Source organism: Schistocerca serialis, chromosome 5 (assembly GCF_023864345.2).
Source record: "Schistocerca serialis cubense isolate TAMUIC-IGC-003099 chromosome 5, iqSchSeri2.2, whole genome shotgun sequence".
Classification (NCBI taxonomy): domain Eukaryota; kingdom Metazoa; phylum Arthropoda; class Insecta; order Orthoptera; family Acrididae; genus Schistocerca; species Schistocerca serialis.
In genome coordinates this window covers 653,825,921-653,898,009 of record NC_064642.1, presented here as the reverse complement: position 1 = coordinate 653,898,009, position 72,089 = coordinate 653,825,921, and the positions used below count along the sequence as shown (strand labels likewise).

The 72,089-nt window shown below is 40.8% G+C and overlaps 1 protein-coding gene and 1 pseudogene across 1 annotated transcript; both read right to left on the bottom strand.

The window, feature by feature from the left end:
* Positions 1 to 40,838: 40,838 nt before the first annotated feature.
* Positions 40,839 to 40,956, bottom strand: LOC126482701 (5S ribosomal RNA; annotated as a pseudogene).
* Positions 40,957 to 42,417: 1,461 nt separating this feature from the next.
* Positions 42,418 to 62,743, bottom strand: LOC126482159 (uncharacterized). The gene is made up of 3 exons (XM_050106135.1): positions 62,600 to 62,743; positions 59,175 to 59,527; positions 42,418 to 42,607 (listed from the first exon to the last, which is right to left on the bottom strand). The coding sequence occupies exons 1-3, from the start codon at positions 62,741 to 62,743 to the stop codon at positions 42,418 to 42,420; spliced, it is 687 nt and encodes a 228-aa protein (XP_049962092.1).
* Between the last annotated feature and the right edge of the window lie 9,346 nt (positions 62,744 to 72,089).

The window sequence follows — 72,089 nt, the reverse complement described above, 5'->3', positions numbered from 1 at the left end:
TGTAAGCAAATGTAAAGAATTTAATAATGACAGAACACAGATACACGATTTGCACTGTATACGACAATTTATCTTTGTACATTCACCGCTATTATCGGTAATGGAGAAACTAGCTTTGAACCAGATGCGACAATTTATTTTTGTATTTACAACAGCATTGCCTGTAATGAAGAAATTTGAATTAGCACGAATACAACAATTTGCCTTTGAAATTTTACCGCTATTGCCTGTAACACAAAAGCTAAAATTTATTTGCAGTGCGTAAAAGACCTCAGGGGATTCATTACGCTTTAATGAATATGTGCCGTAGCGAGCATAGGGCCCCGAGCTGTAGTAGTGCTGTTTCATCTTTAGTTTTCTGCACTGCTGCCTTTTCTTCTACTATCCTTTATATCTATCCAAACTGCTCTTTAACTATTGCTCTACCTAGTATTAAGAAACGTATGTAATGAAAACCGGATACGACAAATATTTTACCGAATGTGACAATTTTCAGTAGGCACTCCAGTACCGCCGTAATTTTAATTACATATAAAATCGTAATCATCAGTATGTATAAAATTTTGAGCAGTCGGAACCATATTTTTGTAACAATAGATGTTTTTCACCACAATAGCATGAAAGTCAGCCGCTTAGCATACCTAACCAACAATGCAGTCTACAAGGTCAACCAAACTTTAATGTTTCGCCGCGTGCATGTATAGTCTCAGCTCCAACAAATAGTAACGCATGGCAGCAAAGAAATAACTACATACAGACAACACTCTATTTCAATTCCTATCGCAATACACCGTATAGGAATGATTATTAGGACAGACGTAAAAAGAATGATGAGCACAATTTTCAGCGTACATTTAATAACAGTCGATCTTTTCAGCAGCAAGAACATTAGCAACAACATATTATGATGAATGAAACAGACAATAGGTGTCATCTATAGTGTAACACGTCAGTAAGAAATAACAGAACAGTTCATATAGTGGATATGCCACACCATCCTCCCGTAAATAATAGCACGTACGATAGAATTTAACCAGATACAGCACAGATTGCATACTACAGTAACGCAAACATTACTTTTGACAAGCAGAATTTTGCTCACGAGAATGTTATTTGAAGCATGCTTTGTTGAATGCTCCACTATTATCGCACCCAGATCTCACCAGAAATTTTTCCATTGCCACTGACAGCTCTAACACCGCTTTAGGTGTACATATTTTTCAGGAAATTGAAGAAGATGGTTCTACAGTAATTAAAAACATCGCATTTGCAAGTCGCATTTTGTCACCTGCTGAACGAAATTATTCCGTCACAGAACTTGAAACATTATGTGTTGTATGGGCTTTCACGAGATTTAGGCACTTTCTTTACGGCAGACATACCACAGTTTACACAGACCACAGAGCAATGCAATTTTTACTTTCGGCTAAATTCACTCACGACAGGTTAAGCAGATGGAAACTTTATTTGCAAGAATTTAATTTTACAATAGTTCACATTCCCGGCACGCAAAATGTTATAGCAGACGCACTATCGCGTTCTCTCGGCAACAATCAGCAAGACGTAGCAACCAACTTCTGCAAAACAAATTTCAGTGTCATGTACATTCAGCAAGTTGCATTTGAAAACTTTATTTCATCGTCATTACAGGACATAGCACAAGAACAAAATAAAGACAATGTGTGGAAAGAAATTAAACAGCTTTGGCAAGATAGGAAAAATGTTACGATTAGGAACCACTACACTGTACGCAATGACATTCTGTTTCGCCGCTCTCATCCTGACAGCAACATTTGGTTATTATGCATTCCTGACGAACTGGTTAACAAACTAATTTGGTACACTCATTTAAGTTACGCACATTACGGAGCACGAAAATGTTTTCTTATACTGAGACAGAACTGTTATTTTACCAACATGGAAAAACGTATACGACGAGTTTTAGCGTCTTGTAAAATTTGCCAGAAAGCTAAATCAGACACCACTTCACATATTCCTCCGTTATATCCCATTATACCTGTGAAATTAAGACACATGGCCGCAGTAGATATTTTTGGTCCGATTCCGAGAACTAACAGAGGTTTTTGCTACATTTTTGTCGCTGTTGAGCTCACTTCAAAATTTGTTACTTTCACTCCGTTACGCAAAGCTACTGCTAAAACTGTTTCGAAAGCATTTGTAAAACATTTTCTATTTCATGTAGGGCATGTAATGAAAGTAATTTCTGATAATGGATCTCAATTTCGTAGTAGTGTATGGACACGCATGTTACGAGCTAGAAACATTTCTCCGATCTATATATCCAAGTACCACGCTTCTTCGAACCCTTGTGAAAGATTAATGAAGGAAATTGGTAAGCTGTGCAGAATATACTGCCACAAAAGACATATTGATTGGGATACACACATACTCTCATTCCAAGATGTAATTAATTCCATTCCAAATGAATCCACTATGCTATCTCCGACTGTTATACTGAAAAACGTTGAACCACCGAACAAAATTAAAGAATTAATAGAATTCCCCAAAAATCGTCGCCTACGACACCACGAAATAATTGACATTGCGCTGAACAACATCAAACGTGCCGCAGAGCGCCGGAGAAGACAGCAAAAACAGGTTTGTACACGCCGCGACTTTCACGTTGGACAGAAGATATTAGTACGTACACACTATTTATCCAGCAAATTAAAAGGTAAGTGCAGTAAATTTGAACTTCTATACGCAGGTCCGTATCGGATTCGCAGTATCCCTCACCCCAATGTTGTACACGTCGAAACTTTGAGAACCAGAAAATCGAAAGGCAATCACCATATCTCAAACATTAAACCGTTTATTGAGTGAAACCACTGTATGATTCAACACACTATGATGCCATTTACTAATGCAATTAATTCACCTGACTAATTATTGATGATTATCGTATTTTTTTTCTTGGCAAGTGCCCGGCAAGGTAAGGTTAGCAGGTCGCTTTTCTTGTCGTTACACATCAGACCGTGCATATTTTTCCAGATGAATTTACACATTTACGACTATTTCTGCAATTATATTTATGTGACTACTTATTGATGATTATCGTATTTTTTTTTCTTGGCAAGTGCCCGGCAAGGTAAGGTTAGCAGGTCGCTTTTCTTGTCGTTACACATCAGACCGTGCACATTTTCCATTTTTTTTGTGTATATGACTGTACTCCAGTTTTGTTTGTATGGACTATGAAATAGTTAAGATATAACACACACCAGTCGACTTTGACATTTTTTTTTTTTTGCCTTATGACATCTCAACATCGTGACTGTTTCACATTTTTTTTGCTACTGCATTGTATTATTCTGTGTACATTTTTTCACATCCGAACACTGTCAATGTCTTGGACATATTACGTTTTCTGTCATGTTATGCTGTAGGGTTAATTATGTTACCATAAACCAGTCATTATCTAGTGGGTATATGATTTAAATGCAGGACATTAATCTTTGTTCATCAATTTCAGAAAGGAATGATGATTCTAAGAAATAAATTTAACATAAATGGAATTTCACCTACGGAATAAACGAAAGGAGATGCAATAACTTTATGAGGAAGAGTAAATGGATCAGGATTAACAAACATTAACAAGAATATACTATACTCATCACAGAATAGCAGTCTTAACTAATTTTTTTCTTTCAGAATACAAGGTGATTGATGCTGGCTGTCAGACTGAACTACACATCTTAGTTTTAGTGATGAAATATGCTAGAGATAAGGAATAGTTATGTAATGAGTAATGAAGTGATTTTTTGCAGATGATAATGAATACTGATGAATAATGATGAAGGATATGCTGTTATGAATAATGAAGTTTTTCTTTACAGGTGGTGATAATAATGAAGTTATGATAATATGGATAATGAAGTGATGGATAATGAAGTTTTTTCTTTACAGATGAGGATAATGTTGAAGTTATGTATTTATGCTACGTAGTTATTTAAGTATTTGTTGCAGTTTGCTTTGACAGCTGGTGTTACATTGCATAGTAGGATGACTGAAAGTTTTGGAAAGGACAGCTATGGAACACATTTTTATACACACTTCACTGCCTGTTAATTCGAAGTTCACTACTTTTCAGCATAGTGTGCGTTTCTTCTTTCAGGTCAATAATCCGTTTTTGTATTTTTTCCAGGAGAAGTTTTTCATGACACTTACTAAACCTGTTACTTATTGTACCTGTTCTAGTACTTGCATTTTTATATTTTTTACCCATTTGTGTTTATCATTTATAAATGTGATCACATGTACTGCCTTGTTACATAATCTTGCTACAGCTGACTCATGACGAATGACGTTACCTATCCTCATTTGCAGCAATAGGTCAAAAGCAAAAAGTATTATGCCTCAGCAATTAATTATCGATCCCAACGCAATGCATTGCTACCAAAAAAAATGTATTACCAGTCCCACATAATGTCACTAGTTTATGATAATTCTGAATAATACTGATCAACTCTGAATAGCATGTCACTCGAGTAATGACCTCTTAATGAGACTATATTCAAAATAATGCTTTGTCACTAGCTAATAACTGCCACTGTTTATTGTAATGCCTGTGATTACTAATGATTTGACTGTAATTAACTGATTTTTAATGATGACTTTGTAATGATCTGAATAATACTGAATGATGAACTATGTTTTATTCTATTCAATACTTGATGGCCACTGAGTGCCAATAATTAATGTCAATCAACGAAATTGTTATTAATTATGCCATTAATTAACTCTTGTTTTCAATGTTCATACTTTGTAATTTGAAATGAATGTGACGGTTTAATAATGCTTTGTAATTAATTAAGGCTAATAATTCTTAATATATTGAAATGACAAATGATCAATTAATTAACTGTAATTATACAAATGATTAATTAACTGTAATTAGACAAATGATTAATTAACGACAAATGATTAATTAACTGTAATTAGACAAATGATTAATTAACGACAAATGATTAATTAACTGTAATTATACAAATGATTAATTAACTGTAATTAGACAAATGATTAATTAATGACAAATGATTAATTAACTGTAATTAGGAGAAGGTTAATGATTCTTAATTATACTCTGTAACTGAAAAGAATGCGATTATTTCATAATATTTTGTAACCAGGAAAAGAAGGCTACTGATTCTATGTAAAACAATTAATGAACATTTTTCTGTAATACTACATACTTGGTACAGAAATGTTCAATAACTGGGCTATGAATGCCACGAACTATCAATGAAGACTGTAATTGTCAATATTATGTGACTTGATGTCCTTCACCTCATAAGCTGACTACCCTGAATTACTGCAATGTCCATTTGTCCTGTTTATCCCAGTGATCATGGAGCACTATATTTGGTTTTGCACTAATTCTACGTTGGTGTGCCTTGTAAGAGTGTGGTGTTGACACGACATGCTGTCCACCACCATGAGCGATGAAGACATTATTATGGTCCCACTGTTTGGTGTACCTAATGTACTGCCAAAATGAAAACATGGAACATTACTACGACAGTTCAGTGTCTTGGCTACACTGATAAATTCTGATGGGAAAAGAACTTCAAGTTGTGTCACTTGGTGTTGTACTACTGTGGAAAGATATGGACTTTCAGAGCAGCTGTGTGCAATCTAAAGTGCTACAACCATGATACAATCCTTCCCTTTCCTATCCTGATTCTTGTCACATAAAGAAAAAAATTTTTTTTTTTGGTAACATCATTTATGTTCATAGGTTATACATTTTTCGATTCGCTAAACTCCAGTGTGAGTACACTTATGTCACTGGTCGACATGATGTTTGCCATTATGTTTATTTGTTGTGAAAATACTAAAGACATTTTTCAGTGCATGTGCACTTTGGACATGAATTTTTTTTGCCATTATGTTTATTTGTTGTGAAAATGCTAAAGACATTTTTCAGTGCATGTACACTTGTCAACATAATATTTTTTGCCAGTCTGTTTATTTGTTCTGAATATGCTAAAAAGAATTTTTTCAGTGCCTGTGCACTTTATCTGTCAAAAAGTTTGTATATACTTTTTTCTGATTTGCTACTATGTTTAGTATTCACATTTTGTCCTTGTCTGATATATTTTGTACTTAGTGCGTGTGCACAACATTTAAATATTCTGTAAGTTGTAGGATTTTGTTAATTAAAGAAAAATTTTGCCGCGCTTGGCAAGTCCAAATGACTCACCATCGCTGCCAAATTTTTGCCCCCCGAGTGGAGGGTTATGAAACACGTATGTAACGCAGCAGCGATGGCGAGGCATTGTAGCATCTGTGACCAGAGAGTATGCGCTTGACCGCGCGAGTGTTGCGAGCGGTTCTCAGTCAGTAGTAGTCTTTGCGAGTTAGTTGTCGCTATGCAAAGTAGCAGTCAGTCAGTCGTTGCGAGTCTGTCAGTTCAGTCGTTGCGAGTCTGTAGCTCTGTCTAGTTGAGAGCAGTACTCAGTCTGTAGTCGTCATGCAGAGCGGTCGGTCAGTAGTAGCAGCCCAGTGCGGTTGTGTGATGTAGGCGGTCGGCAACAATGGTCAAGATGAGGAATAAGGTATACTGTTAATTAATATAATCATTAGATAATGAAAAATTTTATTTATTGTAATTATTCTCCAACAAGTCTCCCAATAATAATTTTTTATTTCAAAAGCATTTTCTCAAAAATTTAATTTTTTATTGAACTAAAGATCTCGTTGCACTTCCCATTTCATTCCACTTCTTTTGAAGAAAAATTTCACTAGAATTACAAAAAAAAAAGGAGAATATTATTATTTGCAATGCAGTTCCTCCACGTGGTGCGCAACAACAAGAGCAGATATGTGACATCCATTTATTCTGAGGTAAGACTTTAATTCTGATTGTTTTACACAGGGCCAAAGACCAATATTTCGGTTTTATTGAATTTTCTTGTCACTGAATGGACTTTAATTTTATGAAGGATTTATAATTGAGTCAGATTGCGAATTTCACTTTTGTTGCCATTGTCAGTACATTTGATTGTAGGCAGATTACGCATAGAGCCATGTCCATCAGCATTTCTAAATAATATTGCCATTTTCTTTTAAATTATTGTGGGGAGGTTACACTTGGCTCCCATTTCTATTAAGTATTGCTATATTTTATTCCTTATAAAATTACGGTGGGGAGGTTACACAATACAAAAATGCAACAAACACAATTACAACAAAGAGAAACAAATTGCTGATGATATGTGAAAAAAAAGAGTGACAAATTAGTAAATGTGTTGCACCAGATGCAAACTACATTTAAGAAAATAAGAGCAGATATATGACTACTTATCAGAAGATTCACGAAGAAATACGATCCTGGCGGGATGTCGCCAAGTGTAACCTCCCCACAAAAATAATTATATAATGAATAATGAATGTAATTCTTCACACGAATTTTAAAAATATCCCCACACGTAATAATAAAAATATTAATTATGAATGTGATTCTAATTTAATGTAACTTCTGAACAAAATTGGTTCCCATTCATAATCTCCGTGGAGAAATGCATTCACATTTGATGTACTCACAAAATTCAATTCCTTAACCCCGAAATAATAAAAAATTCAGTAACCTGGTAAATTTTATGACGATAGCAGCGCTGCGCCACGGCCCTGTATTTCTGAATAAAAAAAAAAAAAGCAAAAAAATTCTTACCTCAATAAAAACTGCGAATATATCTGCTCTTACCTAAAAAAATTTCGGCACAGCTCCGTGCATTGCTGGCCTATGCTTTGTGATTCGTAAAAGGAATAATTATTCATTGGATAAAATCTTGAAATTGAAATGATGCCTTTTTTTTAAAAAAAAATTACTTTATATGGCGTCCTCTTGGGTAAAATATTCCGGAGGTAAAATAGTCCCCCATTCGGATCTCCGGGCGGGGACTACTCAAGAGGATGTCGTTATCAGGAGAAAGAAAACTGGCGTTCTACGGATCGGAGCGTGGAATGTCAGACCCCTTAATCGGGCAGGTAGGTTAGAAAATTTAAAAAGGGAAATGGATAGGTTGAAGTTAGATATAGTGGGAATTAGTGAAGTTCGGTGGCAGGAGGAACAAGACTTCTGGTCAGGTGACTACAGGGTTATAAACACAAAATCAAATAGGGGTAATGCAGGAGTAGGTTTAATAATGAATAGTAAAATAGGAATGCGGGTAAGCTACTACAAACAGCATAGTGAACGCATTATTGTGGCCAAGATAGACACGAAGCCCACACCTACTACAGTAGTACAAGTTTATATGCCAACTAGCTCTGCAGATGACGAAGAAATTGAAGAAATGTATGATGAAATAAAAGAAATTATTGAGATTGTGAAGGGAGATGAAAATTTAATAGTCATGGGCGACTGGAATTCGAGTGTAGGAAAAGGGAGAGAAGGAAACATAGAAGGTGAATATTGATTGGGGGACAGAAATGAAAGAGGAAGCCGCCTGGTAGAATTTTGCACAGAGCACAACATAATCATAACTAACACTTGGTTTAAGAATCATGAAAGAAGGTTGTATACATGGAAGAACCCTGGAGATACTAAAAGGTATCAGATAGATTATATAATGGTAAGACAGAGATTTAGGAACCAGGTTTTAAATTGTAAGACATTTCCAGGGGCAGATGTGGACTCTGACCACAATCTATTGGTTATGACCTGTAGATTAAAACTGAAGAAACTTCAAAAAGGTGGGAATTTAAGGAGATGGGACCTGGATAAACTAAAAGAACCAGAGGTTGTACAGAGATTCAGGGAGAGCATAAGGGAGCAATTGACGGGAATAGGGGAAATAAATACAGTAGAAGAAGAATGGGTAGCTTTGAGGGATGAAGTAGTGAAGGCAGCAGAGGATCAAGTAGGTAAAAAGATGAGGGCTAGTAGAAATCCTTGGGTAACAGAAGAAATACTGAATTTAATTGATGAAAGGAGAAAATATAAAAATGCAGTAAGTGAAACAGGCAAAAAGGAATACAAACGTCTCAAAAATGAGATCGACAGGAAGTGCAAAATGGCTAAGCAGGGATGGCTAGAGGACAAATGTAAGGATGTAGAGGCCTATCTCACTAGGGGTAAGATAGATACTGCCTACAGGAAAATTAAAGAGACCTTTGGAGATAAGAGAACGACTTGTATGAATATCAAGAGCTCAGATGGAAACCCAGTTCTAAGCAAAGAAGGGAAAGCAGAAAGGTGGAAGGAGTATATAGAGGGTCTATACAAGGGCGATGTACTTGAGGACAATATTATGGAAATGGAAGAGGACGTAGATGGAGATGAAATGGGAGATACGATACTGCGTGAAGAGTTTGACAGAGCACTGAAAGACCTGAGTCGAAACAAGGCCCCCGGAGTAGACAATATTCCATTGGAACTACTGACGGCCGTGGGAGAGCCAGTCCTGACAAAACTCTACCATCTGGTGAGCAAGATGTATGAAACAGGCGAAATACCCTCAGACTTCAAGAAGAATATAATAATTCCAATCCCAAAGAAAGCAGGTGTTGACAGATGTGAAAATTACCGAACTATCAGCTTAATAAGTCACAGCTGCAAAATACTAACACGAATTCTTTACAGACGAATGGAAAAACTAGTAGAAGCCAACCTCGGGGAAGATCAGTTTGGATTCCGTAGAAACACTGGAACACGTGAGGCAATACTGACCTTACGACTTATCTTAGAAGAAAGATTAAGGAAAGGCAAACCTACGTTTCTAGCATTTGTAGACTTAGAGAAAGCTTTTGACAATGTTGACTGGAGTACTCTCTTTCAAATTCTAAAGGTGGCAGGGGTAAAATACAGGGAGCGAAAGGCTATTTACAATTTGTACAGAAACCAGATGGCAGTTATAAGAGTCGAGGGACATGAAAGGGAAGCAGTGGTTGGGAAGGGAGTAAGACAGGGTTGTAGCCTCTCCCCGATGTTGTTCAATCTGTATATTGAGCAAGCAGTAAAGGAAACAAAAGAAAAATTCGGGGTAGGCATTAAAATTCATGGAGAAGAAATAAAAACTTTGAGGTTCGCCGATGACATTGTAATTCTGTCAGAGACAGCAAAGGACTTGGAAGAGCAGTTGAATGGAATGGACAGTGTCTTGAAAGGAGGATATAAGATGAACATCAACAAAAGCAAAACAAGGATAATGGAATGTAGTCTAATTAAGTCGGGTGATGCTGAGGGAATTAGATTAGGAAATGAGGCACTTAAAGTAGTAAAGGAGTTTTGCTATTTGGGGAGCAAAATAACTGATGATGGTCGAAGTAGAGAGGATATAAAATGTAGGCTGACAGTGGCAAGGAAAGAGTTTCTGAAGAAGAGAAATTTGTTAACATCCAGTATTGATTTAAGTATCAGGAAGTCATTTCTGAAAGTATTCGTATGGAGTGTAGCCATGTATGGAAGTGAAACATGGACGATAAATAGTTTGGACAAGAAGAGAATAGAAGCTTTCGAAATGTGGTGCTACAGAAGAATGCTGAAGATTAGATGGGTAGATCACATAACTAATGAGGAGGTATTGAATAGGATTGGGGAGGAGAGAAGTTTGTGGCACAACTTGACCAGAAGAAGGGATCGGTTGGTAGGACATGTTCTGAGCCATCAAGGGATCACCAATTTAGTATTGGAGGGCAGCGTGGAGGGTAAAAATCGTAGAGGGAGACCAAGAGATGAATACACTAAGCAGATTCAGAAGGATGTAGGTTGCAGTAGGTACTGGGAGATGAAAAAGCTTGCACAGGATAGAGTAGCATGGAGAGCTGCATCAAACCAGTCCCAGGACTGAAGACCACAACAACAACAACACTTTATATTATAAAAATTATTATTGGGGCATTTTTTAAAAGAAATTGGATGACAGTTAACATACATTACTAGATATGCGCAAGGCTGCTTCTTTACCTTCTACAATAATACTCATCTTCCAGAGTCCCGACCAGGGCAGACTGCCGACACGCGCAGACACGCGCCGACTACCGCCGACTACTGCCGACTCACGCAGACTACTCAAGACTACTGAAGACTAATGCCGACTAGCGTACACAAGCGACAAGCGACAACTAACTACATACTGCTCCCTGGTCAGAGACTCTCCTAAGTCTTGCCTATTACAGGCAGCCCATACAGCGCATACCTCTTACAACAGCTTCAGTTGCAGCGTTTACCTATAATTTACCAATGTTTCAGTCGGACACCCAACCTTCTTCAGAATAACCGTAACTACCGTTAGTTCATAGTGGACACCTTCGAGCTAAAACTACAAATCCATAAATTATCGTCAGACTATAAAACTTACCTGGAACTGCCTCGGCTCCACTTCGCGACCGCGATGCGGCAGCCACGAGTGCTGTACTGGAACTCAGTACAGCACTCATGGCTGCAGCTTGAAGGTGGCCACTATGGACAAACGGTAGTTACTGATATTCTGAAGAAGGTTGGGTTATCCCGACTGAAACCTAGGTAAATTCTAGGTAAACGGTGCAACTGAGGCTGTCGATTACGAAAATTAAAATTAATACTTATACAATACCTATGGTAGCACATACTAAGGAACAATACAAGTGCAGACACTAGATACGTGAATTATGACCAGTAACGAGACGATTGACCATCACAGGTTGTGTTCAAAATGACGACCAGGAGCGGCAATACATGCTTCCAGTTTGGTATGGAACGGCTGCTGCAAACGTGCTAGCACTTCAGCGGAGATGTCCGAACAGGCTGCAGACACATGGCGTCGCATATCATTGGCTGTAGTTGGTACGTCGTTGTAGACATCGTCTTTCAGCTTTTCCCACAGAAAATATTAACGGCGTCAAATGGGGCGGCCAAGGTACAGTCCTCTGCATCCAATACAGCGATCTGGAAACACTCTTTGTAGACACACTGTAGTACTTCGCGCACTATGGGCTGGACAGCCATCATGTTGCTACCACAGCATCCTCATAGTTTGAAGAGGAACGTCTTACAGTATCTGTGGAAGTTGATCTGTTAGGAGGCTACGATACTTGTTCCTCGTTCAGTGTTACGTCTATGAAAAACGTTCCTATGAGCTGATGGGTCAGTACCACAAGCCACACGTTAACCGTCCATGGACGCTCACTTTCCTGCTGACGAAGCCAACGGGGAATGTCAACGGACTAATAGCGCATATTTTGCCGCTTCATCTGACCATGGTTGGTAAATGTGGCTTCTTCATGGAACAAGATTAGTGATACATCTGGAGTGTCCTGTCTTAATGCTCGTGTACAGAACATGATTCTCGTTATGTTTCCCATGCAGCTCTTGTTGGAGAGAGGGGTGATGGAGATGGAGCCTATATCAACCTAGAATTTATAGGACACTTGCCTTCCCCGACGACTTTCCCGTTCGATTCGCGGGAGCTAACGTGCGGATCAATTGCAACAGCAGCAAAAACGTTAATTTTCCCCTCGTCTGTCGTCACTTGTTTCCTCCTGTTACGTTGTCTAGGTGTTACGCTACCACTGTCATGTAGCTCGTTGAAGAGGTTGATAAATAACTGCCGAGACAGTTGACGTCTATTGTGATATCTTCCCGTATACACCGTGCAAGAACGAACCGCACCCCTCCTACAGTCGCCATACACCACGAGTGGCTTTTGCTGCGTTGGTAAATCCCACCGACCACGCATGAGGTCGCGCGGGATAGCCGCGCCGTCTAGGCATCTTGTCACGGTTCGCGCGGCTCCCCATGTCTCAGGTTCGAGTCTTCCCTCTGGTATGGGTGTGTGCGTTGTCCTTAGCGTAAGTTAGTTTAAATTAAATGTTATGTAAGTTTAGGGACCGATGACCTCGGGAGTTTGGTCCCATAAGATTTTACCATAAATTTCCAAAATTACCACTCATACCAAACACTTGGACTGTCACACACTAACTGATAATCAACTCGCATTGCACTCAAGGAACAAACAAGCACACTGTAAGCAAACATTAGAACATCGTACCAAGCAAATGCGCATGTTGAATGGCACAGACAAGTGTCAGTGTGGAAACTTTTTAAAATAAAATACCTCGTAAGTGATTCGCACTAGACTCTTGCAACAAACACCACTAACATTCTAATTTACCCTGCTTTTAGTCTGTTAATTTCAGTAAGAGATGTTCCAATTAAAAAGTGTATGTTTCCACAAAAATACACTTTTAACTACTATTACAATCTGTTTCTTAGCTAGCAGTAAGAGCTCCTGTCTACCACTCCATTCTGTAAAAACTACACATCAATAGCACATTCTATTTCCGCAATATTTGCGGTGCAAGTTTTGGCTGATTCACCCTGTAGATACTGGCTTTCAAATTGGCTACCTTCTTAATTTGCTAGCCTACGGAATCATTTCTCCGACTGGTTAGCCGTTTAGATAACATTGTTCTTTATAAAGAATCAGCTAAAATAAAATAGTCACTATTCATACAATTTTTCTCTGAGGCTATAGTTCCAACGTCACCAACATCGGGAGATTTCAACGACGACCGACACAGGCAGAAGAAGGCCGATACTTTCAAAGCAGTACTCCAGTACATGCGCAGTCTCATTCAAACAGCGTCGGAATGTACAAACTTCGGACGACAGTCGGCGGAATTTTGTAGTAAAATCGGGCGCATCCCAAAGGCAAAATAAGGACTGTGTAAATCTTCTTCCGTTGTCTACTATGGTTTTTCCGTAAAAATCTACTAATCTTTCTTCAAACCTTCTCACCCGGCTATTTAAGTCACTAAAAAGCACCATTTTCTTTCACTCATTTTCTGCTTCCTTTGCGCGTCACAAATTTTCAAAAAATGTTTCATTCCCTTTGACAATCGCATTTTAATTCCTTGCAAGTACAGCAATGATAGCTTTTGTTTGATGATATGCTTTTTAATTATCCTCTCATTTATTCTGTATTAATTATACAACTCACCCAATTATTGTGTATGTTTCCACACTCGAGGTCTAGCACGTTGGGATTATGGGACTCCATTCCATATAAGGGTAACAGCTTTCTCAGAATCTCTTCTCTGGAGCCCTTCTCCTTAGCTTCGGTTAACCTTCCGTCTTTTTTTATCTCAAACCTAGAATATTCCAAGTACAAATATAAATTACCATTTGCATATCTACAGTATACAACTGTTAACCCCTCCTTTCCGATACCTTTCGGATACAAGTATCAGGGACTGAACGAAAGCAAGACTATCTCTAGAGAATAGTGTGCAGACCCATTTCTGTAACTCCATTCCAGGAGAACCAGATACCTTTCTCTGGGGTTCCCTCACTTACATTGACTATCTCCTAGCCTTCTGAGTTCAATTTACCCCTCTCTTGTTAGTTCTGGTCCACTTTGTGTACCTGATGTACTTGGTATCAACCGCCATCTGGGAGGCATATTCCTTAGTACCACCAGGGAAATCGATATATACTGTTTTGTTTACACATTCTTACTAATAAGTTATCTCATAATGTAAAAAGCTAGTGCCGCATATTACATAACTTATTTGCAAGATTTTATAAACAATCGAGTGTTGTACACTAACGATAAATCGGACGAGGTTTTTCTGTTTTGATAAGAATATCTGTTTTTGTGACGACGGAGATTCTAGTCGCCATTCGACTACAATGATTTGGGTTTTCCTTTGTTTCCATACATTACTTCAGGAATATGCCATGAAGGTTCCAGCTATGGGGCCATGGACGGCTACTTGCCAAAGTAGAGTTGTAAATATATGAATTATGTCTTTGTTCTTAAACTGTAGCGCCACGAATTGTGACCTATGTATCAATAAAACTATTTATACTACTATTACTGCTACTACGTGACAGCTTCTAATACACGTTTAAAAGCCATTGTAAACTTCTTACAGTACAACACGATATGCGACGCTACAATACAGCATTACTACTGAAATATTCATGTTTATTTTTTTCCGTTACTTTTAATATTTTTTTTATTTCCTTACGCTGTAAGATCAGTTTCACTGTTGACTAAACACTATAAATCAAATATGAGTATTGCTTATAATAAGAAGGAAATACACTCCTGGAAATGGAAAAAAGAACACATTGACACCGGTGTGTCAGACCCACCATACTTGCTCCGGACACTGCGAGAGGGCTGTACAAGCAATGATTACACGCACGGCACAGCGGACACACCAGGAACCGCGGTGTTGGCCGTCGAATGGCGCTAGCTGCGCAGCATTTGTGCACCGCCGCCGTCAGTGTCAGCCAGTTTGCAGTGGCATACGGAGCTCCATCGCAGTCTTTAACACTGGTAGCATGCCGCGACAGCGTGGACGTGAACCGTATGTGCAGTTGACGGACTTCGAGCGAGGGCGTATAGTGGGCATGCGGGAGGCCGGGTGGACGTACCGCCGAATTGCTCAACACGTGGGGCGTGAGGTCTCCACAGTACATCGATGTTGTCGCCAGTGGTCGGCGGAAGGTGCACGTGCCCGTCGACCTGGGACCGGACCGCAGCGTCGCACGGATGCACGCCAAGACCGTAGGATCCTACGCAGTGCCGTAGGGGACCGCACCGCCACTTCCCAGCAAATTAGGGACACTGTTGCTCCTGGGATATCGGCGAGGACCATTCGCAACCGTCTCCATGAAGCTGGGCTACGGTCCCGCACACAGTTAGGCCGTCTTCCGCTCACGCCCCAACATCGTGCAGCCCGCCTCCAGTGGTGTCGCGACAGGCGTGAATGGAGGGACGAATGGAGACATGTCGTCTTCAGCGATGAGAGTCGCTTCTGCCTTGGTGCCAATGATGGTCGTATGCGTGTTTGGCGCCGTGCAGGTGAGCGCCACAATCAGGACTGCATACGACCGAGGCACACAGGGCCAACACCCGGCATCATGGTGTGGGGAGCGATCTCCTACACTGGCCGTACACCACTGGTGATCGTTGAGGAGACACTGAATAGTGCACGGTACATCCAAACCGTCATCGAACCCATCGTTCTACCATTCCTAGACCGGCAAGGGAACTTGCTGTTCCAACAGGACAATGCACGTCCGCATGTATCCCGTGCCACCCAACGTGCTCTAGAAGGTGTAAGTCAACTACCCTGGCCAGCAAGATCTCCGGATCTGTCCCCCATTGAGCATGTTTGGGACTGGATGAAGCGTCGTCTCACGCGGTCTGCACGTCCAGCACGAACGCTGGTCCAACTGAGGCGCCAGGTGGAAATGGCATGGCAAGCCGTTCCACAGGACTACATCCAGCATCTCTACGATCGTCTCCATGGGAGAATAGCAGCCTGCATTGCTGCGAAAGGTGGATATACACTGTACTAGTGGCGACATTGTGCATGCTCTGTTGCCTGTGTCTATGTGCCTGTGGTTCTGTCAGTGTGATCATGTGATGTATCTGACCCCAGGAATGTGTCAATGAAGTTTCCCCTTCCTGGGACAATGAATTCACGGTGTTCTTATTTCAATTTCCAGGAGTGTAGTTTGTAAAATATTTCAGAACAGTTTCGAAAAATCTATCCCGCAGAGACAGAGAAAATGTCACGGACTTTGTGGAGTAGCTAACCTGTGAAACTGTGTGAGTGATTGGATCAAAACGTTTCGGAGTGTGGACGGTCTGTGACAGTAGCGCACAGCAAGAAGAGATATGGTGTAGCAGCGAGTTCTTAAGGACTCAAGTGTGAGTGGCTCAGGTGCAGTGAATATGTGTGCAACAATTTCTTGTGGTAGACATAGGCATAGCAAGTTCTAACGCCTACACTTCGTTGGTTACTTGTAATGATGCTTCAGGAGTAAATGGAAGAGATCTGTTTGGTTACGGCAAGTATGAGGAATATTTGCATTTGCAGATTAGGTCTCAAACTGTAATAAATGGCATATCGTTGCCAGAGAGATACTAGCTCCCGCCTGTTGCAGCTGGAAGTGGGACGTACAACTAATTCATTCTTTTTAGCTTTGAAAAAGGCTTCCCAATGTTTTAGTGATTTGGACAATATAAAATTTTTGTGAATTTTTATAGCCGCCATAACCCAAGTCGCTAATATCTGTAACAGAATCCACGTCCTACTGTCCGATTCCGTGAATATCACATAATGTTTTTCATATATGAGTAAAATTGAGGACAAATGCTTTGCCAGAAAGTAAACTATTTTTTTTCCTTTAGTTGGTAAATTAATATTGCTGCAAATTGATAAAAACCATTACCTAAGGTTTGCAAAAATAAAAAACTATAAACTTTTAAAGTTAATGTTTAAAAGAATAGTGGAAACCATTATATCCGGCAAATAGTAGTAAATTTAATTTCTTATTTCACTTTATAAATTATTTTTTTATTTTGGTAATATTAAGTATCAGTGTCTTGACGGTCGTATTCCAGCGTTCCTATGCTGCTGCTATACTGTTGCCCTGAAGTGATTAACGTTTAAAAAAAGTAATTTTGAGAACAGATTTTAACTTTCTGACAGTGCTTTGGAAAAGAACTGTAGAAATCATTGAATCTGGCGTTGATGTGACTACAGTCATGGGATACATGACGATAGCATGGCGTGCATAAGGTATAAAACGTCAGTACGTTGACTGAGCTGTCTTTTGTACTCATGTAAATGGAAATGAGCGTTTGGCGGCATTGACCGCGAGGCCCCTTACGGGGCAGGTCCGGCCGCCTTGCTGCAGGTCTTACTACATTCGACGCCACATTGGGCGACCTGCGCGCCAGATGGGGATGAAATGACGATGAAGACAACACAACACCCAGTCGCTGAGCGGAGGAAATCTCCGACCCAGAAGGGAATCGAACCCGGGCGCCTCAGGACAGAAGTTCGTCACGCTGACCATTCAGCTATCGAGGCGGACTGTACTCAGGTGATTCATGTGGACAGGCTCCGACGTGATTATGGCCGCACGACAGGAATTGACAGATTTTGAACTCGGAATGGTATTTGGAATTAGACGCATGGGACATTAGTTTCGAAAATCGATAGGGAATTCAATATTTCGAGATCGACAGTGTCAAGAGTGCGCCGAGAATACCAGATATGAGGCATAGCCTGTCACCGCGGACAACACATTGGACGAAGGCCTTCGCTGCGACCGACACCAGCAGCATTTGTTTGGAGTTGTCAGTGCTAACAGACAAGCAACAATGCTTGAAATAACCACATAAGTCAATTTGGGACGTACGACGAATGCATCCGTTAGGACAGTGCAAAGAAATTTGTTATTACTGAGCTATGGCAACAGACAATCGACACGAGTGCCTTTGATAAAAGCACGACACCGGCTGCAGCACCTCTCTGGGCTCGTGACCACTGGAAAACCGTGGCATGGTTAGATGAGTCCAGATTCCAGTTGGTAGGAGCTGATGGTAGAGGCTGGGTCTTCTCGTCCTTTCGTCCAAGTGAATCGATCACTGACTGGAAATGTGTATGTTCGGCTACTTGGATAACATTTGCAGTCGGTCATCATGTTCTCGAACAACAATGGAACTTTTATGGGTGACAATGCGCTACGTTAGAACATTCCGGACTATTCCAGCGAATGATTTGGCCACCTACATCGCCCGATACGAATCCCATGGAACATTTATGGGACATAATCGAGAGGCCAGTTCGTACATAAAATCATTCACCGGCAACACTTTCACAATTACGGACGGCTATAGAGTTAGCACTGCTGAATATTTCTGCAGTGGACTTCCAACGATTTGTTGTGTCCGTGCCATGTAGCGCTGCTGCATAACGCCATGCAGAAGGAGGTCCCACATCAGTTAAGGAGGTATCCCATGACTTTTATCATCGTAATGTAAATTTCTTTTGTTACTTAAATATATTAATAAGTTGTTGTGGTTTTGGTGATATATATCGATATCCTTTCTGTCGTATTCGGCGGTTTTGTTCTGTTGTTTTGCGGTGATTAACATAAAAAAAGTAATAGTGAGAGCGAATGTAAACTATGTGGTGAAGTTTGTGAATCAAATTCGTAACGATGGTGATCATGATGATGATATGTTAAGGCAGTATCACGTCACGTATTACTGTGATCCATCAAGTTTTTCCTTTGTTTATCATTATTTTAAACAATTCTAAAGTTTTGAGTCTGGACTTACCGAAATATTTTGTGATCAATTGAACATAAGAATTTACCTCTGTGCAACTAATGACCAACGCCATAAATACATGCGTGACTATCTTATGTTAATGGGAATCTGATTATAAGCGTTTGGTTTTATTAACTGGTTGTCCACGTTTAACATTTTTTAAATGTTAAGGATAATAAGTTGCCGTCTCTTCATCTAAGAATAGACGATGAATGCAGCTAGCCTCTAACTTTGTGTAATGTCTTGTCTGTATAGACGTGTATCTGTTGCCTTTAAGATCCCTTCACCTTCACACATAAATCTATACAGTAAAGTAAGGGCCTCCCATTTCTTGGCTGATCCGTGATAAGACAGGCGAAAAGTTAGACTAATGGAGGATTATTAGTATTATCTCTATTTTCATTCGCTCTCTCTCTCTTTCTCTCCTTTATCTATGTACAGTTTTTAATATAATATTTCTTTACGTGAAATCAGCCAAATAGAATCTTTGGTGGAGTCCTTTGTCTTGGTAATCAGCGGCTGGCTTGCTGTAAGAGATCTTTACATTTATTATTACTGTTAAACACTGCATTCAGTCGGGAGAATCAATCGAGTGGACAATTTGTTCCTTTTACGAAAGATTGCGAATTCCAGATGTGTACGAAGCCTTTTTGGACGATTTAACACAGACTCAGTGATTTAAGGCTCTCTTCGCCACAGCTGAAACTTTCCCACTAATTACAGGGCCAACGTGATCATCAAATGATTCAGAAAAAACTCATTCGTTCATTCACTCCAGAACAAAAAAGTCACAAACCTTATTTATGAAGGAAATTGTGTATTAAATCCATCTCCATTACATGTCCAGATCTCCGGTGATCCCACGTTTTAATCATTTTCCGTTTACAGTCTCTGTCTCTTCAAACCAACCGCTAGCGGCACAAATGTTAATTGGCTCGCTTTAGCGAGAAGAAAAGCAGAATATGTATCTCTCAGAAACACGTCAATCCCTCAACAGATACTCCAGAAGCTGTCCTAGTTACCACTCTAACAACCATGGAGAATGCATATATGCATCTCTGTTATTTCAAAGAATAAACGCACTACAAAATACTTTGGCGTCGTCGAGCTGTCGCCACATATGTTACGAGAAAATCAGATCAGATACTTTTCCAAAGTGAATGAATGTGGATGGTTTGATTGACAATGATTAATTGGTGCGTTGTAGAGGGTATTTTCTGTGGGGACATTACACACGCTAGGAATAGTGACCGCATTATTGCATTCCAAGATAGGAATTTCAGTAAAATGCAAATTTCAATTAACGATAATTTTGACTATCCAGTCTAAATTGATCTTTATAATAAAATTTTCTTTGCCCTCGGTCATTATTAGCTTGGTTTATTCAATTGCCATATTGGTGATCAGTTGTACACTTTTCCACATCGGTCTGGTCAAATTTCTTCAGAATCCATCCCTTTCCGACAATGAGTTTCAAATAAGTTTTCCGTTAAGTCGCATTCCGGAATAAGTCGGAGGGCTACAGATTCTTTAGTGTACATCAACTATTATGTGTACTGTCAACTATTATGACCAACCTATCCAAACACCCTGCTTGTAATGGTAATGCTGCTGAGCGTCTTATCAGCATCTAGAACAATGTAGAAACCTATAACTTAATCCTTAAGACACATTTTACTATGAAGTGAGGTGGAGTGTGCAAATATTCAAATATCCCATGAGACAGGTGCACTCAACTATGACGGCCGCAGGTCTGCTGATAAAATATCGATATATCAACATATCGGTGTCTTTTTCAAAAGTAATGATTACTATCGGCGGTATTCCTTCCATGATATACTGGTGTCGAAATAGTAATATAAAAGGCCGATATTTTTGTTTTATATTTTTTTTTCGCTGTTCTCAGTAAATACTTGAAATTGTTCTTTTAAAATTGTAGTAGAACGTACTATTACCTACACCGTGCGAAGGAGTTTTCATCACGTCCAGTCTTCCTCCTGTGAAGCAAGTATAGGTGGCACAAAGAAGAAATCTGTATGAACGAATGAACTGGTGGAGGGGGGGGGGGGGGGTTGAATGGAATAACAAGATTTCTGATGTGAAGAAATAGCACATCAGTTGCCTTAAAAAACAATATTTAACGCAACTAGTGTGCTTTTCCTTCACACCAGTTGTAAGTAGGCTGTTTATGTTTTCTTATTGGCAAAGTTATGTAGCGCTCTGTATGAAAATCACTGGCTGTGCTGTTTACAGTCTGTGGCTAGTTTGCATTGTTGTCTGCCATTGTATTGTTGGGCAGCGGCAGCTGGATGTGAACAGCGCGTAGCGTTGCGCAGTTGGAGGTGAGCCGCCAGCAGTGGTGGATGTGGGGAGAGAGATGGCGGAGTTTTGAAATTTTTAAGACTGGATGTCATGAACTGCTATATATATTATGACTATTAAGGTAAATACATTGTTTGTCCTCTATTAAAATCTTTCATTTGCTATTCCTATCAGTAGTTAGTGCCTTCCATAGTTTGAATCTTTTATTTAGCTGGCAGTAGTGGCGGTAGCTGTATTGCTGTAGTTCGAGTAACCAAGATTTTTGTGAGGTAAGTGATTTGTGAAAGGTATATGTTAATGTAAGTCAGGGCCATTCTTTTGTAGGGATTTTTGAAAGTCAGATTGTGTTGCGCTAAAAACATTGTGTGTCAGTTTAAGCACAGTCGTGTATAATTGTTCAAAGGGGATGTTTCATATGGCGACCCTGCCAGGATACCTCACTGGAATCTTCTGATTTTTTCTTGTAGTTTGTGTAATTAGTGTAGATTTTGTTTATTGCTAGTGCATAATTGTAGAGAGAATCTCCTTTGTAGTTGCAGTCTTTCATTGTTATACAGTAAAACAGGTGTGGCACACATGTAAATTTGCACCAAGTATTTCGCAGCTTGCAATTAACTAGATATTACTTTCAGCACTATGTTAATGTGTTCTCTTATTTTCTGTGTTATCATGTGAAATATTGTGACAATAATGGTGTGTGAAAAACGTAACACTAGGCTCCAAAGTAAACAGAGAAATAATAGTGACGACGAGCGTAGCTTACCAGCACCGCTGTGTAATAGATTAACAGACATTCAAAGTAGTAATTTGGTAACTGTGCATAGGAAAATGGAGCGGGCGTCAAATAATGGTGTAGACAGTGAAACAGGTAGTGAACAGGGAAGCATTATCGATCGATCGGTCCGCAACAGCTCGCCTCAGGAATCGGGAATGACAGAACACAATATTGCAAATACTGTAGACTCAGGTTTTGGGCTCTCACTGTTCTCTCAAATGAGTCAAGACACATTTTCCGCTTGTCAAAATGTGAATGTTGCAGGCGCAAATACACTGCCAAAAAGCACTCAGGAACATGATTCAGACACCAGTGCATTGTTATTACAATTAATGCAACAAATGGGACAAAAGCTTCAAAAGTCAGACACAATGGAACTAAATCAGAGACAAACACAGCAAAAGCTTCAAAAGTTAGACACAATGGAACAACACCATAGACAAACACAGCAACAGTTAGACGCAATGGAACAAAATCTTCACACCATGCTTGAACAAACACGTGAAGATTTAACTACTGAGTTCCATAAAATCGAATCGAAACGTCAATAAGTCTGTAATGATGTAAAAACACAAATTTGTGAGCATTTTCATCCTATTTTTTCGCGGCATGAAAATGCATTACAGAATCACGAAGCAGCCATAAAAGGACTGCAAATTAATGTTCATGAAAATCATGAGACATTGCAAGCTAAAATTGACTTAGTTGCATCTACCGATTCGGTTACGCAACTTGCAAAAACTCAGGAAAACTCAAAGGACACAGTAGAAAGACACATGGAGAAAATTAGTTCATTATCAGATAAAGTAGTTGAACTTTTGGATCAGCTAAATAATTTATCTACGAAGGTAGATGATAATCTGAATGACACAAAACCGGTAGTCTTTAATGACACAGAAGAGTGCGAACAAATTAGGAAATTCAAACAAAATCGGAATCAAATTAATATGCAACACCAAAGAGAAATCCGGGAAGTACAAGATCAGCTGACACAAGTAATACTAAAATTACATATTTCAGAGGACACTCGCGCTCCAACATGGGAAGAGGGACTTAGAAATACGGAACAACCACAAAATAATAACACTGGACGCTTCGGAAAGTATGAAAGAAATTGGCAAGGCACACCGGATTCTGAGATGGAACCGCCGAAACGACGTAACAATGACCGACATGTGACTCGCCGACATGATGATTTTGACTATAAGCTGTTCATTACTACATGTAAATTCAAAACATTTAAGAATTCTAGCAACGACATTCATCCACAAGCATGGCTCCATCAATTCTCTCATTGTTTTCCTCCCAACTGGTCATTAGAGCACAGATTAGAATTTATGTGTGGCTACTTAGAGAATGAACCAGCTGTAAGAATGCGATCGGTCATTCACGATTGTCACAGTGAAGGAGAATTTCACCATGCCTTCCACTCAGCATATTGGTCTCAAGCTACACAAGACCGAGTAAAACATAGCATCATAATGACGAAACATTTCGAACAATTTGAATTTTCCAGTCTTGTGAAATATTTTGAAGACTTGTTGCACAAGAATCAGTACCTGTCAAACCCATACAGCCCCTCAGAACTCATCCGCATTTGCTTAATCAAATCACCTGAACATTTACGACATACTATTTTGGCAGGACGTTGCAAAGACGACATTGAAGCTTTTCAGGGACTCTTACAAGAATTAGAAAATGACACTGATAATTACGGAACGCAAAAACAGGAACACAACAATTACAGGTCACATCCGTCGCAATTCCGCGATGAAAGAAGTAATAACTGGACACGACAAGGCTATTCTCACAACACAAATCGTGACCAAAACAGACACCACCCATATGACAACCATTGGCAGAGTAGTAATAATTACAGAGAAAGATCGCATTTCCGTAGTAATGAATATGACAGAGATAACCACAGACACAGACAATATGGGAACCAAAACAATTATTATCAAGGGAGACAGAATAACTTTAGACACAACGGACCAGCGCGCAGTTACGATTCAGGGAGAAGTTCTCCACCACAAGACCGACAAACAAGAAACTATGTAAACTACCGACAAAACGACAGACCTTAATTCCATCAGAACTGGCGGGATTCAAAAAGAGCAGGGCACTCTCGACAAGGTGAATCTGTAGAAGTTAGGTCTCCTAATCCCAGTACCGACGCGCGCCAACAAAGAAACAGACAATGACTCACACCGCAGGCAGCCACGTGCGCCTGCTGGCTCAGGAAAAAATAACATAGACGCTAACCTTGAGGAAAATTCCAGTATTCTTTACCGACGTATACCACATGATAATTGCATTAAAGTTGAAACTCTGTGTACTAGGAAGAGCAAAGGATTACACCACATTTCACATGTAAAACCATTTATTGAAAGATAATCTGCTTTTTAACTTTGTCTTTGCCATAAAACTTTTCACTTCACATTTCTAGTATGCATTGTCAGACTTAGAAACTGTTACCATGCAACAATGTTTGAAGTTAAATATCCAATCACAAACCAAGAGAACTTATTTAAACAGAAATTACGAATGCATTGTTATAGTGAACAGACGTCACAGTGTTATTGTGTGTGTACATTCTTGCTTGTTAGTTACACCATTACGTAACGAGTATAAGGCTTACATACTTAGAACATATACTGGTACTGCTAATGAGATTTTAATGCAACATTTTGGTTTACTTGAAAATACATTCTGGATTTAAAGTACTTTCTGTGATATACCAGATGACACAGTGGTTAGTTTATGTGACAGCTACACGATTTTATCACGATGCTACTAATGAGTGACAATTTACAATGTTGCTTTTGCGGTGTATCTGTTTTATACCTGCACAGTTTTTCTGAACTCTTCTGGAAAGTAAAACATGTTTTAATAGTAACTTTTGTGGTATAGCTGCAATGAGACTGCCTTTTCCGTCGCACAACAATACGTTACAGCACAGTACTTTCTTCATCACGGCAATAAGCGTAATAACTAAGATATCTATATGCAAAGCATTTCACTTTTGTGTATCACGAGGTAACTACATTGACTTCTGCAGAACTTAGCTTTCGGAGGACGATAACTACCAGACTTCCGCAGAGATTATCTTACAACATGATGCACAGTTTAGCGCTACAGTACACGTATTTGAGTGATTAATTTCGCACTTAAAACATTTATTTTTTTAAGATATTTGAAGTACAATGATACAAGTGTTTTCCGTGATACATTTCATTCCATTGCTGTAATCTGTAACACCTGAGGGTATAATTACATTAATCCTCAGGGGGTACACGCCTACATTGCGTACTATGTGTCTGGCAAGCACAAGGAGCCCTAGCTAATATGGTATTTGCTTATACAACTTTACGCATCGGTACCATATTTCTCTAACACATAATTACACAGCTATCTGATCATTTAACTGAGAGAGACAACTTTTTTTTTACTACGTCAGTGACAGATGTTTATGTAATTACACAGTTGGAAAACTTCACACTTATGAAATTGTATTTTGTAAGTACTTTGTGAACTCTTCATATTTTTTCAGAACCATTGTGATTCTATGAGAGCTTTGAATGATGTATTTGGTATGACATTATGATTTTTAAGGTACGTTTGAGGTAGATGACACTACTGAAATGAGCAGAGAATATTTTTTAGAGTTTGAAATTATTGCATAAACCTACGACGTTATTGAGATTTGACTGAGGTGTTATGATGTTATTATTATGACGACGATGTGTATTATGTTGTTGAGGAATGTTTATTATGATATGTATTTATTATGATGAAATATTGAAGAAGTGTCGACGAATATGTATATGTGTAATAAGGTAATGAATAATGAGTAGTGGTTAGGGACTCTGACTTGTGAAAAAGGATGTTGGAAACCAAGAATCGTACTTTAAGAGTTATGAAATGTGTGTAAATGCATGAATGTACCACAATGCCGACGAAAATTTTTTGGACACTGTTATATTTACAGGATTTTGTTTCTACAGATTTGTAACACAAATTCTTGACCTGTGAAATATTTTTATATGAGACTGTCACTGTAGTGGAAACTGCTGTCGTAAATATTTCCGTAAGAAAGTTAAGTGACCACCTGCACGTAATGCGGCGTGGGCACCCAGCTGTGTCAGACGCCTGGAGAAAAAGCCATTAGTGTGTGCCATTTCAGAGGCACAGGTAGAAAAAGAAGAGGAGGCCATTATCCTCGCTATTGACATTCCTTTGTAGAAAGCATCGCAAATACGACACGCTCAAACTTGGAAACATATGATTATACTGTGGAGCTCTTAATTTATGATATTTACTAAAATGCCTAATGAAACAATGAGAAACATTTCATGGCTATTGTCTTGCTAGTTGAGAAAAATGCCATATGGCTTGCTTTATGTATTTATTTACTCATTTTGTTTAATATCTAGTTTCTAGCTGCACTGCAGCATTGGGTAAAATAAAATTTAATAGATGTGCTAATATAAATATTTTATGCCTACAGATCCAGTAGATAATTTTATGATCTATTAAAAAAAAAAACAAAGGAGCATAAAAAGACATTTCCCTTCACAGGAATTGCATACGGAATTTTCTTTTCAACTACTTGGTAATTTTTTTGGTAGAATAACTTCTTGTGGTGCACCACTTTAATTACATAGACATTAAGATGTGAATATACATTTCCCTTGTCTGCATTGTTGTCTTTAATGTAATATTTTTTTCTGCTTGAGCTATGTCATGTTCAGATATAAATTATTGCATTTGCTGCTGCTATTTGCCAGGCATAGTGCTACTAAATTTCACTTTGTATTACTCTGTTAAGCTAGTTTTACTACCACTTTAATTACAGAGACATTAAGATGTGAATATACATTTCCCTTGTCTGCATTGTTGTCTTTATGTAATATTTTTTCTGCTTGAGCTATGTCATGTTCAGATATAAGTTATTGCATTTACTGCTGCTGTTTGCCAGGCACAGTGCTACTAAATTTCACTTTGTATTACTCTGTTAAGCTAGTTTTACTACTGATTTATTTTTCTTGTTGCTGCACATTGGCTCATATTAGTTGTAATGCTGCATTGCTTGTTAATTTAGATTTACTGTAGCTTGCTTTGCAATTTTCCATTTTTTTGTCATTGCTGTTTGTGTTAATTGTTTTGTGCTGCTGCATTGTCTCGTGCCTTAGTTTAGCGTCTGAGCTCAGTAGATTTAAGTTAGCTTAAGAGGGGGTAGCCTATAAGAGAATGAGTTGCGATGAATTTGAAGAAATGCACTGAGAGGCTGTACAAGAAAAGTACAGAAAGCAGGTATAGATATGACTTTTTGGAAATAATGAAGAACGAAGGGAGAAGTAAAGAAAGTTTTGTTTGCAAAATACTGCAGTAAAACAAACCCTGTCCTTTCCTTGTGTTATCCCACTATGTGTTTGTGTACCCTTGTGTATTTATGTTCTTCCTCTCTTTATATGTTTATCTGATAAGACTTATGTTGTAGAATTTTTCTAATACTCAGCTACATGAACTACGATGAGGAATACTGTTATCCTCAAATATAATTTGCATTACTTTGCATTACTTTACTTTGTAAAGATGTTAGACATTGTTAATTCTGTTCTGTTCTAATGCTCATGTGCGAAGTTGATGTTTCAATAATTATTCTGATCTTTTATGTATTTACTTATGTCATAATTGCTGTAACACTGATGTATATGTTTATTTTCATTCTTTTGTAAAGCCCCTATTACTACAAATGTTATCTGTATTATTATGTTTTTAATGACGTATATTGTACCGTTGTTATTGTATTCTTATGTTATAAAATTATAATTGACACCAGTTCATCATATTATTAACTTGTAAGTTCCATTTCACTGCACACGTTTCTGTTGGTCATAGTATATGGACAATATGTGAGAAGTAGGGACTGTTAGTGTTTGCACATGTGTTAATAATTCAGCAAAGGACTGGATAACAGCATTGCTGGTTCTAAGGACAATTCCAAAAACTGTGTGAGTGCACAAGTGGTGGTTTATGGACTTGCTATATTCTCCGCAAGACTCTTCGATGGTGATTGTGCACCTGCACAGTCGCAGCAGATGACTGCTGGCCATCTCTACAAGGACTACAGTGGGTCTACTCTGTGATGACCTACCTACCAATATTCTTCAACTTCGACTGACTCTGCTCTGGGTTTGCTCTGTTGTGGCCCATTACCTGTCAAGAGTCAGCACTGTCTTTTCGTTGGAAGGACAACACTACTTCTTCAAGACTGCATGGAAATCCACTACTTCCGCGTGCTTTGTCTTTTACTGTATGAAAATCACTGGCTGTGCTGTGTGCAGTCTGTGGCTAGTTTGCATTGTTGTCTGCCATTGTAGTGTTGGGCAGCGGCAGCTGGATGTGAACAGTGCATAGCGTTGTGCAGTTGGAGGTGAGCCGCCCCAGCAGTGGTGGATGTGGGGAGAGAGATGGCGGAGTTTTGAAATTTGTAAGACTGGATGTCATGAACTGCTATATATATTATGACTATTAAGGTAAATACATTGTTTGTTCTCTATTAAAATCTTTCATTTGCTAACTATTCCTATCAGTAGTTAGTGCCTTCCGTAGTTTGAATCTTTTATTTAGCTGGCAGTAATGGCGGTCGCTGTATTGGAGTAGTTCGAGTAACCAAGATTTTTGTGAGGTAAGTGATTCGTGAAAGGTATAGGTTAATGTTAGTCAGGGCCATTCCTTTGTAGGGATTTTTGAAAATCAGATTGCGTTGCGCTAAAAACATTGTGTGTCAGTTTAAGCACAGTCGTGTATAATTGTTCAAAGGGGACGTTTCACAGTATTCTTTAGAAACAGTTGCTGAAAATGATAAGCAAAAATCTAAATGACAAGATTGGCCTCCGCGCGGAGTGGAGACGAGTTAGGGGAAATTCTGATGTAATCGTCACTCGACGCTACCAACAGAAACGGCAACGTTTAATTCCACCACGCAATTTTGACATTACAACTGCCAGGTCGCAGGCGTTGGCAGAAATGAAAAAAACAGGGACGTTGATATGAAGTTTTCCGGACAGATCTGATATATGACGAAACCGAATGACGAACACCTTTTATTGTGCCACTTACATACGGCTAACTTTGTTATCAAAGTGGTCATCACCAAGCGTGAACGTGCATCGGTTTCTTTTCAGTTATTGCGCTAAGGGAAACAGACAGGCTATTTGCTTGTTGATATACACTCCTGGAAATGGAAAAAAGAACACATTGATACCGGTGTGTCAGACCCACCATACTTGCTCCGGACACTGCGAGAGCGCTGTACAAGCAATGATCACACGCACAGCACAGCGGACACACCAGGAACCGCGATGTTGGCCGTCGAATGGCGCTAGCTGCGCAGCATTTGTGCACCGCCGCCGTCAGTGTCAGCCAGTTTGCCGTGGCATACGGAGCTCCATCGCAGTCTTTAACACTGGTAGCATGCCGCGACAGCGTGGACGTGAACCGTATGTGCAGTTGACGGACTTTGAGCGAGGGCGTATAGTGGGCATGCGGGAGGCCGGGTGGACGTACCGCCGAATTGCTCGACACGTGGGGCGTGAGGTCTCCACAGTACATCGATGGTGTCGCCAGTGGTCGGCGGAAGGTGCACGTGCCCGTCGACCTGGGACCGGACCGCAGCGACGCACGGATGCACGCCAAGACCGTAGGATCCTACGCAGTGCCGTAGGGGACCGCGCCGCCACTTCCCAGCAAATTAGGGACACTGTTGCTCCTGGGGTATCGGCGAGGACCATTCGCAACCGTCTCCATGAAGCTGGGCTACGGTCCCGCACACAGTTAGGCCGTCTTCCGCTCACGCCCCAACATCGTGCAGCCCGCCTCCAGTGGTGTCGCAACAGGCGTGAATGGAGGGACGAATGGAGACGTGTCGTCTTCAGCGATGAGAGTCGCTTCTGCCTTGGTGCCAATGATGGTCGTATGCGTGTTTGGCGCCGTGCAGGTGAGCGCCACAATCAGGACTGAATACTACCGAGGCACACAGGGCCAACACCCGGCATCATGGTGTGGGGAGCGATCTCCTACACTGGCCGTACACCACTGGTGATCGTCGAGGGGACACTGAATAGTGCACGGTACATCCAAACCGTCATCGAACCCATCGTTCTACCATTCCTAGACCGGCAAGGGAACTTGCTGTTCCAACAGGACAATGCACGTCCGCATGTATCCCGTGCCACCCAACGTGCTCTAGAAGGTGTAAGTCAACTACCCTGGCCAGCAAGATCTCCGGATCTGTCCCCCATTGAGCATGTTTGGGCCTGGATGAAGCGTCGTCTCACGCGGTCTGCACGTCCAGCACGAACGCTGGTCCAACTGAGGCGCCAGGTGGAAATGGCATGGCAAGCCGTTCCACAGGACTACATCCAGCATCTCTACGATCGTCTCCATGGGAGAATAGCAGCCTGCATTGCTGCGAAAGGTGGATATACACTGTACTAGTGGCGACATTGTGCATGCTCTGTTGCCTGTGTCTATGTGCCTGTGGTTCTGTCAGTGTGATCATGTGATGTATCTGACCCCAGGAATGTGTCAATAAAGTTTCCCCTTCCTGGGACAATGAATTCACGGTGTTCTTATTTCAATTTCCAGGAGTGTAGTTAGATAAAACTGGCATTATATTTACAATGTGCAGACGATATTTTTACAGCCCGGTACGCAGACATTCTTGTTTCGATCTTTGGATATACCTACACTTTTTTCTATATATTGATGACCTGGAATGATAGCTTTTTAGATATCGATATATCGGATACCTGATTTTTTTTAAAAATAACATCAGTCCTAATGTTGGACATTAAAGTCGTTGAACAGGCGACTTACGCTGCATAAGGTGTACAGATTATAAGACGCTGCTCAAGGAAAATATAGAGAGACGACATTTTAAACACCTTTGTTATTTTTTAGGAATGTTTCGAGTGAAACACTTTTATTCTGGAAAACGAAACCTTTATTTAGCAGAAATGTACATATCCTGTTGTCTTCTCATTACACATGATGGTGCTATAAACAGAAATTCAACACGATGTCGTAAACCAAAGTGAAACCTCCTTCATTTAAGTCACATAAGGCACAAAATGAAACATTTCAATGTCTGGTAGCCCTTTCATGCATTACTGCTTCACATCGTCGAGGCTCTTGACAAGTCTGTGGAATTTTCTTTCAGTGGACCTACGCTAGTTGCTCTGTAGACTGAGGTGCTACACAACGGGCCCGAACTTGTCTGTTCAGTATATCCTATAAATGCACAATAGGACTGACGTAACGACTCAAAGACTCCCAGCAGCTAGTTGATAACCACTCTGCTAACAATGTTTGATCCACGAGGTCCTGTGACGTTTCCATTGTGGCTGCTGCTGAATGCGCTGTCGCATTGCCTTGCTGCAGGATAAATAGGGGACCCACTACAACTGAAATGGGAATAATATGACCCAGCACAATCTCTTTGATGTACCTCTGAGTATTAAGTCGGCCTCTGAGTATCTGAAGGTCCTATTGGCCATGGATTGTGATGTCACTGAGCCGCAGCCAAATCCGTCCGTTTCCAGGAGTGCTGCTTCATTATAGCGTTCACCATGACGGCGATATAGCCGCATACGTCCACCGAAACGTGCTAAACGAAAGCAGGACTCCTTTCTAAACAAACATTGTGCCAGTGAAGCAGCTAACTGCCAGTGCCTGTGTTCCTTAGCACATCGAAGTCGATCACTTATGTGCCGAGCAGTTAATCAAGGGACGTGATGAAGTTATCTTGTTCTTAAATCCGCCTCTCGGAGTCTGTTACGAATTGTTTGGTAACTGACCTTGCAACCAATTGTTGCTCTTTAGATCATTATGGAGATCCCGTGCAGTGGCAGTGCACCGGCGCAGAGAAGAATTAACACCGCATCGGTCGTCTGTGTTCGAGGTTTCCGGTTTACTCGCTATACGTATCAGTTTGGTGTAATCGTTTCCCATTCCTCCCAATAACAAGTGAACCCGCATGAAGCCCTGCTGTCTGCCTGCCTTAATTTCACTGCCCGAACCCGTTCAGCCTCAGTCAGATGCCTTATATTGACTGATGCAACGCATACGAAGAGCTTATACACACACTCATTGCTGACACTCACTCGGTGCTTACACCCACTAGATGGCAGTGTGCCACATTGTTCTTCCATTTCCCTCTTAGGCATAGCACGATACTTTTGATTACTACCACTAAGTTATGGCCTTCTAACGTATTGTGGAGGATCGTTCTGATTACTGAAACATGTCGGAAGACCAAGAGGAATAATCACGGGCGAGGTACGTAGTACAGTCCATCCAAGTCTTGTTCTCTTATTGTTTAAAGTAATTTAGTTGTAGTGTGTTACACAGAACTTAGTTTTCCACAGACACTCCGGCCCTTGCCCACACAATGACATATCTCCATAAGATCTGTGCTCACTGTTTAACAATGTGATAATGACAATGTGTAAGTAGGCTGTTTATGTTTTCTTATTGGTAACGCCACGTAGCGCTCTATATGAAAAATCACTGGCTGTGCTGTGTGCAGTCTGTGGGTAGTTTGCATTGTTGTCTGCCATTGTAGTGTTGAGCAGCGGCAGCTGGATGTGAACAGCGCGTAGCGTTGCGCCATGTTATAAAATTGTAATTGACACCAGTTCATCATATTATTAACTTGTAAGTTACATTTCACTGCACACGTTTCTGTTGGTCAAAGTATATGGACAATATGTGAGAAGTAGGGACTGATAGTGTTTCCACGTGTGTTAAAAATTCAGCAAGGGACTGGATAATAGCATTGCTGGTTCTAAGGACAATTCCAGAAACTTTGTGAGTGCACAAGTTGTGGTTTATGGACTTGCTTTATTCTCTGCAAGAATCTTCGATGGTGATTGTGCACCTGCACAGTCGCAACGGATGGCTGCTGGCCGTCTCTACAAGGACTACAGTGGGTCTGCATCTTTGATGGCCCACCAATACCATTATTTCTACAAGGACTGCAGTGGGTCTGCACCTCTGGTGGCCCACCAATACTGTAATCTCTACCAGGACTACAGTGGGTCTGCTCTGTGATGACCTACCTACCAATATTCTTCAAAACTTCGACTGACTCTGCTGTGGGTTTGCTCTGTTGTGGCGCATTACCTGTCTGCATGTCGAGAGTCAGCACTGTCTTTCCATTGGAAGGACAACACTACTTCTTCAAGACTGCATGGAAATCCAATACTTCTGTGTGCATTTTCTTTTACTGTTCAGACTTTGAAAAAAAAAGAAAAACACTATAATTTTACTGTGATGAATCAGGACTGTCTTTATAGACTGTGAGAAAATTTTAGCTTTTGACCAACATTGCATCAATAAGTGTGTGCATTTGATATCTTTGTTATTGTAATTATGAAAAATTTTTTCAAATCATTAGTGGCCACTGCCCAAAACAATTTGTAAAAATTTTTTGTGGGGAGCATGGGGGCTATGTAAGTAGGCTGTTTATGTTTTCTTATTGGTAACGCCACGTAGCGCTCGATATGAAAAATCTTTGCCTGTGCTGTGTGCAGTCTGTGGGTAGTTTGCATTGTTGTCTGCCATTGTAGTGTTGAGCAGCGGCAGCTGGATGTGAACAGCGCGTAGCGTTGCGCAGTTGGAGGTGAGCCGCCAGCAGTGGTGGATGTGGGGAGAGAGATGGCGGAGTTTTGTAATTTGTCATGAACTGCTATATATATTATGACTATTAAGGTAAATACATTGTTTGTTCTCTATTAATATCTTTCATTTGCTAACTATACCTATCAGTAGTTAGTGCCTTCCGTAGTTTGAATCTTTTACTTAGCTGGCAGTAGTGGCGCCCGCTGTACTGCAGTAGTTCGAGTAATGAAGGTTTTTGTGAGGTAAGTGATTTCTGAAAGGTATAGGTTAATGTTAGTCAGGGCCATTCTTTTGTAGGGATTATTGAAAGTCAGATTGCGTTGCGCTAAAAAATATTGTATGTCAGTTTAAGGACAGTCTTGTATAACTGTTCAAAAAGGGGACGTTTCAAATGACGTAGTGTGTTTAATAATTTAATTATAATGCACCTCTCTCGTTTAATTTATTATATTCCGCGTAAGGAATAGTTTTCTCCGAAACTCAATTCCACAAGCACAATGATTTATGTGTAGCATGTGTGAGAATTCCTGCATGGACAAGGAGTCATAATACGTAGAGGAAATAAAGAGACAAATTCAGGGAGAACTGGGACAACTGGAAAACTCGTACATACAAACCTCACATAAAAAAGAGGCAAAATTCTCACAGAAGTTGAGTAGGTGAATAAATTCTTCAAAAACATTGTACTAGGTACGGAATAAAACTGAAATTATACTTAAATATTACGGTTTAAGCCATTAGGAGGAACTTTATTAAGAAAAATTTATCTTCTCTGCACTTCTTTTACTCTACAATATGACCGACTTGGGAGTGATTGAAACAGGCAACAGCGCCTCACTGAAACAGAATGCCCTGGACAGAACTTCTAACACTCTTTAAGATCCTGACAGCATTTTCGGATCACGTAGTAGGCTGCAGTAGGCTCTGCCAGAAATATCGACTCTTAGACAATGTGTCTAATAGTGTATATACGACAGTATGCCATCTTAGGCAATTTATAACACTTAAAAAACTTGATAATAGCACTTTGAAGCCGAAAGTATGATTGTGTAAGTGTAAATGTAACACTGTAAATAGACAACAGTCTAATGGCGATACTGACTTTAAAGAAATATATTATGACTGCGGCCCCGCGTTATGAAAATATTATTAAAAAATATTAGTTATAAGATGGAAGGAAGAAACTTTCTAAGTTACGTCTAGTGAAATTGTGGAAGAGACAACGGATGGTCTGTTAGCTTTGTTTAGGGCATTGACATGAGACTTTATGACATTTTTAAACCAGATTCTGTTTCCGTCGCATATTAAAACACACTCCTCTTGACACCAGCCGCCATTATATCTTCGGGAGTGCCATCTTCGGATTAAAACATTACAAATGCTAACAGATCAGTTGCCAAGGAGTCTGTTTCTTGAGGGGGCTGGTAATTCATTTGTCGCTCTTTCACATCTACTCGTTAAGTTGGTAGAATTGAAACGGTAACAGACTATCGATCAAGCCATGTTAGTCGCTATATGAGGTCATCACATGGGCATAATCCTGAATAGTTTAGAGTACGTAAGATTGATAGGGTGACGTGACGAAATCAAGAACATTATTCAGCTACGATCATCTTCCAAAATCGTGTAGCTAAAGTAAGTATTTGTCACACTCTTTAAGAATTTAAGTAGACGTCAGTACTGACATTAGTTTAAAATTAAACGAAGGCTGTAACTAAATTCAATTAAGGACTTCAAGGACAGGTTCCTTACAGCATAACAAAAAAGGAAAGTCTGATTAACATGGAGTCTGAAATGCAAACTTTAGGAGCTATGTGCACTCGTTCATCTTCTATACATCGAAACACGTCTCTTCATCTGCAAGCTTTTTGCTTTCCATGTTTTGGAAGGAAGGAGTAAAATTTCCAGTAAACATGGGTTCTAAAATGCTCACGATGAGAGCTATGAGAACTTGCTGATCGTTGCTACTGTGACGTACATTTGTTCTCCTGAACAAGTGCTCGTCCCTCTTTAGATATGCAGCTTAGAACACATTTTTACTGGGCAATTTTTGTTGTTTTGGACCCTGGTGCCGCCTTCCAAAATATAGACAGCAAATAAGTTGGCGTATAAGAGATGCGTTTCGAAGTGTCGAAGATGAACGGGTGTTCATAGCTCTTAACGTATGAATTTTAGAACCCGTATCCTACTCTCGTGTTTCTTGTTTTACTATCAGGAACCTGTTTTCAAAGTACGTAAAGGGAATTTAGTTACACTCTGTATATTCTGAAAAGTATCCTTATTTCGGAGAAAAAAAGAAGAGAGAAAGTTTCGAGAACCTCAAGTGAAAGGGAGAATCACTCTAACATTTAAAATTTCGACATTATCAACGACGATTTATGTATGACTGCCTTTGCCTACGCTTCGAAATGACAAGTGATTGGCTTATTGTGTGACAAAACTGATATGAAACATAGAAAGTCTCGACAGGGACCAACGATTGTAGTGCTCTTATGGAATAAGAGGATGGGAAGTCAGTTTTCACAGTATCTGTTATAATGCGTGTCGCCAGACTCCCAACATCAGATTTTGCCACAAAACTAAGATAAATTTCGTGGTATACCTATACAAGCTTCAGCGTCGTCAGTCCTGGGATAGGAGAGGGCTGGGTCAGTAACGGCAGCTAGACTAAAACTGTGTATCTGTAATTGGTGCAGGTATGTCTGCGCCCTCTTTCACCCGACCCCCAACGTCCTCCCCCACCCACCATCCACCATCTGAAAATTCCTAAGCTCCCGACACCCATGTTCCTGGCAAATGTCGCTTTCCAGAGCAAAAATTTTTTCAATTTCTTATTTCCCAAAAATTTTCTTACATTGTAATAGAAGTAAATCAGACCTATGCCATACATCCCTGTCTCTCTTCGTCGAACCCCTGCATCGAACATTCACACCCCTAAATACACAACCTTCTGCTGAGGCTAGGACAATAGAGAACTGCGTAATGAACGTATTTTAATGCTACCTACATTCGTTTCTTCACAATGACTGAATGAACATTACAGATGAATTGGATCGTTGTGAACATTCAAAGAACATGGAAAATGTCGAAACCCAGTCTGAAATTTTTCACACAGGAGGAATACACGGAAGGAAACCCATTGACAAAATTTTAGCCGCCAAGGGGGACTGGAAGTATGTTTTAAGGGATGTTAAAATTGCTCATTCGTACTACACTAACAACCGCTTATAACAGTGGTTTGTACAGTCCTTGCAACCTACAACACGAATCCGCGAATAAGCAAATGCAGCCGTGACAAGATAATGTAGAGCAGCATAGCTCTAAGTCTAAAGTGCAAACACACGAATTTAACCATTTACACCGTACCACAAGTGCCCCAAATCATTTACTGTTTGATTAACTTACAGTTCACGTTGACAGATAAACATTTGTAATTGTTACACAAGTGACTAGCAATAGAAAGAAAATCAAGCAGTGTGTGTTACCTTACAGGCGACTTCCACCAATCGGGAGTTTAATTTGTTAACAAATACTGTAGCACAGATCTTATGATGATAATTCTTCAATAATTTAAATTTTAGTAGCAATGAAACAGCTCCTTGTTTAGTCTCTGTAGACGTCACAGAAGGGATGACGATGACAAACATTTTCGTTACACAAGGCACACCTGATAAAAGAAAAATTAATGAATTAAGGCACTTCAGATTACTAGTTTCATTTAGACTAAATTGGGATGGTGTATCAACTCATTGCGGCCGTTGTTCAGCATACTGTGCTGCAAATTAGGCATACTTGATCAAATTTGTAAAACGAAGCAACGCAAACTCACAGTGCATAAATGACTGAACTTTGACAATACTGTTGCGCTGATAAACCTGAAATGACAAAGAGCTATCGGAATTTATATTCTCTGACAATTTATTGAAAAATATTTTACACTATCGAAAAATTACTGTATTGAATCACATTATTATTTCCGGATGGAATTGGAGCTACATAAACAGTCTTTGTGTCTTCCTTATAATGACAGAGGTCTTGTTATGTCCAGGCCAAGGATTCAACAAAATCAATGTATTATTTTCTGCAGCTAGTAAGACGACATTTCGGATGTAACATTAAAGCATATTCTCTCCCATTCTTCCAGATTTTCCTTTGACGATTATAAGGTTTTTGCAGCTAAACAATCATTATTTTTTTATTTTTGGTCCTAAATTGCCTTGAGGTGATTGAAGAATGGTATAAAACTGCGAAAACAAAAATCCACTGTTACTCATCACTCGTTTTGTTGTGTGAATGTTTCATAGCAATGATTGATTACGAAGCGAATCTGTATCTTTTCAGTTGAAATGGTAAAATACGTTTTACACACAGTTCTTGCACGTAACGTGACTGACTGGCATTATTCTCTGCATTTTCGTCGACACGTCAGCTACGAATTTCACTATAGTATTACCTGTTAATGACATCTTCTCTACACAGTTACTTGAATTAAACTTCGTAATTTTGCTGCTTCCTTTTCGGAACAATTTCGTGAATCTGTTTTTCTACGTAGAAGAGGCGTTGCGATAATTAATATCCACACTGGCAATTCATAGGGCCCAGTCTCTATATATCTTTCAATAATGGCAGTTTGACTCGCACTAACTGTTCTAAATCCTTAGAATAGTTTTTCTTCTGTACTGCAGCCAGTTTCATTTTGGTGCATATTTCTTAGTTCTTGTAAACCTTTCTCCCATTTATACAATTCTTGTTCAGATTTCACGAAACGAAACCGGCTTTACACACTGTTTAAACCTAAAGCGTTTGCTTCCTACTGTGTTTAACCAAAAAATTTACAGCCACTGAAAGCTATTACAATTATATTTTATTTGGGCTTGGAAGGTACCGCATTTTTGTTCTGGACTTCAACTAGCACTACGGTCGTCGTTTGAACCAGACCTGACGGAAACACCAAAGTTATTTCCTGCATCTTCCAATATTTCCGCATTCGAATAAATGTCCATGAAAATAACTAAAAAATAACGCAAATGTACACATTTAGGCCTTTTATTGCACACCACATTCTTCATACTTCATCTTTGCAAGGTGGAAGGTATTAACTGGATTCCACAATACTGTGAAACACTGGAACCTGTGCACGGAAAGATGGTATTAGCAAGCACATACGAAGAAAATACTCAGTTAATTAATTCCGTTTTATGTGCAGTGTTAAGTCTTAGCGATGTCACAAAGGCAACTGCTAATTATTACAGATAATAATTAGTATGGATATTAAGTATTATAGACATTAAATGAGTTGGAAATTCGACGGAATAGTAACCGTGAACAGCTGTATCAGAGACTATCAACGGAAACTAAAATTCACTGTATAAAGTAAGATCACGTTGTGACATATTATCTGTTCTCCGATTCACCATCAAGCAAGGCTATGCACCTGCTATGTTGAGCATGAACTGTCTGCATCAGATACTGTATGGGTGTTCATTACTCCAGCTGCATGGCGAAAAACGAACTTGGCAAATTTCAACATTAAAAATAATACTTGCAGTGTGTCTTAGCAGCTAAAATTTTGACATACTGTTTTTTCAGTGTATTCTTCCCGTACAAAATACGAGTAATTTAGCACTGGTATTGACACGTTGGATTGGACTGTTTCCTTGTAAGTGGCTACACCAGAGAGTAGAGACTAAACGATTTGCGAGATAATAAACATCAATGGCTCGCTCTTATCGCATGTACCACCTAAAAGCATACTACTTCTAACAGCTTTAATTATTAGTATTATACAAATGAACTAAATACTGATGTAATGTTCTTCAATACACTGTCTTCAGTCACAAAAAACTCTGCAGTTATATTCCTCTAACACCGTGAAAAATATATGTATATACATACAGCGCCTAAGAAGGTTTAGGGGCTAGAGTTATACTCAAAGAAATCCATATAACGAAATAACACGACATTTTATCTTGTTCGGCAAACACGCAATCGATAGTAACAATCTCCAACCATTTCATGAACTGCTCTGAGTCGCAAGGCACATGTGCGCCAGTGTAGGGCACACCTATCTCAAGGTGTTGGCGAACTATGCAGTTCCACAGATGCCTCCCGACGCCAATATCCAGTGAGATGGTGTCCCATCCCACTATTACGGGGATGTCACCACATTTCTCCACGAGACGTTTCCTTAGTATTGGATCGGAAGGGGAGGGGGTCATATTGCCTGCCCCCCTCCGACCCCTGATCTGACTCAGCTGTTTTGAGTGCAAGGGAATTTGTCATGCGCATTGTTTACAGAGCAGGGGTTGTAAATCTGGTGGATCTGAGACAATGGATATACACTAGCGGTAGAGGCCTGTCATGCTTACGAACATGTAGCAAGAAGTGGAGTATCGTTTCGATATCTGTCGAACTACAAACGGTGCCTGCACTGGACTGTAGCAACAATGACAAAAATAGTTGAGTTCCTGTGTACAATGTTGGACAAATAAAGTTATAAACCTTGATAGGTACTGAAATATATATATAATTGTTTTTTGTACACTGCTTTCCATGTCACCATGGGCATGTACACTGCCTGACACAAAAAGTGAATCGTCCGGTAGATATGGTCGGAAGTTAACTAACTCCGTATGCATACACACAACTGGTGAATATGCAAATGATTAGAGTTGCTTTTCTCTGTAAGGTAGAACACCCCACAAAGTGACTTAGTGTTTTTCCTGTTTAGTAATGTTACCAGGCCCGTTAAGGTATATAAAAAGCGCTCCGTCTACCGGCCACAAGTATCCCATCGCGACCATCCGACCGCCATGTCATCCTCAACTGTGGATGCACATAGGACAGCATTGTGGTCAGCACACCGCTCTCCCGGTCGTTATGATGGTTTTCTGTGACCGGAGCCGCTCCTATTCGGTCGAGTAGCTCCTCAATTGGCATCACAAGGCTGAGTGCACCCCGAAAAATGGCAACAGTGCATGGCGGCCCGGATGGTCACCCATCCAAGTGCCAGCCACGCCCGACTGCGCTTAACTTCGGTGATCTGATGGGAACCGGTGTATCCGCTGCGTCAAGGCCGTTGCCAAGGTACATAAGGGGCCTGAAAAATTTCAGAAGATGAGTGATCACTGTGAAGGACAGGGAGATGCAGCGCACACATCTAAGACAGTGTTATCAGCACTTTGGCAAAGCTTCAAAGCGGGCTGGCTCATCGGTCTCTACTTGACCGACTAGTCCAACCGTGCAGTCTTCAGATTTGTGGTGCATCCTGATACGACATTGGAAGATGGGTGCAGGAATACTCATACTGAAGGCTCTGATCGACCACTTCTAATAATCATAAAGGACGGCCGCCCTATTATTCAAGCACACCGTAACCCCTTCACATCGGCGTCTGCCACTTCGGAAGAATTAATGGATTCCATGGAACATTCTGTGCTTTATGACATCGCTTCCAAATGAAGCACAACGTCATACTCATAAGTGAGATCGTAAGTCCATGTGTTAATCTCATAACGTTACATTTACTTTCCTCCTTCCCTTCTGTGTGTTTCACATTTCTGTCTCTCATGTATGTTGTTTTTAAAAGGACCACCAGTAGCAGTGACAGTAGTCTTCCTTTCGTGTGTGAGGTTCAAAGCGACTGTTATCACTTTATGGTAGTACTTACCGCAAAATTTAAGAATATTTTTTTTTAACCGCGCCTTCTGCAAATAAAAATGTATTTCTTTCTCGTATGTATCGACTCTTACATATAATTTGCAGTGGCTGTCTTTATATTTCTAAAAAGTGTTGTACAGACGTCATGGACGTTTTACCATTTTAGTCCCGAAAACTAAAACAGCTGCGACCAAGACATTTTCCTATTTATTGCTGTGACAAATTAAAGTACTCCTGCATTGGTTTTAGGCCTAAGAAACCACCAACATCGTACGACATTATTCATAAATAAAGTGAGGCCGACAGTAGATGCGACAATAGAGCCGAAACATATCAGAGTTTAGGGGAGATAAAAGAGATGCATCGCTTGAAAATAACGTGAGAAAACACGGAGAAAACCGGGAACAGGAGATTCCATCCTACAGCAAGAAATTTATTAAATATGTATCTTCGTCTTCTGGATACCGTTTGTGTCTGTGCTCATCTAAGTTTAAATATTTTTCAGTAATTTTAAGATTCTACTTTCCTTTTTGCCTTACTTTTCCGACGCGGTCTGACAATAACATGACGTGACATGGCATGACTACAAACGGTGGCCACACTGGATCTGGGAAACTGAAGTGCGGTGCAGACAGTACTTTCATTGTGTATCAGCCCAAGTTGTAAGTGCAGTGCGGTGCGGAACTAGAAAAGAGCAGGCAGGGCTTGACGTGGCTGCCGGAGAGTGTGCGGGGTGTGACGCGCCGAGCCCTGGGTGTCCGCCTCTGGCCCAGTTGTTGCGCGCCATTAAGGCTGCATGAGGCGGGCGCCATTAGCTGGGGTGCTGAATGTTGCAGGCGACACGCCGCTCTTTAACAATGCACGCGCTCGGGGCCGGCACCCAGGCTATCTGCTGAAGAAAGCGGCGGCGGCCGCGGGAACAGCACCAGACGCGCCGGCGACTTGATTGGCCCACCAGCTGTTGGGCAGGCACGGGGGTGTTCCGAGCGCCGGCAACTTTATGTAACTGGCCGCCGTCAGCGAGTCCGTTTCACTCGCCGAACCACCAAATATTGGGGTAAAACTCGACGTACGCCTGTCGAAAACATTAAAAGCTAATCAACGTTTGTAACACTGCTTCGAAATTACACTGACGGAAAAAAATCACACCACCAAAAATTAATTACTGTATAATAATTTCTGCAATAAACTTATCTAGGTCACATATTTAAGTGGTTAATATTCCAAGATCACCGGTTAATGTAAGCCCGAGATAAGCCATTGCAGATGTGAAATACTGGTACATTTAGTCGACATGTCATTGCAAGGAGATCCTATGGGTGGGAAGCAGTGACATCTTCTCAAGTGCTAAAATTCCAAGTGGATTCGACCTATCACGCAAAACCTAGATTACTCTCAACAGAATCCGTACCAGCCATGGCGGATGCACGGATGCTCTCTTTAAGTGAAAGAATCGGCCTAATCCAGCCTGTGACTGCGGGGCTACATACAAGACTGTTCACCACATTGTCAGTGAATGCAGGATTCGAGCCTATCACGGTGCTGAAGAGGACTTCCTGCTAGCAAATCCAGATGCAGTGCGCTGGATTGAAGGACTGGATATTCAGTTGCGAGGCCAAACTTAAGTTTCTTGTGTGTAAATATGTACAAATGTATATGTAATTTAATTTTGTGTATGTCTGTAGTAGCCATACGCTAAATAATAAATAACTTGTATATTAATAACCGGTGTAACCGGGAGAATGTTCAATTCAAGCACACGAAAGCGCATGCATTGTATGGTACAAATGTCGGATCTCAAAAAATGGTTCAAATGGCTCTGAGCACTATGGGACTTAACGTCTGAGGTCATCAGTCCCCTAGAACTTAGAACTAATTAAACCTAACTAACCTAAGGACATCACACCGTAGCGGTCGCTCGGTTCCAGACTGTAGCGCCTAGAACCGCTCGGCCACCCCGGCCGGCAGTCGGATCTCACTTTGTATGACAGAGGTCCATACCTTTAGCACTTGGTCAGTCATTAAAGTGACAGTTAATGCTGTTTGTGGATGAGGCTAGAGTTGTCATATGATGATATCACATATGTTTTCGAATGGAGACAGACTGGTGATCGAACAGGTCAAAGAAACATGTCGACACTCTGTAGAGCTTACTGGACTACAACAGTGGTAAGTGGGCGAGCGTTATCTTGTTGGAAAACACCCCCTGGAATATTGTTCATTAATTGAAGCACAACAGGTCCGGAACGTTGCACACTCGATTCAAAAGAGAACCGCAAATGACAAGGAAAGGTTAGTAGAGATTCGTGCGTCGGTGAAAAGACCTACGTACGAAGCATACAACCCGAGAAAATTCTGGTCCTATGTAAACTCACTGAGTGGGTCTAAGGCTTCGATCCAGTCACTTGTTGACCAGTCTGGCGAAGATAGCAAAACAAAAGACGAAATTTGAAATTTCAAGTTCAAGAAATCGTTTACGCAGGAGAATCGTACAAATAAACAGTCGTTTGACCATCCAACAGACTCCCGTATTCACGACATGGTAATAATAACCCTAGGCGTGGTGAAAAACTGAAGGAGTTGAAAACAAATAAGTCATCAGGCCCGGATGAAACCCCAATCAGGTTTTTGAAACAGTACTCTACGGCATTTGCCCTAACTTAGCTTGCATTTATCGTGAATCTCTAGCCCAGCAGAAAACCGCAAGCTACTGGAAAAAAGCGCAGGTAACTCCTGTGTACAAAAAGGGCAAAAGAGCCGACCCGCAAAGCTTCAGACCAATATCACTAATATCGGCTTGCTGCAGAATCCTTGAAGATGTTCTCAGTTCGAATATAATAAATTTTCTTGCGACTGAGAAGCTTACGTCCACACGGTTTTAGAAAGCATCGCTCGTGCGAAACTCAGCTTGTCCTTTCCACACATGAAGGGCTAGAAACAGTGGATGACAGGCAACAGGTAGATTCCAAATTTCTAGTCTTCCGGAAAATGTTTGACACGGTGCCCCATTGCAAGCTGTTAAAGAAGGTACGAGCATGTGGAACAGGTTCACAGATAACCGAGTGGCTCGAAGACTTCATAAGTTATAAAACCCATTACGTGGTCCTCGACGGTGAGCGTTATCAGAGGCAAGGATGTCGTCAGGAGGTCCCCAGGGAAGAATGATAAGGCCTCTATTATTCTCTACACACATAAATGATTTGACAGACAAAGTGGGCAGCAATCTGCTGTTGTTTGCTGATAAAGCTGTGGTGAATGGTAAGGTGTCGAAGATGAGTGACTGTAAGAGGATACAAGATGACTTAGACAAAGTTACTAGTTGGTGTGATGAATGGCACCTAGCTCTAAATCTGGAAGAATTTAAGTTAATGTGGATGAGCAAGAAAAACAAATCTTTGGTTATCACTGTTAGCATTCAACCGCGATTCTTATACATATATTTTAACAACGCGTTTCAAGAGACAATGCTCTCATCACCAGGTTGTAAAGTCTATGTCATGAAATTAAACGGACTAAAAAGACAAAATACCATCACAAACAGTTGGGAAGTCCATAGAGTAAAACAGAATTAAAAGTATATTGGACTCTGGGTCCTCGTCTTACATTGAAGTTATTGACACAAGTCGATGGCCGTCCCATAGCTACCAAGTATGCTGTCGCACTGTGCCGGCTCGGGAGCTGTTGTGGACTGACGTGCCTAGGTGTTGTGGCGTGGTTACAGCCGTGTGCTTGAAGGTAACGCTATGCTATTGGGCGCCTTATTTCCTTATTGCATTGGTCTGCCATCGTTAGCCTCTCGCAACTCCGTCAGTGATATGCTACAAGTTTAAAGTCGCATACCTACCCTAAAATAATTGTAAAAACCCGCTAGAAAATCTCATTTCTTTAAAATTATCTTGTGCATTTAGAATATTGCTTTGTTTCTTTTCATGGACATCTATCTCTAATTCCTCTAGTAAATCAAGCTTCCTCTCTTTCTTTTCTACATGCAATATTCTGACGTTATCTTCTATGCTATTAAGGGGATGGCCTGTTTCACATATATGGTTCGCAACAGCTGATTTGTCATACTTTCCAAACCTGAACGCATCTTTATGTTCTTTATACCGGATCGCGAATGATCTTTCTGTCTGCCCTATATATTTTGCATCACAAGTTCTGCACTGAATCTTATAAACTCCCGATCATTCAAACTTATTTCTCTTCTCGCCAATATCGTGCTTAAGGCTATACCTCACTAGGTTATTAGTCTGAAAAGCTATTTTAACATCGTATGGCTTAAAAATATTTGCTATCTTTTGCGAGACTGTTCCGTAGTATGGCATCGTGATAATTTTCACTGTCTCTCCATCAGGTTTTTTTCTTTTTGCGCTTATTACTTTTCCGTAACAGTTTTTTAACCATATCTATTCTGTAACCGTTATTCATTGCTATTCTCTTAACGGTATTGATTGCAGTCTCCCTATGTTTTTCGCTCATAGGTGTGTTGACTGCCCTATGCACGAGACTACGGAAAGCAGCTTCTTTATAAGCCTGCGGATGGCATGAATCATTCGGGATCGCGGCATCAGTCGTAGTTTGTTTCCTATAAACGGAGAACGCATGTTTGTTGCCCTGCTTTTTTATATTCAGGTCCAGGAACTGTAAACAATTGTCAGTTTCATACTCCACGGTAAATTCTATTTTATTATGTGCGTCGTTGAACTTTTTTACTATTTCCTCAATGTCGTCACGGGAACCATCGACAAGTAACAGAGTGTCGTCAACATAACGTTTGAATTAAACAATTTTATCCATAATGTTATCGTCAGAATTTAGAACTATTCTTCAAGGTCGTTGATAAAAATGTCCGCCATAGTTCCTGAAATACTGGACCCCATGGCTAACCCATCGTCCTGAATATAAAATTTGATATTAAACGTAAAATAATTAAAACTTGTAGTGAGCTGTAGGAGTTCAATAAATTCAATTGTCTCTTGTGTTGAAATTTTACCGTATTTAAGGAAATTTATCTTAATGATTTCTATAGTTTCGTTAACCGGAACACTGGAGTATAAGTTCTTAACATCCAACGAAACCAAACGGGAAGTGTCAGTGACTGGCGTATCTTTAATTTCACCTATCATGGTCATACTACCACGCACCGAATAGCTATTTTTATACACGTAAGTCTTTTTCAGAATTTGGTTCAACAATTTCGTTATTTTATATGCTGGACTATTTCGACCGTTAACAATCGGACTAACCGGATGCAGATCTTTATGTATCTTCACCTGTGATCTTAATTTGGGGGCCGTTGGATTCATGATAACACATCTTCTTTTTTCGGCTTCTGTCAGCAGGAAGTGTGTGCGTTTAAGAACATTTTTTTTAGTTTAATTTGGAAATTGGCTGTTATGTCTTTCGGAATTTCCGTAATGCTATTTTCGACAAAAAACTCTAAGGTCTTCGAAACGTACTCCCCCTCTTTTAATATTACCACCGTATTTCCCTTATCCGCTTTCGTGGCAATAGCTTTCACTTCATTAAGTTTTTTATTTATAGAATCGACAGTTAGTCGGTCTGCTCTAGTCTTATGATTAACACTATTTCGCTTATTTAGTTCATTTTTTACTATTTTATGTAGCTTATGACCGACATGCCCGGTTTCATTATTATTTAATTTAGCAATATCTGTTGTCATTTTAGTGAGGGCAATTACTTCTTTCGCGATCTTCTTGTTTAATGACGGCTCAATATTAAACAAATAGTTCAAGCAGAGACTAAGGTCAAGGAAATATTACCGGTGAACGTATGGGAGGAGGTTACATGTAGACTTCACAAAATACTACAGAAGGAGTTTATAAAGAAAAAAGAAAAACAAGATAAAAAACTTCGTAAATTAAGTAATAACACACGCGAAGATGGAAAAGATCAACAACAAAGCCTTTCGTCTTTAGACTTTTATCCACGGGTGGTTAACAAAACGGATATTGTATTTGATAATACGGAAGTAGAAATGTTAAATAAGGCATTAAAGTTTAATATTGAGCCGTCATTTAACAAGAAGATCGCGAAAGAAGTAATTGCCCTCACTAAAATGACAACAGATATTGCTAAATTAAATAATAATGAAGCCGGTCATGTCGGTCATAAGCTACAAATCCTTCACGTTGCTATTCACAAATAGAAAATAGATATTCTAGAAACAAAGTGTTTATCTTCCTGTAAGTCCATAGACGTGTGTTATCGTGTAGTAACAGCTTATCGCAAACTATTAGAAATATTACTCATCAGAGAAACACACCAAAACACAAGCACCAAAGGAAAAATCATCACGTAATCCCTAACAATCCCTAACATAAGTATTCCATACTTCATATCATAAATTATAAATGTCTGCATCATAATCATAAAAGGATCGCCATCCTCACTTCTTGTTATCTCTTCATATCCTCATATAATAATCCATAAATCATCGTTTCACATATTTCATCTATAATAAATCCTTAAGTCTTCACTTCACATAAGGCACCTTTAGTCAAACATTTACAGTCAATGAAGAAACCCTCGTTACAGCTCACTGTTAGAGTCTCTCAGTGCTGAAATTAAATATCTGCTCCCATAACAGACATTACATTTTATACCTGTTCCACTATGTATACGCTACCTGTCTTATTACTACTATATTGAATCCATTCTTGCACATTTCTGTATGATAGCCTGTAAGAGAAAACACATTACAAGGCGTAGAAATTTGATGTTATTTTTTCTCATGTTTCTTTTATCTTCGGTGACGGCTTTGTCTTCAACGAAAATATCATTGCTGTCTACTTTTACATATCCTTCGCTTGTAAAATGATGGATTGTAAAGATCTAGGTCAGTTGTCTTAGAAGATGACGTTGTATATGCTCTGTAACAATCATTGTATCTGTTACATAAAAGTCATGACGCAATGAGAATAAACGAACGAAATGGCTTATTCCTATAGTACTGTATGAGACAAATAAAATGTTATTTTTGTGTCCACACACAAGTGAATGAAAGAAAACCTGCAGAAAAAACTTAACTACTAACTACACTGACCTGCCAAAGAAACTGGTATAGGCATGCGTATTCAAATACTGGGTGATCAAAAAGTCAGTATAAATTTTAAAACTGAATAAATCACGGAATAATGTAGATAGAGAGGTACAAATTGGCACACATGCTTGGTATGACATGGGGTTTTATTAGAACAAAAAAAAAAAAAAAAATTACAAAAGTTCAAAAAATGTCTGACAGATGGCGTTTCATCTGATCAGAATAGTAATAATTGCATAACAAAGCAAGACAAAGCAAATATGATGTTCTTTGCAGGAAATGCTCAGTATGTCCACCATCATTCCTCAACAATAGCTGTAGTCGAGGAAAATGTTGTGAACAGCACTGTAAAGCATGTCCGGAGTTATGGTAAGGCATTGGCGTCGGATGTTGTCTTTCAGCATCCCTAGAGATGTCGGTCGATCACGATACACTTGCGACTTCAGGTAACCCCAAAGCCAATAAGCGCACGGACTGAGGTCTGGGGACCTGGGAGGCCAAGCACGACGAAAGTGGCGGCTGAGCACACGACCATCACCAAACGACGCGCGCAAGAGATCTTTCACGCGTCTAGCAATATGGGGTGGAGCGCCATCCTGCATACACATCGTATGATCCAGCAGGCTGGGGATGATGCAGTTCTGTAACATATCGCCGGCCGGGGTGGCCAAGCGGTTAAAGGCGCTACAGTCTGGAACTGCGCGACTGCTACGGTCGCAGGTTCGAATCCTGCCTCGGGCATGGATGTGTGTGATGTCCGTAGGTTACTTAGGTTTAAGTAGTTCTAAGTTCTAGGGGACTGATGACCTTAGAAGTTATGTCCCATAGTGCTCAGAGCCATTTGAACCATTTTTCTAACATATCGGCGTACCTCTCACCCGTCACGGTAACAGCGCTGACGTTTTGCTGTCCAGTGCCATTTGTGGGACACTTTGTGAAATTTGTTTTTTTTCTTTTTTTGTTCTAATAAAACCCCATGTCATTCCAAGTATGTGTGTCAATTTTTACCTCTCTATTTATTAAGTTTTCAAATTTATACTGACTTTTTGATCACCCGGTATACAGACATGTAAACAGGCAGAACACGGCGCTGCGGCCGGCGACGACTATATAGGACAACAAGTGTCTGGCGCAGTTGTTATATCTGTTATTGCTGCTACAATGGCAGGTTATCAACGCTTAAGTGAGATTGAGCGTGGTGTTATAGTCGGCGCCCGAGCGATGGGACACAGCATCTCCGAAGTAGCGATGAAGTGGGGATTTTCCCGTACGACCATTTCACGAGTGTACCTTGAATATCAGGTATCCGGTAAAACGTCAAATCTCCGACATCGCTGCGGCTGAAAAAATATCCTGCAACAACGGGACCAACGACGACTGAAGAGAATCGTTCAACGTGACACAAGTGCAACCCTTCCGCAAATTTCTGCAGATTTCAATGCTGGGCCATCAAGAAGTTCAGCATGGGAACCATTGATCGAAACATCATTGATATGGGCTTTCGGAGCCGCAGGTCCACTCTTGCACCCTCGATGACTGCACAACACAAAGCATTATACCTCGCCTAGGCCCGCCAACACCGACATTGGACTGTTGATGACTGGAAGCACATTGCCTGGTCGGACGATCCCCGTTTCAGATTGTATTGGGCGGATGGACGTGTATGGGTGTGGAGACAACCTCATGAATCCATGGACTCCGCATGTCAGCAGGTGACTGTTCAAACTGGTGGAGGCTTTGTAATGGGGTAGGGTGTGTGCAGTTGCATTGATGTGCGATACCTGATACGTCTAGATACGACTATGACAGGTGACACATACGTAAGCATCCTGTCCTATCATCTGCATCCATTCATGTCTATTGTGCATAACGACGGACTTGGGCAATTTCAGCAGGACAATGTGACACCCCACACGTCCAGAACTGCTACAGAGTGGCTCCAGGAATACTCTCCTTAGGTTAAACACTTTTGCCGGCTATCAAACTCCCTAGACATGAAAATTACCGAGCATATCTGGGATGTCCAGCAATGTGCTGTTCAGAAGAGATCTCCACCACCCCTGCGTGCTCAAGGGGGCCCTACACGATATTTCGTATGTTTCTTTGGCTCTTCAGTGTATGTACAAACTGTTGATGTCAAAAGAATGTGAACTACGTAATTGCTATAAATAGGTGCTTTGTTGTCATCATTAGGAAAAAAATAATGTCAAATAATTATTCAATGAACGGTTTTATATTGGTGATGTGATGAAGACCTGTCGAACTTTCTTTCTGAGTGTTTCAATATGTACTACTTTGGGATGTGGAATTGGTCAAATCCGAAATGGTCAGTTATAAAGTAATGCAAATTTGTGACAGTGTTCTTTGCTTTAAAAAAGAATAGATGTGCTCGAAGTAAAACTTTTCGTCCAGCTTCGAATTTCCTAGTGTGACTTACTTTCTTTTGTAGAATTTTCCTCTTCCCATCTGCCGTTTTTATATTAGTAACTGTGAGGTCAATCAGTTCTCGATGACGTAAATATTGTTACTTGGGAAAAGAAATGAGTTGTTTTATTTTGTCTGGCGGATTTTTGTTCTTCAAAACCAATTGTGGTGAGAGCAAAATTTAATCGCTAGGAATTGAATCAATGGTGTCCTGAAAAATCTGAATATATTTGTCCATTCAGTGTGTTGTTTGTGGCGATAAAGTCTACATATGTTTCCAGTCTCTTTCGTTGCAATTTCACAAGAATTGGAGGAAGTACGGTATCCGGAAATAAAAATTATATTAAGCTCTCTGTTGTGCAATGTACGCGTCCAAGTTGCGGAACGAAATTGTGGTCCATCGTCAGATACGAACTTTTCTACATATCCTACGTGTGGTAAAAATTTCATAGTGAAAACAACTGAAACAGTTTCCACTGTAGCTCTGAGAACTGACGTAAAGAAAAAAAAACATTTTAGCTCAAATGCAACAAATATGTACGAAGAACCTTTTTTGTTCTTTGTAATAGGCTCGTAGAGGTCGACCGCCACTAAATGCCGTAATTTAATGGGAACAATTGTGAAAAGTGGAACCAAATATGATATAGTGGAAGATTTCGCATGCAGGCAGAATTTGAATATCGGCAGAACTCGTCTACTTCCTTTCTGCATGTTCATGAAGTAGGATGTTTGATGAAGTATGAGGGGACACTTCCATGGTTTGTAATAGATATAGCTCTATGTATATACCATATTAATATGTTGAGAAGAAGATGGGGAATACAATGAGGCCAAGTATTAGTGTCGGGTCTTAAACGTTTGAAAAGGATGTGATTTCGTACCAAATAACGATGTCTATAACAGAATTTCGTTTGTTATGCCATAATTGCTTTCAAACGCAACTTGCTGTATATAAAGAAGACTGTAGGGAGACAGACAATTTTGTGGAAGTAGTCGTTTGAAAACCAGTAAGACACCTTGATAAAGCGTCAGCGACTACATTTTGTCTGCCTGGACTATGTATGACTGTGGAATTGAATTCCTGTAGATGACGTTTCCATCGTTCACGATGATCAAGTGTAAATTTAGCGCACATGAGGAGCTCAATTGCGCGGTGGTCTGTATACACATTCGGTGTTTGCCGTACAAGAAATAACAAAATTTTGTAAAAACAAAGACGACTCATAATGTTTCAAGTTCTGAAGGGAATAATTTCTTTCTCCTGGGGAAAGTACACGACTGGCAAAAACAATACTTTTCGTGATGATTACTCCTTGTTTTCTAATTTCTGGAAAAGAGTAACGCCAAGGGCTGTTTTGTAACTGTCTGTTGCAATACAAAAATCTTTGGAAAAATTTGGGTGTCGTAAATAAAGGAGCATTCAATTAAGAATGTTTCAAATTCAGAAACTCAGTTAGTACCTGATCATTACAGAAACAATTTGAGTTATTACAACCGAGCTGACAATCGCTTGGTGTCCAAAGCTGTATAATGAATGAAACGCCTAAAAAAAGCCTGATCAGGCCAAGAAAACTTTGTAGTTGCTTTTATCTGTGGGAGCAGTGATGTCTCACATAGCTTTAAGTTTATCTGGGTCAGGTTCAATTCGCTCAACAGAGATGATGTGGCCTTAGAACTTAATAGATGATTTTCCAAACTGATTGACTGTAATACCCTGGCGCGAAAATGTATCCAGTAGTGCATTAAAAGTACTTTACTGTTGTATTTATGTCAAGTTGCTTGCACAATAAGTATATCATCGACATATGTTGTGATCCTTCTTTTACATCAGATTGAATAATAGTTTTCATGCCACGAATGAAAGCTGCTGATGATATGGTAAAGCCAAAACGTAATTTGCAGAATTGGTAACAATTACCGAAGCATAATAACGTGTTGTATTTACGACAACTGGGATGAAGTTTTATTTGCCAAAATCCAGACTTTAAATGTAATGTCTAAAATACTGTAGCTCCATGAAACTGTTCTAGGATTTCATCAAGTGTGTCTGGTCTATTCATTTCAGTAACTATAATGTCATTAATCTGTCGTGAATCTAACACAAGCCTCAACGATCCCTCCTTTTTTGGGAACCAAGTGTCATGGGGTCATATACGGACTTGCTCACGTAGTACTGGGTACATTGTCAAAAACACATGAATGTGATTGTAAAACTTCTTGTAACTGTTGTCTGCCTTCGCCTGCTGCTGTTTCACGATTCTTTAGGCTTGGATTGTCTGCGAAACGTCGAAATTAGATTGATCTCCATTGTCGGTAGCAAAAGACGTGTCAGTGAGAAATTATGTATATCATTGTGTATTCTTTGTGTATGAAAAGAGCTGTAGTCTCACAGTTTCCTGTTCCTCCACTGAAATGCTACGCGGGACTGCAGTGCCAATAAACAAAAAAAAAAAAAACCTTTATTCCTCTTCATATTCTTTTCTAATCTCAGTACATCTCATTTAATTCCAAATCATTAATAGAATCTTTCTCCTCTGTTGCACAATATTGAAACACAAATCATTTTACTTAAACACAGATGCACTTAAACTTACGTCAACATTGGCACGAATCCTCTGCTTGGCGTATGTCTCACTACTCCTCTTAACGACAAAACTCCCGCGCTCCTCGCTGCCAAACAGCGATGACAAAAGAAGCACATCTTGCAGTAACACAGCTATTCTGTCCAAAGATTGAGCGCGAATAAACAGCAAATTCAAAATTGTTGCCTAGCGTTTGAAACATGCAAAGTATGCACAAATTCCAGAAACGCAAATCACAAACTCTCGATGAACCTGTTTCAGCGGGTCTCAGATGGGATCAATTTGTGTCACAACCAAGTCAGGACATGCTAGCAATTCAGTGAAGTTGGTGACACGAATGTATGGGATGGGGCGACAGCAGCCCACTTTAGAAATTTTTTCACTGTGTTGCTTACCTACAGGCGTGAACTAATGCGATATGTCAATACAGAGAGGATGACTTGTCTACGAATTGTGACACTCCGTTGAACTGCGCTAAGGCACCTATCAGGAATAAAACTTCTAGAGATGCTCTACCCACTTATATGTGTCATTTTCCTGTATATCTTGCAGATGTTACACAGACGTTTTCTGAAACAGCGGAATTACGCATTAACCCAGCACTCTGTAGCCAAATAGTGTGCAGCAGTCTGGTTGAATAGTGCTCACAAGGGAACCTCCCCATCGCACCCCCCTCAGATTTAGTTATAAGTTGGCATAGTGAATAGGCCTTTATAAACTGAACACAGATCAACTGAGAAAACAGGAAGCAGTTGTGTGGAACTGTGAAAAAATAAGCAAAATATACAAACTGAGTAGTCCATGGGAGACATAAGCAACATATTGGACAAAGTGAGCGTAGGAGCGCCGTGGTCCCGTGGTAGCTTGAGCAGCTGCTGAATGAGAGGTCCTTGGTTCAAGTCTTTCCTTGACTGAAAATTTTACTTTCTTTATTTATGCATAGTTATCTGTCCGTTCGTTCATTGACATCTCTGTTCACTGTAATAAGTTTGGTGTCTGTGTTTTGCGACCGCATCGCGAAACCGTGCGATTAGTAGACGAAAGGACGTGCCTCTCCAATGGGAAGAAAAAACATTTGATCGCAAGGTCATAGGTCAACCGATTCCTCCACAGGAAAACACATCTGATATATTCTATACGACACTGGTGACGGCATGTGCGTCACATGACAGGAATATGTTGTCGACCGACCTAACTTGTACACTTGGAGAATGGGTAAAAAGATTCTTCTACCTTGCCCGATTTAGGTTTTCTTGTGGATGTGATAATCACTCCCAAAAAAGTAATGAAAACATAAGAGTTTGTCACATAAACTGAAAATAAAAAATAAAACATTTCACTCGATGGAAGATTTGAACCAAGGACCTTTCGTTCCACAGCTGCTCACGTTACCACGAGACCACGGCGCTCCTGCGTTCCCGTCGTCCTTAATGTTGCTTATGTTCCCTTGAACTACTCAGTTTGTATATTTTGCTTATTTTTTCACAGTTCCACACAACTTCTTCCTGTTTTCTCAATTGATCTGTGTTCAGTTTTTCAAGGCCTATCCACTGTGCCAACTTATAACTAAATCTGAGGGGGGTGCGATGGGGAGGTTCCCTTGTCAGTTCTGAATGATAGATGGATGATTATCAGTTGCCGGTTGCATCATCCACTGTATTGGCTTCCAATAGTCGCCCGTACAGCTATACTCCCTTCCTTCCCATTTTAGGCAGGGAGTCCTCTTACTGGAATACAAGAAATTCATGGAACGTAGGTGAACTGTCCGTCCGCTAGGACATAACTCAGCTGGCAAGAAACCGGTTACAATCCCGAAGCCCAGTTGGCCGTCTTTCGCTGCAGCTGGTTGACAACGGGATTAAACCTAAACGCCAAATGACTGAAATAGTATAATGAAAGTTCCCTTTGCTATCTACATAACAGGCCAAATATATACAGTCGGGGAAACATTTCAGCAGTAAACTACGACTGTGAAGCTCCAAGACAGCTCATTCGCCACCTCGCCGAATAATATATAGGACTAGACCCTGCTGACCCAGGACGGTTCTGCTTACCAACATCCTTGTACCCTGAGTGGACAGCAGTAGCAACCGACTGCAACGCATCTCAATAGATCTGGGAAATAATTTAGAATTTAGACTGAAATGCTGATACTACATTCTTCCGTAGCCATTTTTTACTTAAGGGAATCTCATATGGATTCACTTCAGGCCCAGCACTTTCCTCGAAGCGCCATCCTGAGATAAAGATTGAATAGTTGAAGGTTTCTACGTGTGACGAAATTTAATTCTTCATGACTGTGAATTAACTTTCCATCTGAAGCTATTTCTGTTTTAGATTACGGAGTATTAGCAGTTGGCAGCTACGTTTCAATACAGTGACTTTGGTTGTTAACCTGCCGTATTGTGAAGACAAATTTGTCACCGTAGTTTTCATTGCTTTCTACTGTCAGATAAGTTTGAGAAGGTAGTAGTGAAATTTGTTAGCTTAGAAGAAATCTTGCTATGAAACTCATCATGTTTCGTTACTGTTTCACTACGTAAAGGGGATATTTCATTTTTAGTAGACATTTCATCGTGCATGGTAGACATTTCATTGCGCATGGTGCACATTCTTTTATGAACAGTTGACATTTCTTATGACAATTTAGTTGACATTAGATCTGACTTTCGCTTGAGAAAATCCATCAAGCTGTCAGGCAATGCGCTATTGATATCAGAATCTTGGCTCGTGGTGAGGCTAATAATATATTTACACACAACTTTCTAATAATGTCAAACAACAATGCGCTAGAACACGATATTAATAAGGTGCAACAATCGAGCACTGCTGAACCATTATGCTAATTCACGTAATTTTTTTATCCGTCTTGTACAACTACGGTACTGGTTATTGTTAAGATTATTTTCTATTATAAAACTAAAACAAAAGCCAAATTATCTGAGAAAGAAAAGCAAGGAGAAAAAGTAGTCAAAGCCCTACTTGTCAGTTATTTTGCAGTGAAGTGTAGAAAATGAATTTTCAATTGCTATTCAGATACCTAGTCTACTCCTCTCTATTATACAATGGTCATTTTGATATTCCTGTACATAATCGTTTTGTTCTATTACTTCAAGTTGAATTCCATGCATTGTTTCCATGAAAAACAATGAAGAATGCATTCGAATGCATTCGACATACCGTTCTCCACTTCAAAAATCAAATAATTATTCCTGCTGAATTTCAACAGATCAATTTTCTTGTGGAAATTTGCCACAAATTTTTTTTACGATCCGTCTAGGGATGCAAAATTTCATTGACCCATCAAACTACTTTGTGAGCAACAATAAAAGAAATCTGTTCCTGCCGCGCGGGATTAGCCGAGCGGTCTTAGGCGCTGCAGTCATGGACTGTGCGGCTGGTTCCGGCGAAGGTTCGAGTCCTCCCTTGGGCATGGGTGTACGTGTTTGTCGTTAGGATAATTTAGGTTAAGTAGTGTGTAAGCTTAGGGACTGATGACCTTACCAGTTAAGTCCCATAACATTTCACACACATTTGAACATTTTTTGAATTTGTTCCTGCGCTGACCAAGATACCAGCAATACACTCGTAAACTGATGTGTAATCAGTTTCGGGTGCACTGTCGCTTATGAATTGAGGTAATAATGAAATTTACAACATCTTATAAAGGCAGCCGCTTCTGACGCAAGTATCAGATGCTGTGCCAGCCGTTGTGACTGTTGTCGAATTTCTTGGTCAGTTCTAATCAATTTGTTATGACCAGTGGTATTATACACTAGCTGTTCACTTTGAAAGAAGTCACATGCTTTTTGTTTAGCATCAAGTGTACAATTCATCTTGATTTCAAGGTCGCCAAAACAAGGTAGGCTGCCGTTGATTAGTTCACACTTATTCCATCTAACTTTTTGTACATAGTTTCCTCATCTGTCACTTGCTTTACCTCTATATGTTCAGGGATGGTTTGTTAAGCGTATCAATGAAATTCCAACTTTTACTTGATGGTTAAATCCGATTCTCATTTGTGCAGTTCACAAAGTTTGTGCACAGTGCCAAATTCTCAATCGAAATTGGAAGAATGACTTCAATTTGGAATTAACATGTTCACTCAGAAGTTTGCAAACCGTTTTTCAATGTCCTGTTTCACTTACGGTTTCATGTTTCATTTGATGCCTGAACTCATATAGTAATAATTTCAGATTTTATATTTTCACAAAAAATATCACTATTCTTTCCTATTCTGACGTGTAATCATTGAATGCATGTAATAAAGACATTATCAAACATATTTCATATCTATTTTGACATTGAGAAACTTCTCTGTTGATTTCACCATCAGTATAATCAGAATCACTTGGTATTAAATCGCTCACCTTCGATACAGCTCGTTTTATTTCCACTTCAGCTTTACACCTCACATCAGACAATTTTTCAGCTGTCGTCTCACCATACGTAACAAGTGTGAAACTAAAAATATAAGGAATACAAACATTCCTACTCGAACTCATATTTAATCCTATATACCTTCAGTATCATCAGGTGATATAGAAACGACTTTTTGCCTACTTTGTGTCGTTCTGTTCTTTAATTGTACAAGTATATTCAGCAGCTACTACAACTTATCTGAGTTAAAAATTACGTAAAGACTGTTGCAGGTTCAGTGATCCAATTATAATCTTTGAATATAATTATAAAAGTCTAGATCGCAGTGCACATTTAGTCAAAGATGACCGGTTTCAACCATTGCAAACACATCTTCAGACCTATCCATTTTCATGGACATTGGTTGTGTATGCAGGAGGAACCGCTGGTTCACGGCAATCAACTGCTGCATGATTCATCTTGGATATTAATAACCCCTTCAGCTGTAGTTAATCCTTTATTATTGGATCACTATCGTTTCGTGGCACTAAAAGCCACATCTTCAGGTGAACATACGGCTAAAACACAAGAGTGGAAAAGCTCGTAACCTTTTTACCCGACATTCATTGTCCATCAGAACAAAACACCGCTCACAGGCGGTATGTCATAGAATGAAACAGCCGGATTCCAATATAGTGGATGTTTTGTGGCGGCGTTCGTAGCGACAAGCAATTCGCTGTAGAAACGGCTTACGAAGTCACCGCCACACTTTTAATAGCGGGCCGACCGGTCCGCTGGAACAGTGAACAGAAAGATGAAAACCCAAACACTCTGATTAAATAAAAGTCGGTGGCGCGCGCAGACTTGCGGCGATTTCCTGTCTCGCTGGCGCTGCTTATGCGGACGGCGTCCGGACTTTGATGCTGCCAACCTTTTGGCAGCGGGCTCGGGTGGCATTACTGGCTAGGATATAACACTCCTCCCCCCCAAATCGCCGCACCGTCGTTGAATAATGACGTGGCGAGCGTCGACGGCGGGGGAGGGGTCTGGCCGCAGGCGTAGCAGAAGAGACCGGGGCGGAGACTGTTGTCGGTGGCAGTCCCCGGTCCGCACCCCAGCATTGGCTGCGCGGGGCCTCGGGAAACACCGACTGAAAACCGAGGTCAGGGTGCACGCCTGTGACCACGGGCGCAGCTTCTGGTACTGGACGCGACGGGGCGTCGGGACCCACGAAGAGATGCAGCGTCTCCTGACGCTGCGTCGACGGCTGCTGAGTGGGCGCCGGACAAGGCGCTGTGGTGTCAGACTCCTTGGGGGTGCCCAAGGAAAGCGGCTGCAGGACAGGCTGCACAGCCACCGCTTGGGAAGGCGGCCCGGCTGAGGGGTCGACGTCCATCAGCTCCGAAGGCGGTGGCGACTGAAGAGGGACCGCAGGCGCCGGAGCGACCACCTGGGGCGCTCCCGGATGAAGCTGCGCGGGAGGCATCAACGGGACGGGCTGTCGGCGTGGTAGCGGCGACGGCTGCTGCTGCTGCCCTGGGGGCGGCAGCAAAGTCGGAAGGCGCGGCTGGAACCCGCCGCGGACCAAATCTGTGGACAAAGAACGAGCGGCAGAATCCAGGCGGCCAGCGTGGCGCAACTGGTTCTGATGCCTCCTGTGCACCCCAGTAGCACCTTGAACAGTATAAAAACCGCGACCCTGGACACTTATCACGGTACCACGTACCCAACGACGGCGACCGTGATACACTCTGAAAAAAACGGCGTCGTTGCGCTGAAAACGCGTGCGATGCTCAGAAGCGGCGGGTCGATCCGGGGGGTGCAACAACCGTAATAGGGTGCGATGACGACGGCCGTGGAGAAGCTCCGCAGGCGAAGGGCCGTCGCGTGGCGTGGTCCGGTACAACGACAGGAACGTGATGAGGGCCTGCTGACGAGAGTGCGTAGCACGAAGGCGGTCCATATGATCCTTGAATGTGCGTACAAAACGTTCCGCTGCACCATTCGATTGAGGGTGGAACGGCGGAGTAAGAACATGGCGAATGCCATTGGCAGAACAAAAACTTTCAAATTCAGCAGAGGTAAATTGTGGACCATTATCAGCCACTAAAATTTCTGGAAGACCCTCAATACAAAAAATTGAAGTCAACGCCTGTATAGTTTGTGCAGACGTTGTAGACTGCATGGGCACAACAAACGGAATATTGCTAAATGCATCTATCACGATGAGCCATCGAGAATTCCAATATGGACCAGCGAAATCAATATGTACCCGCTGCCAGGGACCGGCAGGGCGTGCCCACTCAAAATAGCGTTGAGGCGGAGCAGCTTGGTGTTCGGCACACGTCGAACAATCTGTAGACATCTGCGTAATCTGCTTATCAATGCCGATCCATGTACAATGACGGCGGGCAAGCTGCTTGGTGCGGACCACTCCCCAATGACCTTGATGCAACAAGTCGAGGACCTTGGATTGGAGCACTTGGGGAACCACTACACGAAGCTGGTCATTCTCGGTGCGTAACAGCAAAACTCCGTGCGAAACAGACAACAGATGACGTTGCGGATAATAGCGACGAACCAGAGGATCCGATATGTCCTTTGCCTTGGACGGCCAACCACGTTGAACAAAACGTAATAGTAAACTCAGATGAGGATCCGTAGCTGTCTCACGTGCCACCTGACGATAATCAATCGGAAAATCCCGGAGGGATTGATGCTCATCGGCGTCAATCTGATGGCAAGAGTCGTCAGAGGAATCGAAGACATCATCCGCAGCAATCGGCAATCTAGAAAGCGCGTCAGCGTTTGCATGCTGAGCTGTAGGGCGATACAGTATCTCATACTGGTATTGTGATAACAAAAGAGCCCAACGTTGTAGTCTCTGAGCTGTCCGCTGAGGAACTGGTTTAGACGGATGAAACAGTGACGTCAGGGGCTTGTGATCTGTTACTAAATAGAATGGTCTACCATAGAGGTAGTGATGGAATTTTGTGACACCGAACACAATAGCCAACGCTTCCTTGTCCAATTGGCTATAATTACACTGAGCTGTGATTAGCAATTTAGACGCGAACGCAATAGGACGTTCGGTGTTACCGACTCGGTGAGACAACACAGCACCGAGGCCGAAAGAAGAGGCATCACAAGCTAACACCAGAGGCTTGTTAGGGTCGTAATGGACCAGACAACGATCATTCAATAAAGCCTCTTTAAGCTGCTGAAAGGTTGATTGGCAATCAGCTGACCACACAAACGGAACATTCTTACGGCGGAGGCGATGCAACAGTGCAGCAATCTGTGATGCATTAGGTATAAACCTAATATAATATGTCAATTTGCCAAGAACTGCTTGCAATTCATGCAGATTGCGAGGGGCGGGCAAATCACGAATAGCTGCTAAATGTGACTGGGAGGGATGAATGCCTTGAGCATTAATAACATGTCCCAGATACTCCATCTCCGTGAGGAAAAATGAACATTTATCGATCTTGCAACGTAGGCCTGCCTGAGACAACACTGTAAACAAACACTCCAAATTACGGAAATGTTCAGCAGGCGTCCGACCGGACACAACAATATCGTCTAAATAGTTGCAACACGATGGCACATTAGCCAGAAGTTGTGACAAAAAACGCTGAAAAACAGCTGGAGCTGACGCACAACCAAAAGGCAAACGCAGAAAACGGAACAACCCCAACGACGTGTTTATGACAAAATACTGTTGTGATTGCTCGCCGAGGGGCAATTGCAAATATGCTTCACGGAGATCACTTTTGGAAAAGAAACGAGCTTCCCCTAACTTATCCATCAGCTCGTCCGGTCTAGGCAAAGGAAAAGAATCAATGACAGTCTGAGGATTAACTGTCGACTTAAAATCAGCACACAAACGTAACTTTCCAGACGGTTTCTTTATAATAACTAAGGGAGAAGCCCACTGGCTCGCTGAAACGGGTTGAATAACACCGTTGTTTTGCCAACGACGAAGTTCAGCTGCTACAGGTGGCCGGAGGGCGTGAGGCACTGGACGAGCACGAAAAAATCGAGGCTGAGCATTATCTTTTAACGTAATATGAGCGGCAAAGTTCGCAGCACAACCTAGTTCGTCTTTAAATATGTCACTGTATCGTTTACACAAATCGGTTATGCTGTCTTGAGGAACAACAACAGAATTAATTTGCAACACGTTGTCCTGGATAGACAGGCCAAACAAGTCAAAACAGTCTAATCCGAAAATGTTTACACTGTCTGTAGCGCGGAGCACTGTGAATGAAACTGTTTTGGTATTGCCACGGAATGTGGCTGGCACGCTACATACACCTAACACAGGAATTTGTTCTCCACTATAAGTAGCCAAAGAATGTTTTGCCGCTGAAAGTTTAGGGCGGCCGATAGCCGCATACGTAGCACTATTTATGAGAGTCACAGACGCACCAGTGTCTAATTGAAAATTGAAGGTCTTATCCTGGATGCGTAGCTTCACAAATAGTTTATTACACTGTCTCTGGATCGGTGCAGTGGAGGCGGAAGACACAAAATCAGCGCGTTTAGCGCGTGTTCGCTGCTTACGACAACTCGTGGGTTGGGCGGGTGGAACAACAACTCCCGCTTCACTTGCAGTCTGTACATTACTTTTTACAGCGTCTGAATTACGCCTGGGTCGCATAGCAGAGGGCTGGGTGGGTGGCTTATTGCGAACAAGTTTATTACCCACACGAGCCGTGGAAGAGTCTTTAAACGCGACCTTCTGGGCGGGCTGGCTTTGAAGAACACGAATATCCATGGGCTGGGCAGCACTAGAATTGTTCTTGCGTTTACGCAAACAAACAGTCTGGATGTGTCCTTTCCTTTGACAAAAGTGACAAACCGCGTTTCTTAACGGGCAACGTTCACGAGGATGAGCAAGAACACACTTAGGGCAAGACTTAACTCTATCATTTTGCACACGCGGCTGACGAATGTGTTTAACATGACGCGGCCGGCTAGTGTTTACAGTCTGACTCTGCCGGTGGGGCCGCGGGCGTGACATAACTTGCTTGGCACAGGCAATTTGAGAAATACATGGCTGATCTAACTCACACTCAGCATAGTCAAAAGTATCTTGGGCTTCAATGGTGTTCATCACAGTCTCTAATGACGGGTCAGGCAACTTTAAGATAGCAGCACGAATACGAGAATCTGCAATGTTTTGAGTAATAGCGTCTCGTAACATGACATCACTGTAGGAAGCTCCACACACACAATTAAATCGGCGCTGACGGGTGAGGCCCCGTAAATCTGTTAACCACTGCTTATTAGATTGATGTGGCAGTTTCTTCAATCTGAAGAACTTGAATCTGGCTGCTGCCACATGAACTCGCGACTCGAAATACTCAGCAAGCTTGTTAACAACAACGTCATAGTCTAAAGCTTCTGGCTTGGATTCCGGGAACAACTTACAAAGTAGTCGATAGACTTCCACGCCTGCAGTGGAAATTAAATAAAGCAGCCGCTCAGTACCCGTGATTTTGTAGACTGTCATGTGCGCCTGCAACTGCGCGAAATATTCTCGCCATTCTTCTCTTGATGCATCAAAAGCACGGAAAGGTGGTGCTGCCTGTGCTTGTTCCTTTTGTGTTGGGGGATTAGCCGCTTGTTTGGCGATTGCTTCCACCAAACTTTGTATTTGCTGACTCTGTTACAAGATCAACTGTTGTAACTCGGCAGACATAGTGAACACAAATTAAACCAGCCCCCAAAATTTTATCGCTATAATTAGTATAACCAGAAACAAGTTGAACCAGCCCTGCACACGAGTTCGGAATCCCTCGTCGCCAGTTTTGTGGCGGCGTTCGTAGCGACAAGCAATTCGCTGTAGAAACGGCTTACGAAGTCACCACCACACTTTTAATAGCGGGCCGACCGGTCCGCTGGAACAGTGAACAGAAAGATGAAAACCCAAACACTCTGATTAAATAAAAGTCGGTACTTATCTTTATTAACGAAGATACAGAAACACAGTAGTGAACTCCGTGTCTACAGAAATCTGTCTAGTTCGAGTCGGAGCGGCTAGGTCAGCGTCGGCTGACGACAAACAACAACTCTGCTGCGATGAACACACAACTGACTAGCAAGTACACAATTCGGTGGCGAGTATACAACTGAGCGGCGAATACAGAACTGTCCTAGCGCTCGCGACTCCAGCGCTTAAGAACCCAGAAGCCAGCGGTGGCGCGCGCAGACTTGCGGCGATTTCCTGTCTCGCTGGCGCTGCTTATGCGGACGGCGTCCGGACTTTGATGCTGCCAACCTTTTGGCAGCGGGCTCGGGTGGCATTACTGGCTAGGATATAACAGGATGGGTCTGCTTCGGCTATCTATACGGCACTGCGTATACAGGGGACGTGGCTGCTTCCTCTGTCATAGTTACCTACTGACAGTGCCACGAAAGCGCTAGTTATCAAGTAAATTTTCTTCTCAGGTCGTAAGTTTTCTAAATGGTATGATGCAACCCGTCACGAATTCCTCCTGTCCCAACCTCTTGATCTGATAGTAGCACTTGTAACCTACGTCCTCAAATATTTACTGGATGTATTCCAATTTCGGTCTTCCTCTGCAGTTTTTACCCTCTGCAGGTCCCTCTAGTACCGTGGAAGTTATTCCCTGATGCCTTAACAGATGTCCTATTGTAACCTCCTCCTCACTTATCGACCTTAATGACAGTGAAAAATTAAACCGCGTGTACCTAATGGAAATTTGGGAAAAGCAATCGTTACGGAAGTTAATCTGTCGGTAAAGAGGGAGGAAAGGGTTACATCTAAATGAAAGGAAAAATGCAAATGAAACTGGTGGAAATTAATTTTGAAAAGGGGTAAAGTTAATAAAGAAAGTAAATGTGCGGCCGTTACGTTAACAATTAACTAGCGGTAATCAGATATTTGAGATTTGGGGGAAATTACGGTCGCCAGTCCTATGGACAATTACTATAGTAACTGAAAAAGAAAGGTTATTACACATATAATTATCACTAGAAGCGTGGCAACTGAAGGTTGACACGTGTAGTGTGAAAACTGAAAGTTTGTCAGAAGTAATAAATTTCGCTACACTCTGACTTTATTTAGGAAAAGAATTAATAAAATCGGAAAATTGAAAGTTAATTTAGTGACTGAAATTAATAGTGAGATTTGATTCTGAAGCACTACGAAATTCAGTAAAATAAGGTTAGTCTTGGGCTACCTCAAGAATCATTTCAAAAGCTACTTGAATCTACGCAATTTAGAAATAAGAGATTTAACTTTGAACTTGAATTAAATGATTCTGGACAATTAACAATAGTAACACTTAGTACGTACCAAGCTGAGCTGCAGTCACAGGTAAGCTAAAATATGCTAACAAAAATCGCACTCTTAATTTGTACTTGTGTAATCTAAATGTTGTAGCCAGCTATGAATACCTTACTGAACTTTGAAATTAGAGCAGTGAAATGGAATGATATTACTTTAATGCTGGCGTCTGAATTTCAACGACACTCGGGTTCATTTCGGAAAAGGAAGGGACCCCGAATGGTAATGCAATTGGGACAATGAGCAACAAAGGTTCATGCTAAGTTGCTGTAATTTTGTGATGCAACGATTTTAAAAGCTGAAGTCTGCCATACAATTCTAGAACTTTACGTGCTTCCAGTCTTCCTTGTTCGCTGATTGAAGGTTTGAAGCCGTCGAACGAGGAGGTGGCGACAGTCACTCATTGTCGGCCGTCGCTGATGCAGAAGCTGGATGTTGGCACGCCTTCTTCTCGACACGGTCACCGGGCGAAACGGGCTCTTGATGTGCGCCAGCTAATGCTTCCCTTCCGCGACACCGTGTCAGAAACTGTCATAGCAAGTCGAGCGCAATTACATGCTGCCAAACCCCGAAAGCGCGGCAACTCGCGGGAGCGTCACTCAGCACACCTGCTCCACAGCCCTCCTCCCACCAGATTCTCTCTGCCCGCGCTCCACGCGGCCGAGTTCACACTACGAAAGATCCTAAACACTTTGGTTCTCCAAACGACCTATCGACGTATTCGTTCGATAGCATAGTTTCCCTAGGCAAGACCCAGCGTAAAATACAAATAATATTTAGAAAACAAACCAATTATACATCGACATATATATATATATATATATATATATATATATATATATATATACAAATAGTAAAACAATTACAATATATAAAGGCACAGAAATGTCATATATTCAGGCAACAAAATAAGGAAAAAATTAATAGTACAATAGATGGAAATAGGAGGATATGCATTTCCGGCGTTACACTATCATCCTGTCCTTTTTCCTTCTAAGTGATTTCCACATATTCCTTTCCTCTCCGATTCCTTACCTTATCAGTCCCCTAATTTTCAACATTCGCCTGTAGCACCTTATCTGAAGTGCTTTGATTCTCTTGTGTTCCAGTTTTCCCACAGTTCACGTTTGACTACCATACAATGCTGTGCTCCAGACGTACATTCTCAGAAGTTTCTTTCTCAAATCAAGGCCAAAGTTTGATATTAGTAGACTTCTCTTGGCCAGCAATGCCCGTTTTGCCAGTGTCATTCTGGTTTTGATGTCCTCCTTGCTCCGTCCGTCAGTGGTTATTTTGCTGCCTAGGTAATAGAATTCCTTAACTTTATCTACTTTGTAACCATTAATCCTGAAGTTAAGTTTCTCGCTATCCTCATTTCTGCTGCTTCTCATTACTTTCGTCTTTCTTCGATTTACTCTCAATTCATATTCTTAATTCCATTCAGCATAACAAGTAATTCTTCTTCACTTACACTCAGGATAGCAATGTCATCAACGATTCGTATAATTGACATCCTTTCACACCGAATTTATTTCCACTGCTTTCCATTGCTTCTCCGATGTACAGATTGAACAGGAGTGGGGAAAGACTACATCTCTGCCTTACATCCTTTTTAATCTGAGCCCTTCGTTCTTGGACGTCCCCTCTTATTAATAATAATAAAGGACTAAATACAACTGGAGCGGTCATTAATACTCTCCGTGACTACTCATAGCTGTGGGTGCCCTACCTACAAGGTAGTCTGCTGCATGATTACCGTGATACAGCAGTTCATGCTCCATTTAGAGCCGTTGTCCATCAAAACGAGAAAAAGTTTCGACCATCGCAAGACTATCTTCAGACGAATAAATGTATATTGCCATCTAGATTTTTCTTGTTGAGTTAGCTTTTGTGGAGCCTCTCGATGCTGCTGTCTTCGATATGCTGCCTGCTGCTTTGGGGAGGGGGAGTAGTGGAGGCCCCTGACTTGGCGCTCGAAAGCCGGACTTCCTGCGCACCGCTCGCCCAGCCGACAGATTTGCGAGAAACACACACAGCTCTGCCGCAACTGACTGCCTGCAACCCGCAATCCTCTTCCCGTTATCAGCCTTATGCCGTAGAATAGCGGATGGTTGTAAGACCTCAACTTCGTGTAAAAGTGCCAGATTACCAACTGGCTCCAATGACAGCACAAGTGAAGATTATTGTATCGAATACTGCATCAGAAATTAAGCACGGATGAGAGGATGTTATATATTCCAGAGTTAACCTACAACAACAGAATGTCAGAATCTTGCAAATTCAATATATTTTAAAAAATATATTACAGGTCTATAGCCGGCCGGAGTGGCCGAACGGTTCTAAGCGCTACAGTCTGAAACCGCGTGACCGCTACGGTCGCAGGTTAGAATCCTGTCTCGGGCATGGGTGTGTGTGATGTGTTTAGGTTAGTTAGGTTTAAGTAGTTCAAAGTTCTAGGGGACTGATGACCTCAGAAGTTAAGTCCCATAGTGCTCATTTTAACCATTTTGAACAGGTTTATAGCCTGAAGGTAAAATGCGCAAGAGCGAAGTGCTGCAGATGATATTACCTGCGAAATCAAGTTAACAAGGAGTGCGGAAGCTTATGGGAGCGACCGTAAATGCATTTCCCATTTGCGGTCCCTCCGATTGGCCACTCGTTTAGTGCCAACTTGGTATGTGCGAATAATACGTACCTTTACGCAATAGTAGTTTATTTTGACTTAAACAGGTAGCTAAATATCGTATATAATTTTCTGTTTTTTGTGTTACTATTTGGTCAGCTGCATACAATACCGTATTTACACAGTTTCATTCTGGAGCCAATTTCACGAAGGAGAGTGTCTCATTTCCGTTGTCTTGCAGCATTGTCGATATATTTACGAAAAATTCATCTTTGCTTTGTCTTACTTTGTTATGCTAATTATTGCTATTCTGATCATATGAAGCCTCATCTGTCGGACATTTTTTGAACGTTTGTGTTTTTTTGGTTCTAATAAAACCCCATGTCATTCCAAGCATGTGTGTCAATTTGTACCTCTATCTACATTATTCCCTGATTTACTCAGTTTCCAAATTTATACTGACTTTTTGATCATCCGGTATGTAAATTGAAAGATGTAGACAGAGACAGCATTTAAGATGTTGTTCGTAAAATATTGTGGCTGTCTGTGGGATCGACAAGCTAGTCTGCGTTACACAAGAGCAGTATAACACTTGATGCCATAGGGCCAGACTACAGAAGGGGCTATCAGTCTACCGTCACGCACGCACAATTGGCCGCCACTACATCCAGTCCTAGCGACAATGTTCATCACCGTGTATTACTTGTCAATAGATGGACGCAGATGGGCGTAACTTACCAGCTGAGCCACAATCTATAAGGCTCGCTGACAAGTGGGGCTTGAAACGTAATAAACTTAGCTATAAAATGCCTCAGTGAAAGCAAGAGTTTTAGGCTATCTTCGAAAAAATCTCATCTTCGACAAAATCTCTTATTTGTACAAGTCAACATGTTATCTTTTTCGTACAATTTGAAATATTGGTAATTTTGGAATCAGAACGCTGTACCTGCTCCTATCGTGGGTGCATAATTACAGTCCTGCTATTTAGCTATTTCTTTTAAACTCTTACGTTGCATGCAATTCTAACTGTGCCGTTCAAGTTAGTACAGCAACAGCGAGCCATACACTTCACACAACCACTTTTCTCTGTAACTACTTTGTTTCACAGACATCAATGCCAGTCCTACCTTCCTGATATCAGCAGTCGATTATTTTTCTCCTCTCAGTCATGGCTCTTTGTATGTAATTACCCAGCGATTCTACATACATTTTTATACATTTCAACTACATTACCATTTCTCAAAATATTCTGCAGTCATCACTCCTCGTACGCATTACTGATACGTGACCTCAGTAGTTCAGGCAAAATAATATACGTTTAGCTAGTAAGTGATAGAAAAAATATGTAACACACAAAAGTTAAAAACATGAGTTGATACTCAACATGCAACATTAATTATTAACGAAAAAACTGGGTGAGATTCTATGTGTAAATGAAGTAAACTTGTCCAAGACACTATACACACAGTGTGACGGTGGAGAAAAGAAATCAGTCATACCAAAGATTACTGAAAATTAGGACATAAAAAGTATAAAACAAAATAAAAATACCTTGAAACAAGTGTGAAAGACACGAGGAAAGCATACTTCGGAAAAAATCGAATGATTGTGATTTGCTATCATTTTATTGGTAATTATTGTAGGCATAAAAGTAATAATATTGTATGGCCAAAAAACGGAAGGCATCTCTATATGAGATACAGAGTGTTGACTGAAATACAACAAAAATGTGGCAAGTGTTTAACAGGAAAAAACACTTAGTAAAATTTGTATGCTGCCATTTTTCCATTCGTTTTCCTGCTTCAGTATCGAAAAAGAGTTATTTAATACAAGTTCCTGGAATCTAATCTTATACACTTTTAAGAATTTGACATATGTTATACTTATTAGACATATTCCTACATTCATATGATTATATTTATGAATCCCTATTCAGGCACAGAGCATCGAATCTACTACCTCCTGAGAATTATGTAAGATTCTCTTCTCCCCGAAGTAGGTCCCTCAGACATAAAACTATATTTTCGGTCAGCAACGGGGTGTGAGGAACTGAATACATCGTATGCTCACACACAGACAAAGCTATTAACGAAGGAATAAAAGACGGTTGCCTGGCGCTATTTGACTTGCGTAGTCTTACGGAAATTGAAACTGTCAAGCAGAAGATCGATTTCCATGCAGCATATTATGGATGCATGGTCTGCCTGAATAATTACGAACCTACCTGTCATCTATCCGTGATGGAATATCTACTTATACTAAGTCTGAATACCATTATGCCACGTGTAAATCAAATTCCGATCATGAACCATCAATGAATCTCGTTTGAGTAATTGACGTAAAAATCATTCCATGCCTATTTAGCGCCCTAAAAGGCCAAACAGCAATGATAAAATAGAAAACTTGGCTGCAGCATTTCGCAACCAAGACTGTTTTTGTTCTGAAACGACAAAATAGTTCCTTCGATGTCGGTGCGATATAAGGTGCGTGTTTATCTGTTCTTTATAGCATCAAACATTTGTCCAGATTTTACAGTACATACAACCGTAGTCTGCAACAGCACGTGCTTGTTATCGTTGCCTTGAGTATTTCCTGTACTCCATACAGATTTGAGACCGCTGTGAAACAGCAATAACAAGAATGTTTGATAATGCCTAAGTAATTTGCTTCTAGTTATTATACGACAACTGAAGAATATGATTTCCAAATCCATCAAGACGCTGGCGGGTTACAGTATCTTAGGAAACACTTTCTTTTCAAGCGTCTTCTTGGGAACCTGAATCTCCTAACCTCCAAATGAAAACTGTGGGTTCATTCTTAAGGAATACATGTTCTGACCTGAGGCACTGATGACTTTCTGGATTTTTATTCTATTTGTGCACAGGTCCAACTATTCGAACCTTGGATATAGATGACATAATCTTTTCACTTCACACAGTGAACTAAGTCTGTACCTCCGAGTTGACAGTTTTCTGTACTTGCCAGACTGTAATCAACCGGAAATATTGGCGGAAACGAATTTATTTAGGAATATACTGTTTTCCTGTGAATGAGCTGTCCCTGTAACCCATTACCCTACATTGACTGATGTAAATCATTTATATCACACGAACCCAGTTATATTAAAATAGTTTGACTTCTTTTTTTGATGGGGTGGGGAGTGGTGTGGAGGGGGGCTCATTTGTCATCTGAGGGGTTAGATGTTGCCGGCCACAAATTCCTCTCGTGACCCAGCCCTGATATTTCCGAATAGAGCCTAGGTTATTTGTTGGATGTTTTCCATTTCATGTCTCTCCTTACAGATATTACACTCTACAAATCCATCAAGTACTATGGTAGTTATTCCTTGCTGTCTTTACCCATGTTATATTATCTTGTCTCTTCTTCTTTTCAATGTTTACCATATATTCCCTTCCCTGCCGATTCTACAGAGAAAATTCTAATTTCTTATTAGTTCAAATAGTTTTCAACATTCTTCTATAACACCATAGTTTATCATTAACACTGTTTATAATATTCTTCATTACTGTCATCTTTATATTGTTCTCTCTCAACCTATAGTGTGTATTAATGCGACGATCATTCCATTGAACAGGTAATTTAATTTTTTGTTGTTTTGACTAAGGATAACAATATCGCCAGCTAATATTATCACTGACATCTCTTCGCCCTGAGTATTAACCCTAAATCTTAACATTCATTTTATTTTCCTCATTGCTTCTACCATGTATAGATTGATCAGAAAGGGTGAAGCACTACAAACGCTGCCTTATAACCTTTCTGATCGAAGCACTTCGTTCTTTGTCTTCTATTCTTAATGTTCTCTACTGGTTTTTGCATATATTGTACGCTACCCGTCTCTCCCTAAGACGTATACCTGTTTTCTTCAGAATTTCGAAAATCAAACAGTGGTTGAAGTTGTAGCACGCCTTTTCTACGTCGAGAAATCCCATGAACGAGCGTTGATTTTTCTTTAATTTTGCTTCCATTATCAAACGCATCCTCAAAACTGCCATTCTCTTTCCTAAAGCCATGCCGATCGTCAACTAACAGATTCTAGTGCTTCTTTTTTAACAATATAGTATCTTACGATTTAATGTTGGCGCCTTCGTTTTTAATGTCATCCGACGACCATTTCTTTTTTATTTCTTTCCATTTTTTCCTGTAACCATTTCGTTTCAGCTT

Coding starts and splice junctions, on each gene's coding strand:
- LOC126482159 (XM_050106135.1), bottom strand. CDS start 62,743: ATGGATATTCGTGTTCTTCAAAGCCAGCCCGCCCAGAAGGTCGCGTTT. Junction 59,528..62,599: donor CCAGGCGTAATTCAGACGCT/GTAAAAAGTAAT, acceptor GGCGGGTTCCAG/CCGCGCCTTCCGACTTTGCT. Junction 42,608..59,174: donor TTCGTGGGTCCCGACGCCCC/GTCGCGTCCAGT, acceptor TGTTTTCGACAG/GCGTACGTCGAGTTTTACCC.